This window comes from Hyperoodon ampullatus (genome assembly GCF_949752795.1).
Source record: "Hyperoodon ampullatus genome assembly, chromosome: 20".
Classification (NCBI taxonomy): domain Eukaryota; kingdom Metazoa; phylum Chordata; class Mammalia; order Artiodactyla; family Ziphiidae; genus Hyperoodon; species Hyperoodon ampullatus.
In genome coordinates, this window is record NC_136933.1 from 24,562,238 (window position 1) to 24,634,326 (window position 72,089).

General features: G+C 39.3%; 2 protein-coding genes across 2 annotated transcripts; one reads left to right on the forward strand and one right to left on the reverse strand.

Moving 5' to 3' along the window:
• Positions 1-214: 214 nt before the first annotated feature.
• TRAPPC11 (trafficking protein particle complex subunit 11) lies at positions 215-38,511 on the reverse strand (the record flags this gene model as incomplete). Its single annotated transcript, XM_079726519.1, has 29 exons — positions 215-470; positions 5,213-5,380; positions 7,047-7,180; positions 8,424-8,515; positions 12,353-12,464; positions 13,286-13,442; positions 13,552-13,617; positions 16,501-16,620; positions 17,139-17,260; positions 17,442-17,590; positions 17,703-17,890; positions 19,412-19,567; positions 23,022-23,152; positions 23,739-23,871; positions 23,963-24,024; positions 24,675-24,820; positions 25,169-25,223; positions 25,306-25,384; positions 25,483-25,562; positions 26,286-26,379; positions 28,263-28,410; positions 29,062-29,195; positions 31,110-31,206; positions 33,340-33,413; positions 33,783-33,882; positions 34,640-34,754; positions 35,567-35,637; positions 36,298-36,467; positions 38,308-38,511. The coding sequence occupies 29 exons, from the start codon at positions 38,509-38,511 to the stop codon at positions 426-428; spliced, it is 3,402 nt and encodes a 1,133-aa protein (XP_079582645.1). The 3' UTR covers positions 215-425.
• Positions 38,512-41,559: 3,048 nt separating this feature from the next.
• Positions 41,560-55,956, forward strand: RWDD4 (RWD domain containing 4; the record flags this gene model as incomplete). Its single annotated transcript, XM_079726775.1, has 7 exons — positions 41,560-41,583; positions 44,579-44,659; positions 48,516-48,625; positions 48,732-48,879; positions 50,200-50,317; positions 52,245-52,294; positions 55,760-55,956. 7 exons carry the CDS (start codon positions 41,560-41,562, stop codon positions 55,790-55,792), a joined length of 564 nt encoding a protein of 187 aa, XP_079582901.1. The 3' UTR covers positions 55,793-55,956.
• Between the last annotated feature and the right edge of the window lie 16,133 nt (positions 55,957-72,089).

The window sequence follows — 72,089 nt, forward strand, 5'->3', positions numbered from 1 at the left end:
TTTACCTCCGGTTTAGCCAACTCTGAAAGAGACACCCGGGGATTCAGAACCTTCCTGGGGCAGACGCTGGCGCGTGTTCCCCTTGTCCAGTCATATTTCAGATGCTTAACTTTCCTCGGCCACTGCGTGTGCAAATCCCTTACTCTGAAAAGACGTTACTATCCATAAAATGACTTTCAACAGTAACAAAGGACTGACATCCTTTCACGTCACACTGACAGATTTCAAATATTTATTAGTGAAACTGTAAGAGAGGATAGATTTTCCTAATATTTTAAGCATGAGTTCCTCTGCAGGGCTGGTATAACATCCATTAAAAAACAGCAAAGATTAACTTGCACCATGATCAAGCTACAGTTCACCATGAAAAACGTATACGGTTCTGGCGGCGTCTCCGTAAGAACAGCCGAGGCCCGTCCTGAACATCACGCCGCAGCAATGGAGGCGTCGTCCATGAGTCTGCCCTGGGGCTGCCGAGTGGAAAACAGAACGGGTTTACGAAATGATAATGGCAACAGTAGCGCTATTAATTGAAGAGGTTTTGAAGTTCTTGGAACTGTTTCACGAAAACAGAACAGACGTGTGCAAGTATCCAAACAAAACGTGTTGCTTTCCTCCTTTCCCCCCCCACCCTCTTTCTTCACGTGAGCCTGGGGATGGTGACCGCACAGCCTCCAGGCTGCCCACGCCCTCTGTCCCCAGTGGCAGACATCACCAGCCGACCACACCCACCCGCGGAATCTACCTCGTCACTGCTTTTCTCTTAACCTGGTGTTCCGGCAGCTACCACCAATCTATCAATGGTACCGCGTGTGAAAGGGAACCTGGACACCATTCCTGCTCAAGCGGTAAAGCTTTATCCTCTCTCTCCCTTGCTCAGCCTGGGTCCCGAGCTTTACGCAGGCCACAAACCTGAGCTAACAGCAAGCTCTTTGGGATTCAAGGTTTCCCAATCTCCTGTTTGAGAAAAAGTGATTCACAATGAACTCTAGGGTATTAACAACGAAGACTGCAAGGATTGAAGCAGCAGATAAAAGCAAAATTTCCCTTTCTCCAAGTTCAGTGATTGAAAAAATTTAAAACATCACATCAGAAGAAGAAAAACTAAGAGTGATTAAAAGGTATCATGACTGTTTTTAGGTGTAAAATTTCTGACAGGTCAGCAACACCCCAGAGAGTCATGGAGTAGCTAAAAGAATGAAATTCTTGCAAATGACTACTTTATGGATGTACGTTAGCAGACCTTTGTGGGAAAAGCATGAGAGACGGTGTTTGGGACATGAACTAGATTAGCATTACAACCTCAGCACCACAAGCCCACTGCTGTGTTTCAAGCAGCTGATTCCTGTGGGTTCCCTGGAACAGTGAAGGGGGCGCTCCTGCTCTGATCTGTTGCTGGGCAGCTTTATGTACGTATGTACGCATGTGTGCATGTGTGTGTGAGTTAGGCATCTGAATGGGATGAAGGGAAGAATAGGTTGCTGGTCTTTCACACTTCGTGTAATTTCTAGGACTCATGGAGGACGTTTAGGTTTTTTTTGTTTGTTTGTTTTGTTTTTTGCAGTATGCGGGCCTCTCACCGCTGTGGCCTCTCCCGTTGCGGAGCACAGGCTCCGGACGCGCAGGCTCAGCAGCCATGGCTCATGGGCCCAGCCGCTCTGTGGCATGTGGGATCCTCCCGGACCGGGGCACGAACCCGTGTCCCCTGCATCGGCAGGCGGACTCTCAACCACTGCGCCACCAGGGAAGCCCATGGGTGTTTAGTTTTAGAAACAGAATAAATGGCTCCACCAGGTCAAATCCTTACCAAACACAGCTTTACAAACAGGGACAGAGAACAATAAATCTGTTTTCTTATCATGCAATAAGAAAACAAATCTATTTTGCGAAGGAAGAAAAATATGGATCCAAGCTTGTTCTAGGGCAGCACAGTCCAACAAAACTCTCCGCGAGGATGGAAACACTCCACATCAGTGCTGCTAGCTGTATGCCTACTGAGCACTTGAGATGTGGCTAGTGCAACTGGTAACTAAACTTTAAATTAAGTTTTAATTAATTTTAATCTCAATAGGCACATGTGCTCGTGGCTACCATATTGGAATAGCACAGGTGTAAAGTTTAATAAAGGTATGACGGGATGTAAAATTTTAGTCAGTGATCGTTCATGAAGTGGAAAAAGGGTAATCCTCATTCACTGCCCTTAGTGTGACAGGTAAAACAATTTTAATTATTGAGTTTTCCCAGATGAGAAAGGAGCTGGCTCTGAATAATCCAGTCAATGTTTTTAGCAGCAGTCAAGTTACTAGAAGATGTTTCTTAAATTTAGAGAAAAGAGCATGGCAGTTAGAAAAGGGTGTGCTGATTAGGTTAAAACTTATGAATGTTTATTTTTCTGGAACCTTTCCTTACGGACTTAAAACACCACCACCCAGAAGAGGTTTACTGTGAAAGAATATCAGAAGACGGAACTAGATTTATCTGGGATTAGTTTGGGTGTTCTGAGCACTTCAGGGAAAGGAATGAAAGAGATTAATTGATGGGAACAAAATGCTGGTTCCCCAACATGATCAACTCTCACGTCTCAAACAAGCTCTGTTTGTTCGGCTAGAATAGGATCAGGTCTGTACATCGATAAAATACTTTCACGCTGATGAAAGCCATACTTCTGAGTTTAGGAAGAGCAAACTTCAGAGGGTCAAACAGCTAAAAGGACGCCAGAGACCACCCATCCCACCGCCGCTCCCCAACCCGGTCATGACTTCTCCCCTGCAGGGTAACCTCAGACATGGCAGTGAGGAACAGCAAGGGAAATGGCTTTAGAGCGTGATGAGGTGGAAATGTTAAAAAAAAGCCGCTGTTGTGTGCAGGCGGGCGGTATATGGGAAATCTCTGTACCTTCCTCTCAATTTTGCTGTGAACCTGAAACTGCTCTAAAAAAAATAAAGTCTTAAAAGAACAAAAAGGCCACTGTTTAAACACAGGAGATCCAAAATTATGAGATTTAAAAAATAATAATTTAAAAGTATGGTATAAAAGGGAACCCTTTTGCACTCTTGGTGGGAATGTAAATTGATACAGCCACTATGGAGAACAGTACGGAGGTTCCTTAAAAAACTAAAAATAGAATTACCATATGATCCAGCAATCCCACTACTGGGCATATACCCTGAGAAAACCAGAATTCAAAAAGAGTCATGTGCCACAATGTTCACTGTAGCTCTGTTTACAATAGCCAGGACATGGAAACAACCTAAGTGTCCATCGACAGATGAATGGATAAAGAAGATGTGGCACACATATATAATGGAATATTACTCAGCCATAAAAAGAAACGAAATTGAGTTATTTGTAGTGAGGTGGATGGACCTAGAGACTGTCATACAGAGTGAAGTAAATCAGAAAGAGAAAAACAAATACCACATGCTAACACATATATATGGAATCTAAAAAAAAAAAGGTTTTGAAGAACCTAGGGGCAGGACAGGAATAAAGACGCAGACATAGAGAATGGACTTGAGGACACGGGGAGGGGGAAGGGTAAGCTGGGACGAAGTGAGAGAGTGGCATGGACTTATATACACTACCAAATGTAAAACAGATAGCTAGTGGGAAGCAGCCGCATAGCACAGGGAGATCAGCTCGGTGCTTTGTGACCACCTAGAGGGGTGGGATAGGCAGGGTGGGAGGGAGACGCAAGAGGGAGGGGATATGCGGATATACGTATATGTATAGCTGATTCACTTTGTTGTAAAGCAGAAACTAACACACCATTGTAAAGCAATTATACTCCAATAAAGATGTTAAAAAAATAAAAATAAAAAATAAAAGTATGGTATAGAATAGAAGCTTAGAGCGTTAATAAAAATGATTTTTTTTGCAGATGCCAAAAAAAAACAACAACAACAAAACTGTGTAAGTCTGGAAAGGTAACAGGTGGGAAGATTACGACAGATACATGAACACAGGCTAACTTATAATTTACCAAATCCCAGATTATATAAACAGGGCTTCCCCAAAGCCTGACAGATACAAAAAAGGAAATTGTAACTTGTCATCCAAAAAGGGGGTATAAACTTAAAATAAAAAGAGAACACACAAGGGACTTCCCTGGTGGCACAGTGGTTAAGAACCCACCTGCCAATGCAGGGGACACGGGTTTGAGCCCTGGTCCAGGAAGATCCCACGTGCGCAGAGCAACTAAGCCCGTGCACCCCAACTACTGAGCCTGCACTCTAGAGCCTGCGAGCCACAACTACCGAGCCCGCGTGCCACAACTACTGAAGCCCACATGGCTAGAGCCCGTGCCTCACAACAAGAGAAGCCACTGCAATGAGAAGCCCGCACACTGCAATGAAGAGTAGGCCCCACTGGCCACAACTAGAGAAAGCCCGCGCACAGCGGCGAAGACCCAACGCAGCCAAAAATAAATAAATTAATTTAAAAAAAAAGTGTGATACTCTATCAATTATTTAAAAAAACCCACAACAACAACAAAAAAGAGAACACACAGGATTCATATATGTTCATGTATCTCTGGTTACCAAGGGAAACCAGAACTATCTGGAGAAACGGCCTTAATTTAGGCATCAAGAGTGGCTTAACCCGAGGCAAAGCGACGACAATCCTACAGGGTCCTTTACTGCAGGAACCTGGAAATGGTATCACTGTTAAAAAATCAAAACATTAAACCACAGTATAGTTTCTGACCGGTGATCATTTTCAGAAAAGACCCAAATCCAGTAGTATTACATAGTTAGAATCAGAAAAGTTCACAGGCTGTATTCAGAAAGTTAATCCATTTTGATTAAAAAATAGTTACAAATTAACTACAATTTTAAAACATACTTTTAAAAAGTAAACAAAAAATTAAAATAAAGAAATTGTAAAAAAATAAATAGAAATATACTTTACTAAACGCCAAAGAAAAACCATGTTTAAGGATGCCATAAAGATAAATCTTTACCCAAGGGAATAAAAATCTTTGTAATTAGATCTAAAAAAAATCTATAAAATAGAAATCTAAAAAAAAAATCTATAAAATAATAACTTTATAGAAATGAATAGCAATATTGCCAAATTTATATAGATAGTAACAGTCAAAGCCCTATCCTGTTAGTCTCAAAATACTTAGTGAAGTTTACATGAAAAAACATCTTCTTTTGTTTGTTTTCAAGACAGTGAATTTAAAAAGCAGAAAATGTCTAAGCCTCACCTTTACAAAAATACTGGTGGGTATAAAACGCCTTAGCAGTTGATTTGTGAAGTTGGGAAACCTGAGCAAGTTGATGTTGAGAGATGGCAGCTGCTGGTACCCGGCCATCAGAGGGTAGAAATTATATAACATTTCCTGTTCGGTGCCAGGGAGGATACGTAATCGAATCTAAATCACAAAAGTTATAGAGAAAGATGATCAAATACAGATATCAAATACACTTGCAACATCTATACGATGTTACCCATAGATTACTAGCAAATGATAGGACACCTAAATCTTTCTGGTGAAATATTCACACCCTCTCCTATCCCTTCCTCCAGACAGATACCAAAATATACAGCTGAATTAATGAGGTCAGGATCATGCAGGTAACAAACATAATAAAAACATGTGCATGATTTCTCAGTTTCTACCAACATCTAAAAGGCAACCTGTACCTGCTTAACAATGGGACCACAGAATGGATCAGTATTTCCTGTGTCTTAGACCAGGCAGGCTTTACAGGCACAGGGCGCTACGGGATAACATGCAGAAAAGCATCTTTGTAAACATCATGTCAACATGAGACAAACAGATTGTTTCCTGTGTTTTGTGTTAGGGACTCTACCTTTGAGGTAAGGTAAGTAACTTCAGGGGAAGAAAAGATGTTTGTACTTTAGGAAAGAACACCAACAGGTAAGATTTTTGCTATCTTACATTATCTAATTATTTTTAAGTCAATATGTGAAAGAGATCAAAACAATCAAGAAAAGCTTACTCATTTGCAAATGAGTACATATAGGGGCGTGTTGCGTCAGAGATAATACATGTGTGTGTGTAACCAACATATTACAGCTAATATTATATTTGGTATATACCATAAATTTAAATTACTGTACAGATTTACAGTATACTTCATGTGTAATTCTACTTTCATTTAACAGCAAACACAGCACTCAGGACAGGCCCAGCCATGGCATGGCTGGTGAGTCAGGGTGGATGCTACTAGGTGTTATGACAAGTTTGTGCTCTAATTACATCCTTATTAATGAAAAGCACGTACTGACCACTGAGGTGTGTCCCTGCTGCCACTCTTTTTTGTTTTGTTTTGTTTTTGTTTTTGCTCTGGTCGCACCGCACAGCTTGCAGGACCTCAGTTCCCTGACCAGGGATTGAGCCCAGGCCCTGGCAGAAAGCCCAGAATCCTAACCACTAGGCCATCAGGGAGCTCCCCTCTGTGGCCACTTTGAAGAGGAGGACAGTATTCTCACTGCAACGTGGTTTTGCCTGAGAGTGTATGTCCCACCCAAAATGTGATGAACTTTTCTAGCCCTGATTTGAATAGATGAATCAAAACATCTGAATCACTTACTTTTATGTATAGATACAAAATTGTGCCTACACGAAACAAAGATAAGTAAATTCTATACAAGATCAAAATCTCTTAAAAACTGTACTGATAGTTCAGAAGGGAATTAAGCTTTGATCTGTGTAGTCATGCCTCAAGGCCTCAAATTAAAAGACACACACACACACACAAACTCATTAGTAATAAAAGGGATATTTTTAAATTTTCAGGAATTCTATTGTAGTCCAAGAATTTGTGAACTCTTGCTTTATACGGAGAAAGAACCTATATGTGTGATCTCAAAGCAAAAAGGGTTGCCCATTTAACCCAGTTCTATAGCAAGTTGTAATTAACCTTCAAAAGTGACTGAAGATTCACCACTATCAAAACAACAGGGACCGCAGTCAGCCTTATCAATTCATTTGTACACGAAATGTACAGCTTTCCACTTCCTGGCCATACTTTTATGTCTTCATAAACAACCCAAAGAGATATGACCTGTACCTGTTTAAGACCTGAGAACATGAAGGCATCACTGGGCTCCACAGAAATCTCCACATCTTGAACTAAGTCAGTCTTATTCTGGAGGTGATACTTGACTGGTAACGACTCTCTGACACGCCCGAATGATGGCAGATCTGCAGAGAAAGATGACACATTACTCTTTGGTTTAAACAAAAAAAAAAAAAAAAAAAAAAAGCTCACCATTTTTTGTAAATAAACCTCACTCTATAGACATGGGATTATTTAAATTAAAGATAGCACTGGGCTTCCCTGGTGGCGCAGTGGTTCAGAGTCCGCCTGCCGATGCAGGGGACAGGGGTTCGTGCCCTGGTCCGGGAGGATCCCACATGGAGCGGAGCGGCTGGGCCCGTGAGCCATGGCCGCTGAGCCTGTGCATCCGGAGCCTGTGCTTCGCAACGGGAGAGGCTGCAACACTGAGAGGCCCACGTACCGCAAAAAAAAAAAAAAAAAAAAAAAAAAAAAAGATAGCACTGCACTCTTGCTAAATAAGAAAATTCTCTGATTGGACAACAGCCACAGGGTGACGATAAAACAGACTAAGAAGAATCAGTCTCCTTCTACAATTGATTTGACTTAGATAGGGGTCTGGGCTACCAAGAGCTGAGTTATATTTTAGGAATAATTTTTTAAATCTACAAAAGATTTCCCTAAATATCAATAAAGGCTCAAGATGGAATGACAGACATTATGTGCCCCTTGATGGGAACTGTGATGTATTCTTGCCAAAAACTTTAACCTGAATCTGATCAAGCCAACAGATCTAACTACCAATTTATAGGGACAGAGAAACACTTAAAAAAATGATACAATGCAATCAGCAAATCCAGCTTGTAGGCACTGAGTTTTGTTAACAAATGAACGCCAAGGAAGCAAGAGAGGAGGTGGAGGTGGCAGAGGAGGTGATGAAGAGGTGGTGGTGGAGCGGGGGAGAGGGAGTCTACCTGCCCATAGATTTCAAAAGTCTAGACATCCATGAACGGCAATGCAGGGACCTTCAAACACACTAAAGAACATTCAGAGTCGACTAGGGAAATTTCAATACTGGAATTTGATCATATTACAAAATTATTGCTAAGTTTTAATGTTATGATAATGGTATTGTGATCATGTTTAGAAAAATAGCCATTAATGTTAAAGATGCATACTGAAATCTTTATAGATGACATAATATCTGGGATTTGCTTCAAAATAATGAGGGTAGGAGTGTGGAGAGGTATAGATAAAACAAGACTGGTCACAATCTACTTTTATAAATGGTGGGCATTTTTCATAATAGAAAGTTAAAAAAATCTTAGAAGCTAAAATAAATATTCTTACTGGATTTTTTTTGATCAAATAAAATGTGAGTGCCATTACCTGCGTTCACATGGAGAGGGATATTTTCCACAATCACGTGTGGCAGAGTTATGACAGTGCTGATGACAGGGATGTCGTCCATGGCTGAAGTCCTACAGCAGAAAAAGGTACCTTTTAAATCCACATTTCATGTGAGAAGTTAATAAATCAAAACCAGGGAACACGTATATTCACCAACTAATTACGAAGGAAATATAAATTATCCCTTTTCTAAAAGTTCATTAATGGAAGGAGTTTTGTGAAGAGCTTTTACAATCCCATTTTTGTTTTGAGGATTTCCGATTAACAAATGTTATAACTCAAGGCTGCTGTTTGGTCCCAGTGATGAAGTAAGGAGTTGCGTCAGAATGTAAGTCAACTGCACCACGAGCACACCATTTAAGTGTTTTGGTAGCAAAATGTTCTCAACGTCGGCAGCAGTGCAGTGCTTTACATTATGACACAAACACCTTCTCACACCAAGGACCATCTCCAGATGAGCACCAGACCACTGGACATGCCCTGCTAAAACTGCACTGTGGGTGCACAGGAGAAACTGAAGACTAAAAATATTTTACTATCAGTAGACACAGTGGCATGCCAATGTTACTGAGATAAAGTGAGTTACATTATGAGACTGTCAGATATTTTTCCCTGTAGTACAGTCAGGGTGGGGACTACAGGGGCAGCAGGCATCTATCTGACTGCTGAGGACAATCCGTGGGAAGAGCACGTATGTAGAGGTGGAACAGCTGACACTATTACAATAGTGCAAACCACTGACAGGCAAAAAGACCCAACCTCTCACCATTAAGAAATTTTTTTTTTTTTTTTTGCGGTACGCGGGCCTCTCACTGTTGTGGCCTCCCCCGTTGCAGAGCACAGGCTCCGGACGCGCAGGCTCAGCAGCCATGGCTCACGGGCCTAGCCGCTCCGCGGCATGTGGGATCTTTCCAGACCGGGGCACGAACCCGTGTCCCCTGCATCAGCAGGCGGACTCTCAACCACTGCGCCACTAGGGAAGCCCCAAGAAATACCTGTCTTTATAGTAACACAGCAGAGTAATTAAGCAGCACCTTAAAAATGCTGTTTTAATTCCTATAAACATGTGAATTAAACTAAACATCAATATGGTAAATTCAAGGGGGGGGGAGAAAGACAAGTTAATTTTTTTTAAATAAAATTACTTATTTTTCCTTTCTCATTTTTAGTATCTTAATTACTGTTTCAAGATTTATAAAATAATTGAGCCATGCCAAGAAAATAACACATGAAATACCATGCATCTACCTCCTGGCCTAAGAGAACATAAGAACGTAGCTGAATCTTCCCGTGTACCCCTTCCCACTTGCATCCCCCAACCTCCACTCTAGAAGTAACTACTGGCCTGAATTCGGCTTCTATCTATCATTCCTACGTATTTCTTTATGCTTTTCCAAATTATATGTATAGCCCTAAGAAACATATGTTTTACGTGTTTTCTAATACTATATATAGGCAATTTGTTCATATTCTGCAGTTGCTTTGTTTCATTTAGTATTAATAGGCTGATAGGTGTAGCGCTGGTTCCCTCATTTTCACTGGTATATAATATTCCATTGTATGAATGTGCCACAATTTATCCGATTTCCTGTTGGTGGACATTTATTTTCTAACGTTTTACTATCATAAATAGTGCCTCTATGAACATTCTCAGACATGTCCCCTTTGTGTACGTTTGAATCTCTTCTAGGACTGCAGGGTATAGCCATCAGCTTTACCTGGTACTGCCAAATATATTTCCAGAGCAATCGTTCTAATTTATACTCCTCCTCTTGACAAACTTTGCACTGTTTAACCCTTTCATTTTTTCAGAGTAGTGGGAGTACAGCTGAATCTCAGGTAATTTATAAGGCTGACCTTCTCTCCCCCTATGTTTACTGGCCATCCAGCTTCTTCTGATCACTGTACTACCTACTCAAGTATTTTTCTCAACTCTCAGTTAAGAGACTTGTGTTTTTCTTATGATCTGAAGAAGTTCTTGATCTGAATTCGAATCCTTTGTCAGTTTTAGATGTTGCAAATAGCTTCCCCCAGTTTGTATTTTGTCTTTTCACTTTCTTCATGGTGCTTTCTAATGAACTGAGAAACAATTTTGAGAAATCAAATTTATCCATTTTAGTGGCTTGTACTTTTAGGGTCTTATTTAAAGAAATTCTTTCCTATGCCAAAGTCATAAAATGATTCTCTTATTTTTCTACTATAAGTAATAAAGTTTTGCTTTTTACAATTAAACTTTAATAAACCTGGAATTTTTATATACAGTATTCAGTGGTACAGCAGATATCCCATTTTTTCCCAAGTCAATACCCAACTCTTTACCACCAATTATAAAGCAGTTCCTCCTTCCCCTACTGATCTATAATGCTACCTCTGTGAAATGTAATTTCCATGTGTGGATCTGTGGAACTATGTCTAGACTCTCTCTTCTGTTCCATTGGTTTATTTACATCTCCCCGAGCCAATACCATAGTGATGACCACTTACAATAAGTCTTAGAATCTGGAAGAGCAAGTACCCTTGCCTTGTACTTCTTCTGGAATATTTTGACTATTACTGCCTTTTTGCCTTTCCATACAAATTTTAGGATCAAGAGTGTCAAGTTCCACAAAAACAAAAACAAAACAAGCTGTTGAGATCCTGAAGGACACTGCATTGAATCTACAGAACAATTTACAATATTAAATCTTATCCAAACCCTATCAGAGATTATTTTCTATCTCTCCCATTTATTTAGGTCTTCCTTTAATGCTTTAAATTTTTACAATTTTCTCCATAAAGGTAATGCACATCTTCTACTAGATGTATTCCTATGTATCTTACCATTTTGTTATGTGAATGACACCTATTTAAAAAATATTTTCCCTAGAGGTTTATTACTGATATACAGAAATCCAGCTGATTTTTTTTTTTTTTTTTTTTTTTTGCGGTACGCGGGCCTCTCATTGTTGTGGCCTCTCCCGTTGCGGAGCACAGGCTCCGGACGCGCAGGCTCAGCGGCCATGGCTCACGGGCCCAGCCGCTCCGCGGCATGTGGGATCTTCCCGGACCGGGGCACGAACCCGTGTCCCCTGCATCGGCAGGCGGACTCTCAACCACTGCGCCACCAGGGAAGCCCCTCCAGCTGATTTTTTATGTTGATGTTATATCCAGCAACCTTGCTGAGACTCTTTATAATTCCAATAATTTGTTGATCCCCTTGGGTTTTCTATGCAAACAATCCTATTGACTGTAAATAAGGGCAGTTTCTCGTAATGTTTTTAGTGGCTGGTTCTATCATCAGAATTAATTTGGCTAAAATTGCCTCTGTAATAGTTCACAAATTGTAACAAAACATAAACGAAAGTTTATCCTTTTAAATCTTTGTGTTTTTGACAAAAGGTCAATGACAGCATGTGACTTCTAGTTCGTTCTCCAGGCTGACAGAGCTCTCAACTATTAAATGACAATGACAAGGACTTCCCTGGTGGCGCAGTGGTTAAGAATCCACCTGCCAATGCAGGGGACATGGGTTCGAGCCCTGATCCGGGAAGGTCCCACATGCCGTGGAGCAACTAAGCCCGTGCGCCACAACTACTGAGCCTGTGCTCTAGAGCCCGCGAGCCACAACTACTGACCCCGCGTGCCGCAACTAGTGAAGCCAGCGTGCCTAGAGCCCGCGCTCCGCAACAAGAGAAGCCACCGCAATGAGAAACCCATGCACCACAACGAAGAGTACACCCTGCTTGCCGCAACCAGAGAAAGCCCATGTGCAGCAACGAAGACCCAATGCAGCCAAAACTAAATATAAATAAATACATTTACTAAAAATAAATAAATAAATAAATGAATAAATAAATGACAATGACACGTAATAAAGGCATTAGGATAACACAAATAATGAAGAAAAGGCAGGGCTGATACAATTTTACCTCTTCCAGGAGATAATATAATGCCCAGTTGCTACTCCACCTTCAACATTTCCAACAGATGGGCAACGAAGACAAAAGCATTCACTGGCACTCTCTGCAGTCCGTAAGACAACTACAAGAAAGAGACTTCATAATCCTCATGCAGTGATTTCATCGATAAAAAGAGAGCTTTACATCCAAGTAGTACAACAAAAAAGAATACTTTATCAATTATACATTATTTATAGACTTGGAAACTAAGGCTCAGAGATGCTAAATGACTTTTTCAAGGAGACAGGTAAACAGAGCAAATAAAATGACTCACTTAAACAGAGCAAATAAAATGACTCACTTATATTTGGTCTTAAGAATACATCATGATTTCTTCCCCTCACAGTATCTGCCCTTATAATCTAGTTGAGCACAATTTTGCTTGGGTTAACATTCAAACTAATTTTTCTTCCCTCTAACAGCTCGAGAAATATACAAAAGCCTGAAGTACCCTGAACCAGAAAGGTAATATCGCCTCTATAAACTGTTTTTAGTTGGATAATTTAGAAAACTTATTGTCTGCCTTTCTGTATTTTCCAAAGTTTCTTTGGTAAACATCTTTTCCCATTTCAAATTATAAACAACAGTAAACATCAATTAAAAATTATAAAAAACAATCTATAAAAAATCCAAATATGAAAAAACACTTCATCTTCAATTACATTTTTCAGTCACTTTCTTACAGTATCAAGAATCTGATTTTTTAAAAAATAAGGTATACTCAAGCAAATTGTAAATGATGCTAATTCTAACTTAATTCTAAATGTACCTGCTATTTGTGAGTATAAGTCTCAAATTCCCTTCCTTAGCAAAAAGCTAACTCTAACAGCTAACACCACCAGCCTACACACGCACACACACTACTGTCTTCTGCTAGTTAAGGGGGATGATCCACATTCTCACCGTTGTCCACCTGGGACTCCAGCTGGTCCACAGGCGTCATGGAAGGAGCAAGCTGCAGCTCACTGGAGATGATGGTGAGGGCCCAGGGGGAAGCACTCAACAGGTCCGTCATCAGCAGGAAGGGGATGTCGGCATAAACCCTTTCCAGGTGCTCAAACTGTCACGGATGGAGACAAAGGTCTGTCAGGAAGTAAGTTAATCCATTTTCTTTTTTCTGTTAATTTCTACAACCTAAATGATTCCCAGTATGCTTCACAGGAACGTACCTTTGTAGAAACAAATTTAACTGCAACGTCAAATGGAAAGACAGTTTCTATTGTTACAGTTTCATCCTGCAAGGAAACGTAAAGGGCGCGATCAATGGCTTTTCTAAGTCTTAACAACAAATGACGTTTTAAAAACAGAAGGCATACAAAACACAGTCGATTACTGATCCATAAATAATTCCAATTTAAAAATTAAGAAGCTAGGATCTTTCCCTTAGGTAGTATTTGTAAGAATCTATGTAGAGAGCAGACTAATAGTTCTAATTATCTATGGTTTTGTAACAGTTCACACTGCAAAGTGCTTTCTCATACATTATTTATCTCAGGACCTAGCAACAGTGGGCAGGGCAGGCATTGTCACCATTTTACAGAAGAACCAGAAGTTAAAGAAGATTAAGTGATTGGCCTTAAGCCACAAAGCTAGTGGTGCAAAGCCTAGAATCTGGGTCTTCTTTTTGTCTAAGTCCTTCACCTCACCTTGACTCAAGGCAACTAAAACAATGATAATGATAATAATAATAATGTAATATGACATAGCATTATAATCACTGCACACATATTATGAAATGCTCATAGTAACTCAAGGAAACAGACACCAGTATCACTGCCATTTTAAGATGAAGTGGTCACACAGCTAGTAGGTGACAAAGGCAGAAACTGAACCATATCTGACCCTGCGGCCTGGACTCTTAACCATCCTGCTCCATCTCCTCTGCACAGGGCTGTTCAAAAAACAGTGGGCTTATAAAGCAGAAACTAACACACCACTGTAAGCAACTATACTCCAATAAAGATGTTAAAAAAAAAACAAAAAAAACAACAACAGTGGGCTTACTACATCTTTTAAAAAAACAACCCACACTGTTGGTGAGAAACCTTTAAAAAAGACCATGTTGGGTTAAAACTCAGGCTGTAAGGCCAAAGAGATCTGGATTTTATTTCTGGCTGGATACATACTTACTAGCCATGTAGAACTTGGACAGAGTGATGTGACCTTGGGAAGGGTATATGGTCTCTTTAAGTCTCAGTTCATAGTCCTCACAAGGTTGTTATGATAATTAAATGAGATAGTGCACACAAAACACTCAGTGAAATGCCAACATCATTTTTATTATTATTATATGCTTCAAATTATTTCCTCTCTCAATTATTATCAAGCTATCCCACCCCTCTAGGTGGTCACAAAGCACCGAGCTGATCTCCCTGTGTTAGGCGGCTGCTTCCCACTAGCTATCTATTTTACATTTGGTAGTGTATATAAGTCCATGCCACTCTCTCACTTCGTCCCAGCTTACCCTTCCCCCTCCCGGGTAAAATAATTTTGAAAAATAATCATTACAGCCTTTTGCGAAGCTTCACAATACACACTAGCAAATTTAAATGCTGTGCTAAGTCCTGAAGTAAAAATATCTGTTTAACACCCTTTAACCCAGTATTTTCCAAACATATTTGACCAATTAATTCTTTTTTTGTGTAATATCTATTTCTATTCCTCAGAATTAGTATCCCTTACAAGCACATCTTGGTAATGGACTGGCTGATAGAAGAAGAAATACATTCTTCTCTAAAAAAGTGGCATGTACCTCGATGATCTCATGTCTTGAGAACATTGCTTAAAGATGTAGCAGCACACTGGTTTTGCTCAAGTTCAGGATAGTTACAAGGTAGCAAACAATTATTTCAAAGTACATTCCAAGTCTACCATCAGCTTCATTATCAGAAGTAGAAACAACATCCAAGGCTTAGGACTTTAAATTTGCACAGAACTTTAACATTCTTATTTTATAGATGAGGAGACGGAGGTCAAAAGGAGTTACTTGGCTGACCTGAGTTCAGGATTTAGGAGGCAGTGCTGAGACTGGCACCCTTATCTCCTAGTTCACCAGCAGGCTCTTTTAATTACATCAGGCTGGTGAAATTCTTGACAGTGTATTATATGCCTTCCTCCCTCCCACTTGGGAAGTCCTCCTGAACTCTCTTAGGATGGTTTTATTTCCCAGTGACTTATAAAACAGCCTGCGGCCCAGCCCTGTGCAGTGACCAAACTACAAACCCCCAAATTCCTAGGTCTTCTCCTCTGCTGGAGTGAGGACCCCACTCCTAAGAAAAGGCTGCCAGGACTAAGAAGATACCAAATATCATCATTTTCCATTAATAAAAGGGGATACAGGGCTTCCCTGGTGGCGCAGTGGTTGAGAGTCCACCTGCCAATGCAGGGGACACGGGTTCGTGCCCTGGTCCCACATGCCGTGGAGGGGCTGGGCCCGTGAGCCATGGCTGCTGAGTCTGTGTGTCCAGAGCCTGTGCCGCAACAGTGAGAGGCCCGCGTACCACGAAAAAAAAAAAAAAAAAAAAAGAAAAGGGATACAAGCATTATATACAATGTGGTTAAGTCTATATAAAAACGCATCCCCCTGCAATCTCTTGAAACAAAAAAGACCGATAAGAAATACCTCAAGGAGTTAATAGCAGCTGCCTCGGAGTTGCTGGACCTGATAGCTTTCTTATTTCTTCCTCATCAATGTGCACTCACCAAAAAATGATGTTCATAAGAATCTTTTTTACTAACAGAAGAAATATTCCACAAAGGGAGACCTCCCTCCCACAAGGCCTTCTTCATATTAGCCAACTTACAGATTTTATCTAATGTGTGATTTTATAAAGAAGCAGATAGGTTTAGAGTCTCAAGACTTTTTTGCATGAGATCTCAAACCTTTTGGTTCTCTGTACAAAAAACCATATAGGCCAATTTTCTAATGTTTGAGCAATGAATACCATATCACATCATTTATAATAAACATAAATGATAAAAAAATCAACAGATGTTTCATTAAAACTTGTAATGGACTATAAGCACCTATGCTGTTTATTTTACAGGTTAACTAAGATAATACAAAATAGGAAACACTCCAAATATGGTATTTCTCGAAGTAGCTATGAAATAAATACCTTGTGACACTTGCAAACAATTTCTTTTTCTTCAATAGTTGTATTGATCAGGTAAGAAACATACACAAGAAACATTCTTGAGCCCACTGTTCCACAGCGAACATATAACATTTTTTCCAGCTGCAACAAAATAAAAGTATTTTAGTTTAATTAATATTACAGAGATTGCCTCCTGATATATATTCTAGGATGATGCTCCCACCTTTTAGAGTTTACTGTACCAACTGGCTAAATTCTTGAACATTTTTTATAGCTGTTCCTGTCGCAGCATGAGTGGGATCATTACTATTCCATCTTTTTTTTATTACCATTCTCAATTTCCCAAGAATTCTTTGTGTTTGGTTTGGAAATAAAAGTTGACCGAAAGGTTATTTAACTAAGCTACAAATTTCGTGTTATTTAGTTATTTTATCAGGCAATGAATTCTCCATATTAGCATCATTTGTTCTAAAATCCCTTGCATAAAAACTGAAGACATTTTACACATTAAATATGTGAAATGTGTACAAAATGTGCATTAGCTGAATCACTTTTTTAGTCTCGGGATATGCTGTTAAAGTGCTCTAAAACTAAAACTCACTGCGTGTTTAACAATACAACCTAACTGATTTCCTTTCCAATCAGTTGGCCAAGTTCACCTGCTCCCCGGGATGTAGGTCTCCGACTGGAATGTCAGTGAGTAGAGCCGGGTAGGACTCATCACACGGTTCTGTTCCATGAAGAGTCACGTGAGTTTTCTGAGTTAAATTGGCATCCTGTCCTAAAAGTATCAATGTTGGCGTTTTAAAATACAGGAAATTCAAACGTTATCTTGACAATTAATACTGCATAGAGAGCACTAGATCATAACCATTTTTTAAACAAACTTCCTGCAGTTGATATCACTGATGTTTATTTTATGTTGGATCAACATGTCTCAAATTTTAAAAAGGCAAGTTTACCGGGTTTTAAACCAGCAGTGAGCTTCACGTCTCTGATGGGGGTCTTCTCGTGTGATTGCACAGTCACAACCAAACAGTACATTTCGTTAGTCAGGGCAGGAGGGTCATGTCGCAGATGGACAGAAATGTTTGGAACTCTGGAAATGATCCTTTGGGAAAAAATGTTAGCTAAGTCACTGATCTTTTAAAAGAGACAAAGTATTCAAAGTATTCAAGAGAAGCGAGGTGACCTTCTTCCATCTGCCCACCAGGCCGACTCACATGGTGCTCGCCTGGATCACTATGCTGTCCCAGTGAAGCTCGCTGTCAGGGAGCCTGGGCCTTCTTTTGAAAGAACGGGCGGCCTGTAAGGCTTCCTGGGTGGAAGCGGCATCTCCTCCTCCTCCCTGCCAATTCAAGACCACGCATCTTCCTGCCTCGCTGCCCAGAACCAGATCCAAGGATGTGATCTAGAAGGAGGAGGTCCGTCAGAAACGCCATCTCACACGAGTTCATCACCATCCCCTCCCAACAAATTACAGGGAGGGCTGCTGGGCTACGGCGTTCCTCGGACCCACGACGTGACAAAGGTCAGAACGCCTGCTGTGGGAGTCCCATCCCAGACCTTTCTCAGCTGTGACACTGGCTAGCTGTGTGTGGGGTTTCAACCTCTTCACCTCTAAACAAGGATAATAAGCTGGCTCCCCAGCTCGGACACGACGGTGTGGTGCTGCTATCTCAGTGCTCCGCATGGTGCCTGAAGGAGCAGACACTGCAGTAGTGGCTGCTGAGTGAAATCAATGAATGCTCTGCTAACCGTTAACATACTCACAAGCTAACTCCTAGTGGCCACATATTCTTCCCGACGACATCAACAGCATTAGCAATGAAATTCTTTATTAACTGAATAAATGTCCTTTCCACTAAATCCATTAACAAATATACTCAAAATAGTATTATTAATTATGATTTACATCTGGTAGGCTTCCTTAGGTACCTTGTAAAAAATTACAACACGTCACGAGGGATTTAGCCAAAATCATGCAGAATTTTTTTTTTAATGAATAAGCAAAAACTCTGGATATTGGTTAATAATAAAATCAACAGATTCACAGAAATTGTTATGAGAATATAGGGGGTACAGTCTTAAGTTTCTGTCTTAGAAATGGTCTCAAGTTCACGTTAGCCGACCATTCCCATTCCAGCCATGGGAAAGCAGCACTTCATGAGAGCTCACCTCGTCCTAATCACTATTCCAGGAAATTTACATTAACTAACTGATTTAATTCTCACGAAACATCGAGAAGTAGGTAATGTTACTATCCCCACTTTATAGATGAAGAAACGGAGACACAAAGAGGTCAAGTAACTGCCCGGGGCCACAAGCAGGTAAGCCAGAGAGCTGGCGTTGAAAACCACGTAGCTTGGCTCCAGAGTTTATGCTCAATAAAAATATGACTTTCATCGCATATTACTGAAAGGCATTTTAATTATCTACATTAAATGAATCCTTTGAAGTATATATCTTCATTTTTTCTTTAAAAATATGCAATCAGCAATGTTTAAAGGTCAAAATGATACAGCTCTTTAGTGTGAATTATGTCGTATTTTACAAAATATAATTACTACATTATAGAATATATATATATATATATATATATATATATATACATATATACAATTTAAAATTCCTTAGCTGACTATGCAGCCATTAAAAATGAGGTTGGTTTCATGTACTAACAGGAAATGATGTCTAATATATCACTATCAAGCGAAAAAAGCCAACTACTGAATATTACGTATAACATATTCTCACTGAGGGGAAACCTACCAAAAGACCATAATGAATGGGTTCCCTTGGGAAGTCCAAGTGGAAGGTTTTCATTTTTTACTTAATAAACTTCTGTATTATTTTTATTATAATTTTTTCTGACATACACATTATTACTTTCATCACTTAAAATATTTTTTAAACACATTTCATAACTAACCTCAATTTTCTTTCCCACATCTTCAGTTTTTGCCACAAATTTAAATAAAAACTTCCTTGTTTTACCAGGAACTAAGCACATCTTTCCCTGAGTCAAATTTTCTAAAACGTCACTCGCTTTGGATGCTTCTTCGATTACACAGAACTGGTTGTATTCCTGAAAAAGAGGTGAGCAAGGGTCACGGTTTATGAACTCAAATGTCATATGTTTTGCTAACAGTAAACACCGAATTACTTGGAGCTTGTTAAGGTTAACTGCACTGAAACTGAAGCATTATGAATTTTTTATTAATAAAAGAAAAAGTATTTTTATGCCAGATGGTAGCAGTTAACCACTCACTGCTGCCACAAGATAAAGATGGTTCACACAGAAGCTGACCTCTGAAAACATTTATTTAGCCATCCCTTTCCTGGAGACAGAAACAAAGACTTATTCTTTGTTTTGCATTGGATGCTACTGTCTATCATCTTTTCTTAAAGAGCTTCCTTTTTACCTGGCTTCTGTGACACTATAATATCTCCTGTTTCTCACCCTCCTGTTTTTCCCTCAAAGGTCTTTTTTCCCTCTTGTTCCCCTAATTCAGAGGTTCCAAAAGTTTCAGTCCTTGGCTTTTGGTTCAGCTTTTCTCTTTATGTTTACTTCACTGCAAAGTCTATCTATGCCTACATATTCTGCACCTCTGTGCTAATATCTCCCACATAAAAACTTCTAATTCTGACCTATTCCTTAACTAAAAGCTTATATCCACAATTGTCTCAGGGATAATTCCACTATCACTTCAAGTTCAGCATGTCCAGAACTGAATGTCTAGCCACCTCCCCAGAAAAGGACACTCCTTACAGATGAATAAACAGAGACATCTTTCATATACATATCTAAGGGATCACCATTCTCATCCTTTCAATAAATACTGAGAACTTTCCAAGAGCCATCTTCTATCCCAGCAGGTGAATTATCTTCACAGAAGATTCTAATACAGTTAAGTTTTATACCTTCCTTCTAATTTTCATTTCTATTCCAGGCTTATGAAGGCTCGTACCCGCTACTTTTTTCCTTGTGATTTGCATCCTGAATTTCAAATAACATATATTCAGAACACAACTTTAAAAACAAATTGCTTTACATTTTATTTTAATATTTTTATTAGTTTAATTATAGATGTGGTCTTTGTTGCTAAAAGGGAAAAAAAAAGGAAGGAAAAGAAATGGAATAGTAGGCTATGATGTGAAAAGTAAAATGAGAGTGTCTTCCTTGACCCTCTAAATTCCAGATTTAGAATATTTCATACTGAGTAAAAAAAAATTGTCTGTCCTCTCGGAGCTTACATTCTAGTAAGAAAAACAGGCCATTTACCAAATAATCACATGACAAGAGTGAAACCACAGCTGTGACAAGTACTATGAAGGGTTATGTGAGCCTGGCTAGGTCAATCAGTCATGTAGGTCAGGGGAGGTGTCCCTGAGGAAGTGAGGCTTTTAAGGGGATAAAACACGAGGAGGAACTAAGCAAATAAAAGAGGAGGGAAGACCAATCCAAGCATAAGAAAGAGCACATACAAACCTCCTGTCCTAATACTGTATGATCTTACTTATATGTGGAATCTATAACTTATAGAAACAGAACTCACAGAAACAGAGAGTAGAATGAGGATCGCCATATGCTGGGCGTTGGCAGAAATGGGAAGATGTTGGTCAAAGGGTATAAACTTCCAGTTATCAGACAAATAAGTTTTGGGGATCTATGTATGGCATGGGGACTATAATTAGCAACACTGTAGTATTTACTTGCACGTTGCTAAAAGAGTAGATCCTAAATGTTCTCACAAAGACAACAACAAAAAGGTGATTATGTCAGGTGAGGCATGTGTTAACTAACCTTGTTATGGTAGTCATTTTGCAAAATACGTGTATCAAATCATCATGTACACTTTAAACTTACACAATTTTATATGCCATATCGCAATAAAGCTGGAAAAATAAACAAACTGCTTTGGGCCTGCAAAAACCAAACAGCCCATCCTTCATCCATCCTATCCCCATTCTGTATCCTCTATATATACTCAGCAATCCAAACTTACCTATTTTTAAATGCCTGTTATTCCTTTATCTCCACTCCCATCACTAGCATCCTAATCCAAATCCTCATACTTTCATACCTGGGTTCATACAAAGAGCCTCTGGTTTCTAAAATCATTTCTTTCCCTCTATTTTGCTACTGGAATAAAGTTTCTTAAACATAACTTTCATGCTCTTGCTTTAAAATTCTCAAAATAATTAGAAGGAATCCTTCGGTAATGGTTTGAAGTTGAATAAAACATACTAATCTTCAAGTGACCCAGGTTCATTTAACCAATTCTATTACAGGGACATCGCTCAGTTCTTATGAGTCAAAAAAAAAAAAACTATTTAAACAGATAACATTCTTTCTTTACCACCATCCAGTAAATAAACAGATAGATAACGAATAAATGAATGAATAAATCAATCTTAAAAGACTTCTATTGATACTTCCCAGACTGACTCTGCTTAACTCTCCAGGCTCCTCTAAGCCACCCAGCCTGACTCCCACTCACCCCACCTATGATCCCCCTGCTCTCGTGAGGCTGCTGTCTTCACTTGCCCAAAAACACAGAACATTCACTCCTGTTTCCATTCAGCGTTTTCTCATTGCCAAACACGTCCTTTCCCTCTCATCTTTTTAAACCTATCTTAACTGCATCTTCAATTTTGAAACTTCCGCTCTCTTCTCCGGCACACCTGCCATAACAGTATTTCTAGCCCACACACATAATTTGGTCCTCAATACCCATTTAGGCAATCTGTGAGCCAGTCCTGGCCTTGCTCCCAAAATGCTTATATTTTAGTGGGGTTGACATATGCTAAACTTTTTCAGGTTCACCATGATGCTAAGAATATTGTAACTCTCAATAAATGCTTGCTGGTTAATGGCTCAATATACTTTCTGTGTGACCAGAAAATTAGAAGTGAGCTTATAACTGAAACAGAATGCAATCAAGCACTTGACTATATCACACTATAAAAGCGTTCAAATGTAGGAAATATAGTACGATCCCAATTCTGGAGAAAAAAGTTGCTTATATATGCATGCACATAAGATGTCTAGACTATTCAAGAAGTTAATTGTGACGCCCCCTAAGGAATGGAATTGGAGGAACACACATTTACTTTCTACTTTCTACCCATCTATTCCACTTTCATTTCTTTAACATCAAACATGTAACAGTTTTATAATATAAAGCTAATACCAATGTCAGAATAAAACAAATGATTTTGAAAATTATATTCATTCTGAATATATCTTATTTGAAATTCAAGATACATATTACAAAACTTTTTGTCTATGTGTAGACAAAGTTCTTAGGTTTCCTAAGCAGGGAGTGAAAACAAAAATTAGAAAAGTGTAAAACTTGAATTGTGGATACAGAAGTTGAGAACTATAAATACAATTATTTTTAAATAGACTCTATCAAAATACATTTGTTAATATGAAACCATTAAGACCTAAAATTCACTAAGCACATTTTATCTCATTTAATGCAAGCTACAATAAGATACACACATGGTAAAAACACATTAAAAGGTACCATTACCTGATTATTAAAGCTGACACAGAGCTTAGAAAACCTAATGGGATGTGGACAATCAGCCTTCAGATAAATATCGAACTGCACAGGAACATCGACATGAAAACTTGGGGCGTGGAACCTGGCTTTGCATTGCACTAGAAATAAAACAAAAAGGGCTGAGTCAGACACCACCAGACACGCTAGACACACACACATTATTCTCTGATCCACATCTGCTCTTCAGAAAGGAAACAGCTACAGTGGATATTCTTACTGACTTCTGCACCTGAAGCATTTCAAAAGACATAAATCAAACCAAATTTAAATAAACTGTAGCTCCAAAACCTCTCTAATTTTAAAAACATGGTTCCTCCTAAAATGTAACTTACATAGGATTTTAAAGAAAAAAGAACCATTTTGTTATTTTTAACTTATTTCAAAATACCTGCCTAGACAATAAAGCATAAACTTTTTAAATAACTGTCTTTCCAAATGCATTTCAAATAACATCTGAACTACAAATGAACAGAGTAAATGTTAAGACCTCAACTAAGTATTTAAAATTTTGACCATCTTTAAAGTCGATGGGCAGAAAATTTAAAAAAAAAAAAAAAATCACACAGTTCATCTACAAAATGACCGTACTTGGAAAATTCTTTGACTTTATTATTCTGTGTCTATTTATTTTGTAGAAATAAGGACGATTTCTCTAAAATAATACTGTAGACGTTGGTTACCCACCAAATGACACAAAGTCCTGTACGCCTATTGTGAAAAGATTGCTGCCGGCCAGAGAAATTCGGTCCGCCCACAGCTTCTGAGCAGTTTTCACAGCTAATATGTCACAATCAGGTTCAGGAGCAGGAGTTTCATTCTGTGCCAACATGGAGTTAAACATCTGTTCAGCTAGTTTTATAAAATACACACATCCAGATACAGATGTTATATAAAGAATGCCAGCCTACCATTAAAACACTTATGAGGTTCTTTTCTATCCGAGATTTCTGGTCATCTTTCAGAGTTGAAGCTAATAGAAAGGAAGAAGGAAGAAAATTAGAACTATATGACAGGTAAGTAAGCCCACTACCACCATTTCAGGTATTAAAACCCTGCAGATAAATCTCTCTTTTTTTTTTTTTTGCGGTATGCGGGCCTCTCACTGTTGTGGCCTCTCCCGTTGTGGAGCACAGGCTCCGGATGTGCAGGCTCAGTGGCCATGGCTCACGGGCCTAGCCGCTCTGCGGCATGTGCGATCTTCCCAGACCGGGGCACAAACCCATGTCCCCTGGATCGGCAGGCGGACTCTCAAGCACTGCGCCACCAGGGAAGTCCAATAAATCTCTCTTCTAAGATGGCTAAGCACAAGTCTGGAAAACTGACAGCACAGTTTTCTAAAAGTCAGTCCCAATGCTTTATGTATGTGCGTTTGAACTCTATGTGAAAAATTATTTTATGCCATATTTTAAAACTAAGGCAGATTTTTCTCAACTACAATAAGACCTTCAACTATAATAAGTTCCAATAAAGTATAAAACCTCTTCACTCCTCAAAGTGACTTGCATGTGATAACAGTACTACCAGATATCTGATACTGAATTATTCTTCCAATTTAAAGAAGCTTGAAGATGCTATGTAATTGTAAAGATTCAGAATTTTACTGAAAGAACATCAAGTTACCTCTTCCAAGGAGTTCTAGGGAATAAGTGATGTAATCTTGCAGTTGGGCCATGAGGTAGGAACACTTCAGAGCTGTGGTCAGTATAGATGTGAGCAGGGTCCACCATCCTTCACTCCGATAATCACACATCACATAATCCAGCAACCTAACAGAGGACAAAATGTCAGACAGGCCGAGACAGCTTCACGAGGAAGGGTTTGAATAGTTCATGGAGAAACTAAAATAAAAGTGTTTTACTCATTTTATATAAACTTCAGAAAATCTTACTGAAATAGTTTAACAGGTATTTTCACATTAGGTAAATGTGAGCTTTCCTAAGACTCTGATAATGACTGTACCAGCAGACAATACTTGAAAAAATATCACGGAAATGGTGTTTAATAGAAGTAGGAATAAATATGGAAATAATAAATCCTTCAATACAGATTTCCATGCTAATTCTGCTGTAAGGGAATCAGAATACTTGTAAAAATAAATAGTGAACAGAACTCACTTCAAAGCTTTGGTATAATCCTTTGCATAATAATATTCCTCTCCCATTTGAACCACTATAAAGGAAAAAAGACTGTATGAACATAATTTAAAATTACTCTAAGTTGCACAAAGTTGTGGCATGTTACAGATACCTACTCAGATGACTTTTCATTCTTGGACACTTATATTTCTTAAATTGTGCAACAGCATTGCTCAGAAGAGTTATTATTATTTCCTGTTAGAAAAGATAAAATGTGAAACATTCCAATAAAAATAATCTCATGTTTTCCTGGAATACTGTAAAAAATAGTTTATACTGGAAAAAAGACTTACAGAGTGAACAACACTTCTCTCCTTCAGCTGAATGGCAAGAATCCCCACCTTCTCTTTTTCGGGATCAGAAAGATCAAAACCTGCATAAGATAGGACACAACCCATTTTAGATAGCTCATTTAACACAAATCCTTCGCATGAACGCTGGATGTGTACACTCCTTGAATCCTTTGCATACAATGTACTTAAGATTCTTAAACATTCTAGAATTCTAAAGTTTCTAAGAGACAGCTTTATTAGCATGGAATCTTCTCTGTGGTCTCTGTTCTGAAGGGTACTTACTGAGCTCTGTACTCTTTTGTCCAGTGGAATCAACCACCTCAAAAGTAATACCAATATCATTTTCTAGACAAAATACATTTCCTGTAGATTAAATAATTTCTTAACAAAAAGTTTAATGGCCACAGAAATTGCTCAAATTAAGTGTGTATAAAACAAAAAAGATAGAGAAATCATTTTTAAGGTGGTTCAAGTAATGATGTTCTAAAATGTCAAACATTAAAAATCGTTAAACTTAACTGGAATTAAAATATTTAAATAGACCAGAGTGGCTTACTAATTGTGTCATTTAAGACAACAGATATCCAAATATTTTCGTCACATCTACATCTTTATTTATAAGTCATTCTAAGACGTAGTGATAAAAACAACACATTTTTAAAGTTAAGTCTTAAAAAGTGTTTAAAAAGCACATATTTTTACCTCAACATAATTTGTTATACTAGTGCAGCCATGGAAAAATTATGATAGCAACCTTTTGCTTTTGAGGTTGAGAGAAAGGGAAAGAGGAAAAAATTATTTACTTAGTATTCCTTGTCGCCATGATCGCTGTCCATAGAAGTCAAGAACTCCTGTTTGTGTTTCTAAGGGATCAGGACTGGGATACGTTACAGAAGCCTGTAAATTAAAACACAACCCATCAAAACCAACTCTTCCTCAATCTTTGTTAGAATAAAAAAGCTTTCATAAATACGAATAACACATTCAAATATCAAAGTTGTGAATATTTTAACATAAATTAAATTTTCATAAAATTAAACAAGAAATGTTTCATTTAATATTAGGTAGTCTTATAAAAATTAAATTGAATAAATTAACCTGATTCTGACAAATAATTTCATAGTAATTAACTGCTCTACATTTTCTTTTAATTTATAAACCAGTAAAAATACATTACAAATTAAATTTGATGGTTATTCCATATGTATAAGTGTTTTTTGTACAAATAAAAATAATGTTATAGGAGTTTTGAAAAGAAAACACTATTTTCCTTTTTTATCGCATGTGTATTAAGTCTTGGTATTGATGGGGGAAGGATATCTTTGGCACCAGAATTTACGAATTTATACCACTTTTCTTTTTTATAACTTTTCCCTCTAAAACCAAAATGTAATACAAGTAATTGTTAAAAAATGCAGAAAACGTCTAAAAGGAAAAGGATAAAAATTTAAATTACCTATAGACCTACTACCACTGTTAACAATGTATATACATTATTCTTCCAGATTTTGTAAGAAAACGTTTATTCGTCATCAGCTGAAATAATTTTTCAACCTGTTTTCTTTTAAATACATTCTGTATATCTCACCATATTATTAAAGATTCTTCCAAAACGTTATTTTTCATGGCTGCCTGCTGTTCCACATTGTAACAGATTCCCTATAGCTGTTCACACTGTTATTTTTATTTTACATTACAATTAATAAATCTGTCAGAACAACTCTATAAATAAATTTTAATACTTATCTCTTAGGATCTCTTATCTGCCTTAGGCTTCCTGAATATGAAATTCTGGGTCAAAAGAAAGGCATGATTTTGAGGCTTCTTAATTTATTACTTGACAGGATATTATTTTACATTCCAGCCAATATTTGCTAATGCCCATTTTCTCATATCCGTACAAGACCCAGTTTTAATCACCTTTTAAAATCCTGTGCTCAAATATAATATGCCAAACTTTTAAAATATAATACATGCAATGAAATTATACATCATATACAAATAACATGGCAGAAAATAGTCTAGGTATATCATGATTTAAGGGGAAAAAATCCAAGCATTTAAAGTACTAATATGCAAACTGTTTTTCTTTTTTTGAACAGTTTTTTAAGTAGCACTGTTGTTAAAATTCACCTATCTTCAGAGAAGAAATCTGAGGTTTTAAGCGAAAATAAGCTGATATAACTATGTGAATGTAAATATCTCTATCTATATACACACACCATGTTCTTATTTTAAAGGTGCTTATGGGGAAACTGGTATTTAAATATAATCATCCAAGAGAAAGGCAAAATGAAATGTCAAGTTTAAGAAAATATGCAGTTAACATCCTCAAATAGATTCTTTAGAGTTTTCCATGGAGGAGAACCCCAGGAAAAGAAAGAAGGCCAACGTTATGCTCTCCAGTAGGTTAAAATAAAGCACATTTCTCAGTGTCCTTCAAACTCTATCAGTGATCAGAGAAACAAAACAATGGATTTACAGTATGGCATGGACTAAACTGTGGCTTTTATTTTAAAGTAACTTTCTCTCCTCTAAATCACTGACTTATCGCTAATCATAAATCAGTTCTTCAAAGAAAAACTTCTGCTTAATTCACAGGTGAAAATAGAGTACTCAGGCTAAAACTGAAAATCCTAATTCCTGAAAATATAAAAGATAAAAACTTGTTACATGCAAAGGCTTGGAAAAAATTATCAACACCAATCAGTATTATCTTCTTTCAAGAGAAGGTTAATAGATTTCCTAAATGCCAGCTAATACAGGAGTCAGTGACTTACTTCATGGTTACAGAGGGTTTTCGTAAGCTGTTTCCGCTCCTGGGCATAGTATGCTGCCTGCTGGTAATAGAAACCAGGATTCTGAGTTTGAATAGCTGTCAACCCCAACTTGATAGCTTCATCAAATAAATCTCCAAAGGCCTGGAATCTTAAAGAAAAAAAAATCAAGAAATAAAAAAATGGAATGAAAAAGAAAAAGGAAAGAAAAAGCAGCTTACTTCTAGTAGGTATTCATCCTGGAATCATAACCTCAGCAGACTGTATCAAAATAATGCTACTGCTGAACTATTAAATGTGGGGATTTCTTTGTAAATACTAACACACGCTAATCGTAGGTTACAGAAAAATTCTTTAAGTCAACTCTTCTGTGTTAGCAGGTCTTTATAAATATACCATCAAGCCAGATGTCAACATAGTTCCCACCACTCAAATACATCCATGTTTCTGGGAGAATTTTCATTTTGGCAATTTTGAGTCATAAGTCTCAGAGAGCAAGGTCCATGTCAGCAGGGATACTGTCTATTCACTGCTATATTCTCGGTATCTAGACACATGGTGGAAACTTGATATATATACACTGAATGAAAGAGATGGTCCCAGGAACTAGCTAATTTCCATTAAGAAACTGTATGAATCAGTATCTACCATTACTGGGAACATACTTATGGTGGATCATTAAAAACCTACTTACTGACAAAAATCTTAGTTCGATTTAGAACCAAAGTCCATGCTAACTCCATTCCTCCAAACCCCAAGTATTTGTTTAAAAAACATTCTGAAGATACAGTTTAAAACATACTGTTTAGACATCCATGCAGCATGCTCGAAAGACAACTCTGCACTTCCGATTTTTTTCTTACACAAGTCGATGTGCTTTCGGAACTGAGCAATTGCGTCCAGTGGGGTGTTGTGCTGAAAACACAGCCTACATATCTGGAAGATGTAAAATCAACCCCGAAGTAAAGAAGAAAACCGAAGTCAAAAGGCGTAATCATTTGAAAATATACAAAAATTGAGACTAACTTTAAAAAGAGTATGGAATTTCCTTCTCTGAAGTTCAATAGAATTGAAGTGCAACAGAACTGATTTTCTCTATTAGAAAGGTTATGCTAAAAACAGAGGTTATATCCCTCTGATTAATGAAATAAAATTATTCACTATTTGTAATGAATCTATTCTATACCTTACAAAGTTTTTTAAAGTATAGAATAAAGAAATATTAAACCCAATGAAGAGCATAAAGACAGGCAAAAATGAAATATTTCCAACAGGTAACTGAGAAAGGACAGATTAATTTTCAGTTTTAGAACTGTCAGAAAGCTAAAGACTTTTTGTAGAACAATTAGAGCACAGTAGCCTCCATATCAAACAAGGATTACAGAAATTCTTGAAAAATTATCTGGGATGTTATTTCAAAGTAATAATCTATATGTATGTAGGGTAAAGGAAAAAAAAAGAAGAAACAAAGCCTAAATTTATTTCCACATGCTTATTACCACTTTTAATTTTATTTTTTTAGGTATAAGGGAATACATGAAAAGTTAAATCTCTCATCCATCCCTGTCCCTCAGCCATCCAATTTCCCTCTCTAGAGGCAACAAGCTCCCAGCATACATTTGGTGATATATTCTGTCCACAGACAAGTATGTGCATTTACAAATAAACTATTATTTTTATACAAATAGCATCACACTAAATATGCTGCTTTGTGCCTTACTTTTTTCACCTAACAATATATCTTGGATATCATTCCATTTCAATGCATGGAGCTGCTTCATTCTTGATAGTTGTATAATATTTCGTTGTTTGGAGTTATAATTTATATTGACCAGTCAGTTATTGTGGGGTTGTTTCCAACCTTTTCCTATTACAAGAGGCAATAAATATCCTTACATATGTGATTTGCAAGTCTTAGCACATACGTGGGATAAATTTCCCAAAATGGAATTGCTAGGTCAAAAGGAATATCCACTTTATTTTTATTTTTTATTTTTTTTTTTTTTTGTGGTACGCAGGCCTCTCACTGTTGTGGCCTCTCCCGTTGCAGAGCACAGGCTCCGGACACGCAGGCTCCGGGGCCATGGCTCATGGGCCCAGCCTCTCCGCAGCATGTGGGATCTTCCCGGACCGGGGCACGAACCCCTGTCCCCTGCATCAGCAGGCGGACTCTCAACCACTGTGCCACCAGGGAAGCCCAGGAATATCCACTTTAAATCTGCACTGTCATTGCAAAAATAGCCTCTATAGAAGCTGTACTAATTTACACTTACACAAGCAGTGAACAAAGTGTCCCTCTGCCCTTACATCACTAACCCAGTGCCAGCCTCTTTAAAAGATGAGTGTGGAAAGATTAAAAGCAAAACAAAAAGACTCATCTGCCTTCTGGGGGTGTCTATTTCTACCATATACAACCTTAAAATGCTCACATAACAGATATAAAAGTTTTCTCTAAGGGGAATAGGTACACCTTTTCTATGGCCGGCCATTAAACCAAGGAAGGCTTACCCAGTTCTAATAAGTTGCAGCTTCTAAAATTCAATACTGTAGGCAGCTTTCTTCTCACTCCCTCCTGCACCCACTTAAAAACAAACAAGACCCTCCTCAAGGAGTTTTACAAAGATAAAACTCCTCTAAATGAGAACTCTGGGACCATAGCTCAAAACCGAGCGTTACAATTAGGCTGCTAAGAACCAGGGTGCTCCTTGAGATAAAGGACATAAAATGGCATAGCATAATTCATCAAATACTCACTTTTCAGAGCAAGTGAGTCATCTGGATTTCCGAACTTTAAAAAGATACTCCAATATCTAAAGCCAAATTTTGTTTATTTGGAAGTAGAACTATTACCTTGTAGTTTATAAATCCTGCCATGGTCTTAATTTCCAGAATATTAGTTTCATGGGCTCTCAATTCATGTACAAGATTATAGGCGGTCCTGTAATTCCTAATACAGACATGGGGAAGGTAGTTAATTATGATATAAATTAATTTTAAGAAAAGATTCCTAAGAGCAAAATTATTAGAAATAACAGAAACAATATCTACTCAACATTTCTTAGCACTCAACAGCTCAGTAATGACATATACATAACAATCTCTGATGTCCTGAAAAATGATATATTGATTCATTATGTGCGGGAGGAATCAATGACTTTTCACTAAGAACAGAACCACTGTACACTGCTGTCATTAACATCTGCCTGTAACTGATAGGAATTCAGCTGCAAAATGAAAGTAAAGTGGAAAAGTGTCCAGAGTTACATGACAAAATTAACATTCTGTTAAAAAAAATTAGTATTTTTTTAAAAGTACCATGTTGAGCTTCTCAAATAGAAATTGTATTGGTGAAGAAGGTGCTATCAAGACAGAGATGAGGGGCTTCCCTGGTGGCGCAGTGGTTGAGAATCTGCCTGCTAATGCAGGGGACACGGGTTCGAGCCCTGGTCTGGGAGGATCCCACATGCCGCGGAGCAACTAGGCCCGTGAGGCACAACTACTGAGCTTGCGCGTCTGGAGCCCGAGCTCCACAACAAGAAAGGCCGCAATAGTGAGAGGCCCGCGCACCTCGATGAAGAGTGGCCCCCGCTTGCCACAATTAGAGAAAGCCCTCGCACAGAAACGAAGATGCAACACAGCAAAAAAAAAGACAGAGATGGGTCAACAGCTTTAAACCCAAGTATCTCCACAACTGAAACGGGTATCACTGGTCTCAGGTATGGGCTGCAGTGGGGATGCCCTCGGGGCAGCTAGCGCTGAAGGAGAGCATAGTGTGAGAAAGGAAAGTCTGATAGAAGATGGAAGGTAATGAGAAAATCTGTCTTGCTCCTAACTTCTCCACGTCACAATTTTCTTTCCAGAACTGTGTTTGAACAGAATTGGGATTGAGGGTGTTTCACTAATACCACAGATAAAAAATGAACTATATTAAAACCAACTAAAACTATATGAAGTTTGAGATTTACAGAACACAATTTGGTGCTTAGCACCTCATTAGCAACAAAAGAGAGGAGGTTTCTGCAATATTCCTCTGAATGACAGACTTATTTATTTCTCTGTTCCACCCTCCCATGTATATGTAGCCTCTCCCCAATTTTAGGATATATAGCTGGTTTTTATCCATTTGCTACACTGGCACTGTTAACCTTAAAAAATTGAGTTAAAGCTATTAAATTGTGTTTAGTAAAATAAAAGCGAAGGGATAAAATCCCTAACCACTGCCAACACATCTGCAACTACTCTTCAAAGCTCTAAGCAGAGCCTTAGAATGAAAAATGGGACTTCCCTGATGGCGCAGTGGTTAAGAATCTGCCTGCCAATGCAGGGGGAACAGGTTCGAGCCCTGGTCAGGGAAGATCCCACATGCTGTGGAGCACCTAAGCCTGTGTGCCACAACTACTGAGCCTGCATGCAGCAACTACTGAAGCCTGCATGCCTAGAGCCCGTGCTCCACAACAAGAGGAGCCACCGCAATGAGAAGCCCGCGCACTGCAACAAAGAGTAGACCCCGCTCGCCTCAACTAGAGAAAAGTCTGTGTGCAGCAACGAAGACCCAATGCAGCCATAAATAAATAAATAAATAAATTTTAAAAAGAATGAAAAATGATGCTACTGGCAGGTATTATAAACTAAAAAAAATTAATTAAAATAAAATCATAGTTGAATTGAATAAATGTACGATACACCTTAAGAAATTCAGTCTGATTCAGATAATGTTTAATACACATGAAACTTTGAAAATCAGTCTTAACACAAGGATTTTACTGAGTATACAAAGAAGAAGTAGGTAACAGAATGGGAAAAATTTTAATATGTTCCTTTAGATCATGAAATTTAATTAAATTATACCAGAAAGTTTTCAGACACTATAAAATTTACTTCTGATAATAAAATGGATATATTTTTTTAAAAACTCAAATACATTCCATTTAACTAGAAAAATTAAAGTGAATATTACAAACCTGACTCTAACCAACATAAACATTTTAAACTTAAAGTTTGGTTGAGATTCAGAAATTGCCACTACTATGTTATTGTTAACATAAAGAAAAATTTAGTTTGACAGCTGTTAGAAACTTACTTCAGAGCATTTTGTGTATCTTGTTTCAACTCACTGAAGAAAGCTATTTTGAACTGATGTCTAACAAATAAAAGCTGAAAAGAAGAATGGAAAAAAAATCATTATTACACATATTCTCTTAAAAATGTAAAAATTACAATAATGTTTAAGAGGAGACCTAAAAGTATGAAGGAAAATATCCAAAATTAAAGTTCAAGAATTATTCCAGTAAACAAGTGTAGTTAAGAAGGCTACCAAAATCTATCTTCAAGAGCTTTAAAGGCAAAGAGGACAAAAGACAAAATAGCTTTTAAAAGCTTTAAAAAAAAACTTCAGAAGCACAGAAGCCATTTAAAAACATCAAAGTATTAAAGACATTAAATCATCTCCTCAAAAATAATCCATGATGAATAATCTACTCTAGAATGCTGCTATTATTTCCTTCTTTAGGAAAAGACACGTACCTGGTGTGTTGTTTTATTCAAAAATTCTTTATGAGATTTCACTCTTCGAATCTCAGTGTAGTAATAAGTCTGTGCATGTTCATAAAAGGCGTTTTCTAATCTGTTAAAAAAGACCAACATTCAAACACTGAAGTTATTTTAAACCAGTGTTTTCAAGAATCATATTTATAAGACCTGAAAGTAAAATCCTGACAGAGATAATGTCTGCTTTACTTCCTGATTAAGATAAAAAGTAAAGCAAAATATAAGCTAAATTTTTAGATAAAAAAATCTAAAAAGAAGACCCACCAAAAGCCATTTAAAATTTTACAATCTAAGAAATAACTGATAAAAATAACTTTCTTATAATTTGTAAAAATTAGGTAATCACTAATAATCTCCTATTATTTTATAATTTTATAAGTATGAAAGAAACAAATATCTAATAATTAGATTCAATTATCTTTTGTGACTGACATTTAGGGTTTAAAGATTAAGGAAAATAATGGGAAAAGGACCAAAAATGAGAACTGGCAAATGAGGTGAAAATAACATTTGTATAAATTAAATCCTGCTTCATTCTATAACTATGAGACTACAGAGGAACCAAGAAAATTTGCCCAGAGATGGATAAACAACTCAAAGTTCTGTTTGTGAAAATTAGTACATATCAGAAGTATCTTCCTAGGGCATGAAAGAAAGCTGCATTGAAAGTCAGATAAGGATTGAACTTCAAGGTTCTTCCTCCTCAGAATAAAACAGAGTTCTGAAGCTGCATTCAAAGGGTTTAAATACATCTAAGAAAAATATGAAAAAAAATGAAATAAAATGGAATAGTCAAAACTTAAAAAATTCAGTATACATTCTAGGTTACTTACCTTATAATATAGCCCACAAGGTGGTCCGTATGGGGCAGTACAAACAAAGACTTCCCCGAGAGTTCACACGCATTGCACAAGGCTGCAGCCCTTTCTGAAGCAATGACATCTTCTCCTGTTGACAACAAGTGCCATAAAGAGAGAAAATAATTAATGCATTTTTTCTAAATGGACATTTCTCCAAATCAGTACAATATAATTAAGAAAAAAAACCCAAACCACTTTTCACCACGTCTATAAGACGCCTGGAATCCTTGAGAGCTCTGTGGGGTGCTTAGAAGTTACACAGTACATATATGTTAGGAGAACACTGTGGAATTTTCTACTAGGCCAAGACAGGCCAAGTAATGCCAACAGATATACCGCATAATTGTTTCAAAACCGTAACTAAAAATGGAAGCAATAGTTCATGAAAGTTGTTTCCAAAACTATTTAAGATGCTTCAAGTTTCAAGATAGAAACAAAAAAGGTATTTTGGCTTCTGAAGTCTGAGATGGTAGAAGATATACGCATTTGAAACCAGGACATTTTCTTATAGGAAACTAGAAATGCTACAGCATTTTTCTTTGCTCTATTGCAAATTAAGAAAAAAATTTTACGTAAGGAATATAATTTCAAATAGATCTCAGATAAGCAAAAAACCTTCTTTTTTAAAAATCAAGTGAATAACTCTTCTGTCAATTGACATGTGCCTCCCTGGAGGGAAGGGGAAGTAGGGAGCAGGACTTGAGCAGATCTGCACTCTCTAATGTTTTAAATTTTTACAATAAGCATTTACTCATGCATTATTGGTACTTTTTAAAGTTAACACACCATATTTCCCATAACTGAATGCGTGAAAGATTTCAACATTAAAAACTATGCCTCCTGGTAATAAGAATTGGGGGGATAAACCAATCAATTAGTTATTAATTAACCTTTTGCTACCTGGGGGCAAAGGGGTTTTCTTCTGAATCAGAACCACTGCAACTTTTGTGTTTCTCCCTTGTAAACTCTGCCTGCAGTGGAAAAAATAACAATAAAATTAATTAAGTAATTAAACTGTTTTAACTTAAAAAATGTATTCAAGACTACATAAAATACAAGCTTTACAATTCAAAGAAAGACAAATTGCAACTTAAAAACCCCAAGATTGGGGGAACTCTTTTCCTACATACAAAGAAACATACATGCCACAGTGATTTAAATTTTAAAAGTATCATCTCAGATCAAGCTTCTGTTCCTTACAAAAATCTGCTTTAAAGGCAAAAGTTTAACATATACTTCAATGTAAAAGTTACACTACAACTTATTTCTTTATAGTGATATATTAGAGTAGTCATCCAAAAGAATTACTTTGAAATAAATGGTGATAAAGCAAAAAGTGTTTTATGAGACTAAATAGCAAATCACTATATCTCCCCCCAAAAAAAATTATAAATGCAAGAAGCAGCATTTGGAACTTCAGGTCAATTTGTCTTAGAAATTTCTTCACATTGCTTACCATTCCTTAAGTTAATATTAATGCTACCTGTTGGAAGTGAACAGGTTTCATTGAAGGCCAGTGAGCCCCAAATGACTACTGCAGTCTTAACGGCACTCAACTGCCTTCGACAAATGTCAGTAAACTCCAGATGTGAGTCTGACCCAACACAGTCAACCTGACAAACGGGACATACCTAACTATTTCCACTCTGGTCGCGCACTCAGACTGCTTTTCCTTCCACTGGGGCTCATCCCAGTCTAGTTCGTAGAACACAACCACCAGGGCTGGCACCAGATTCAGATGTTTATTCATCCAGCCTGTCTTTAGGATCCCTTTGGGAATGTACCATTCATACGAAGTTCTCTGCAAACATTAGCCAAAGTTGAAAAGAGGTATTGTGACAACAAGAGCAGCAGAAATCACCTGTTGTGGAGTGCAGGCGCTTTCTCTGTATGTATCTCATTCAGTATACACACGCCGCATTTCTAAGATGAGGACATTCAGGCTTACAGAGATCAGGTAAGAGCTAGCAAGTACTGGAGGTAGAATCTCAACCCTAGAGCCAGTACCATTTCCATTTAAAGACTGACCAAAGCCAAAGCATTTCTAATGATGTCCAGGCTTTCAAATACCCTGGAAGTAAACAGCCTTCTTCCCCATAAATTCTACTTATATTCCTCACCATCCCAGATTCCGTTCTTGTAAAAGCTGCTCAAATATTCTCTAAAACCCAATATGGTTTCGTCTGCTTCAAGGTCGTGTCACCAGGATGGCATGACACCTCATTTGTGAGTGAAAGAAAAAAATGAAGGACAATTCTTAAATACAGAAGCATAAGGGCACTCACTGGGGGTCAGCACTAAGTGTCACGTCCTGGGGAGGGGATGCCCTGAAGAACCCGGGTGAAATCTCAACTACCCCAAAGCACCCACACTGGCCAGACTACTCCAATTCACGCTGGTCCAACGGTTATTCCACGTGAGGAAAGAGAGGACAGGAAGGAAATCTGACACAAAACACCTTGGGAACTCAGGAAAGAACCAGGAGGAAAATGAGGATTCTGAAGAATGAATCCAGGAGGAAAGGGGTGGGTCATGCTGGGCCGCTGGTCTTCCCTGACACAAACACCACACTAAAAAAAGTGTGTAAGAGCCAGGGGTGCTATTGCTCCCACAGTTTCAGAGAAAGCTCATAGTTCCTGGCACTGGGTATATGAAACTGTGTCTCTGGTGTGTGAGTCTCAAACACACGCAAAAGAATCAGCAGGTGACCGAATCTACAGGTCCTACGCTCCCCCAAGTTTAACTGAGGACAGCCAATATTGACATGCTTAATAAACACCCCAGGTGATGATATACTTGGTCCAAAGACCAGTCTGTCAGAAACATTGCTGTAGGGGGGAAAAAAAAGTAGGCAGTTTATTTTAATCAATGTGTCTTATTAACTGACTTTCAGACCAACCTGAAAAGATTACAATAAATGACAAATTAGTCAATGTACACAACCTTCTTAAAAAGCAAATTGACATAATAAGCAATATACGTGTATGAGTTGCTATTATTAATTCACACTATCATCATTCTAAGTATTTTTTTCTAAGTAAATCAGAGTCTCTACCATGATGTTCACTCTAAGTCAGTTTTGAACTGAATACCCCTCCTACCCCACACTGAATAAACTGTTTTAGTTTATGTAGAACTCATCAAGGACAGAGAGTATGTATTATTTAAATTTCTATCACCAGCCTGTTGCATAGTTCCAGGTACTCTAAACCAAAGCAAGTGCTCAAAATATGTTTGTGAAATCAAACCAAACTGCAGACTATGGATTTTATAATGATACTGGCAATGGTGAGTGGGGAATGTGAGACCTTCCTTTTAGAGAGGCCTTTGTTAAAATTATGGAGCCTTGGGGTCTCTTTTTAACAACAAATAAAAAATGGAAAGCCTAGGCTCATAGGATAGAAAGCTTAATAATTATAATTATTCTTCTGGAGTAAAAAAAAAAAGGGGGATTATTAGATACATCTGTAGTATATTACATACAGGAAAACATCTGGAGTTTTCTTCATGCACCACTGTAACCATACCCTTGATAAACTCAGGGGTTTTCCTGCACAGATATAAGAACAGAAAAGATACACACACGCAAAGAAAGAGACAGACGGAGAAGGAGAGTCCCCTTGCAATCATAATGTCATTACCTTGGGTCTACATTTGGGATACTCATGGTCACCTGGGAGCACCTTGAAAGAAATCGGTACCCGATCAGCCCTCCGATTGGCACAGAAAGCATCCCAGACAGCTCGATGGACAGCGTTATAAACCACATCCAGGCCCGTGAGAGTAACAAAAGCCATAGGCCGACAACATAATTCCACAGGGAAGTCCCACTGTGTGGGGCTCATGTTCAAGGTGTCAGGAAAATTCTGAAATACAAATGTTAATACGTTAATAATTAATTTCTTAAAAGCCCACATCCACATCTAACATATGAACCTCCACCATTTGAAAAACATTACAAAAAGGCGAAAGTCTTTGAGTGTCTATAAACTGTCAAGCAAATCCAAAAGAACAGAGCAAAAGGGCAAACTTTAATTCTTGAATTGGACCTATTAAAATTTAATAACTATTGGTATAATATTTTTTTAAATCTTTCATATACAAGGGTTGCAGTCAACTTTAAGACAAATCACTATTTCTAGTAACATCTCAAAACCACACAAAACTTTGGGATAAGCAGACCAGGAAAGCAGGAGGGTGATCAAACTACTGATTTCAGTTATAAAGAAAGACAATGATTGACTTACATATACAATAAAGTGCAACTATCTCTAATTTCTCTGTAATTGCTAACATCTAATTTCTGATTTCCTGAGATATCATTAAAATAATATGCTAATTATCTAAGTAGCTATGTTTTCTCATTTCTCCACAATTAATACAAATGTACTACTTAAAGGAAAATCTACAAGGGAAAAGCTAATAATGAATGGAAACCTCTAGGAGGACATGTTTCTACTGTGCCCTTTAGCTGAGAAGCGGTCTATGTCAATCCAAGATGCACTACGTTTTGAAAAGCAATTATATAAAAGTGTTTATTGCGAACAAAATTATTATATTTTAAGAATAATTTCTCATTTTCAAAAACATGTATCATATGGTTGGTTTAAAAGGTGATCTCCACCAGTATATCATACAGGCCTCAAATACAACTTCTGTGAGAAGTTAGGAGCACTTAGGCCACCACTTGATCAGCAAAACAGTATTTTTAACTGAAAAGTTAATTTAGTAAAGACTATTAGGCTTCTCACACTTAAGTACTGACGGGAACAATGGCTACTAGATAATTGGTTTGGAAAGCCTATCAGAAATGACAAATGTCCACAATAGACAGAAGTTTTAGAATTGCTTAAACAGATATTCTGAGGACAGGATTAAGGTATGAGGGCAAAGGACTGCATGTTCAGAAACAGATTCTAGTTCTAGTGAATGTGGGGTGAAAATAAAAAAGAGATGGTCAAAACACAATTTAGGTACGACTGCTTGATCCCAAAGAGTCTAGATTAGAGCCCTAAACACCCACTTCCTTTAATAACCCCAGAGGCTCAAGAGAATTAGCTGTGTCCTTTAAATATGGAGCGGAAATAAGGGGAAACAGAAATGACGTTTAAATCATTTAAAATCACAATCCTGTCCAAGAGAAATGTAATATAAACTACATAAATAATTTAAAATTTTCTAGTAGTCACATTAAAAAAGAAAGGGATGAAATTTTAATAATATTCTACTTAACCAATATGTCCAAAATATTATCAATTCAACATTACTATAAAAGTTATTAGTGAGATGTTCTACGTTTTTTAATACTATGTCTCCAAAGTCTGGTGTGTATTGTACACCCGGAGCACATCTAGCCTATTTCAAATGCTCAATAGCTACCTATGGCGACTGGCTACTATACCAGACAGTGCAGCTCTAAATTCCAGTAACTCTGTCCCAAAATAACTGTACGAAAATTGTATCAGAAATTCTTGCCACATTGTACCTTAAAAGCTTTGGCATTTGAAATGGCTGTGCCTATTCGGTGGCAAAAAATGGGAAGAATATCAGCAAAGGACAAGTGCAGAGGTTGTCTGGATCTCGATGACAGCCTATAGGAGAAATTTCCAGATCTCCTGGAAAAAATCAATGAAGCAACTAACCAAACTATGACCTGGAAGGAGGTGCAGAAGTAGGAAGCGAACACTCTGGATGGGAGATCCTGTAGCGCAATGGAAGTCGTCTGGAAGCTGGCGTGGTCATAAAATTATAAGACCCTTAGAAAGAATGACGGACTGCAAAGAAAGGTGACCTAACGAAAAGTGGCAGGTTAAAAAAAATAATGCAGTCACTATTTTTTAATTAACGGAGGTTCGGGATGCAGGACACAAGGCCAGTAAGGATGGGATTCAAAGATGTCCAACTACAAAACAATCAAAAGAGGAAGGACAGTTTGGGGCCGGGATGGTGAAACGAAAGCTGATGTTGAGGATGTGAAGCAACAGCCCAACTTAAGAAAGGATACCGCCCCAGGGTCGCAGAATCCTGCTCCGGTCGCTCCAATGAAGAAACGCTGCAGCTCTAAAGGCAGACGCTATCTTCCTCCTCTCCTCCCCTACCCACCTTAAACCTGGAGGCCCTAGAAATAGGTGTGTCTTTTCTTTAGAAACTAAAAGAGAAATGCATTCGCTGATGCTGTACGAAATCACAGGGCCCCCAAACCAGCATCGTTAAGCGCTAGCAATCTCCCTCGGCGGTCTCGCCCGGCCCCACTGGTCTCCCGACCCGGACTCACCCAGGCCGCACGCCCCGAGCCCGCTGCAGCTGTGGCCGGTCGCCGCCAGCCGGGGGAGAACCAGGGGAAGCAGGCGGGGTGGTAGGGGGGGGTGTCACAAAACGCCGGAGGCCGTCCCTACCGCCACCGCCCCTGAGCCAGTGCCCACAAGCGAGACTTCCCAGGGCCCATCCGCGCAGGCACAGGAAGCACTTTCTGGGCTTGACTGACAGCGCTCTAGGCCAATCGCCGTCCCGGAACTCTACGCTGCTCCACGAAACGTAAGGAAGACGCTCCGCTTCCTAGAGGAGCAGGAGCTGGGGGCGGGGAGAGAAGGAGCCAATAGGAGAAGCGAGAGGGAGGGGGCGGGGTCTCTGCCGTTACCGCCTTTCTGCTTCTCCTGCGACTCGCTGGCTCGCCTGTTGCAGAGGCTGCTGGGTCTCCGCTTGCAATCCTCCGCTGACGGCTTCGCGCTCTCCGGGGACTGGGAACCCGCGAGACTCTCGTCTGCGGTGCTAAGGGTGTGCCTCAGCACCCCAGGGCGCGGAAGAGGGACGCCCCGGCCTTGGGGCCACTGCCCTCGCTTTATTATCGTTGTCGCGAACGCCGTCCGCCCGAGAGGCGCCCCGTGACCGGCGCGATGAGTGCCAACGAGGACCAGGAGGTGAGTCCGGGTGGACGCTCTTTTCCCGCGCAGGCGGGGTGCCCCTCCCCGGCCCCGCACGTGCCCTCGCCTCTACGACGGCAGCCTGGCTGAGGTGCCCTAAGTTTGCGGGTGTCCTGCGCGCAGAGGCCCAGCGCGCCTACCTGGGTAAGAGACCACCTCTGCCCTTCCTCCCCCGCACTGCAGTTTTGAGTTTTGCAAACCCTGGGGTTCCCCCCAGGTCTCCTGATAACGAGGGCGAGTGTCCTTGGCCCGCGACCTGGTGCACTTGGCTCGCCTTAAATCCCGTGTGTTGTTCAGCGCCTGTGTTCTGAGTTAGTTCTGAGTTAGATTCTTTGGGAATCTAATCACCTTTACATTTTAAAATCTGTTGGCTGGTAGAGAAAGGTAATTGAGTTAGTTAAATTTCTGGTGCAGGGAAATAATGACACTAGTGTCTTCTGGCCATATTGCTTGGTGGAAGGAATCATTTAATATATCCATGTGATAGTTGTTCAGTGGATACGAAGTCTGGTTTGACCATCCATGTACTACCGGAATTGTATGGTTTACACTCAGATATTTTCTCGTGAAATGCCACTTTGACATTGAATCATATGATATTAGAGTTGTAAGTAAGAGTTCACTTTCATTTAGAGTATACTGCTTGAAAGTTAGTACTTTTACATGACACATGTCATGGAATCTCGGTATTGGAAGTTACCTTTAAAGAAGACCCAAAGTTCAACAAGCTGTGATGTCTGAATCCTTCTAAAATATTCTTGCCAGTTGAGTTTCTAAGCTAAGGCGTGAACAGTTCTTACTGTGTAGCATGGAGCGTATAGTGTAAGCTTTCTCGAAGTTTGGCCCATGGACCACCGCCTAGAACCGTTTGGTGGTTGTTAGAAAAACAGTTACCTGCACTCTAGCTCAGATTTACTGAATTGAAATTCCTGCGGTGAGAACCAGCCATCTCCATTTAACAGTAAAATAGCATCTTCTTCCACAAGACTGTTTTTCAGATGTTTGAAGACCATTTTCCTGCCCAGTTTTTCAGACCTCCTTCTCTCGTGCCAGCTGGTTCCTTTTAGCTCTTCTCAATTTGTTCATTCTTTTTAGTTCCTTCACTCTTCTGGAATTGTGTATCTGTGGACACATTATAAGTTTATTTATGTTCCTTTTTTAAAATTGGGGCATTGGGCTTACCTGGTGGCGCAGTGGTTGACACTCTGCCTGCCGATGCAGGGGACACGGGTTCGTGCCCCGGTCCGGGAAGATCCCGCATGCCGCGGAGCGGCTGGGCCTGTGAGCCATGGGCGCTGAGCCTGCGCGTCCGGAGCCTGTGCTCCGCAACGGGAGAGGCCACAGCAGTGAGAGGCCCGCGTACCGCACACACACAAAAAAAGTTGGGGCATTGCAGTTTTCTACAGTTAGATTTACTGTCAACAAAAACCCTTAAAATGCTTTATGCAGAGCAGTTTGTCTTTCATCTTCTCTGTATGTTTAGGTACCTAAGGACAAGTTCTTCTTACCCTGTAAAGTTTCATCTTGTTAGATTGTTTTTATTTTTATTTTTTTATTATTATTTTTTGTTTTTTGCGGTCCGCGGCCCTCTCACTGCTGTGGCCTCTCCCGTTGCGGAGCACAGGCTCCGGACGCGCAGGCTCAGCGCCCATGGCTCACAGGCCCAGCCGCTCCGCGGCATGTGGGATCCTCCCCGACTGGGGCACGAACCCGTGTCCCCAGGGGGACCCCCAACCACTGCGCCACCAGGGAAGCCCAGATTGTTTTTAAAGGGCTTTTAAAATTCTTCTTCTGCCGCCAGCATGATTCACTATCCCATCAAATTGTCATCCACAAATTTGATAAGCCTGCCTCCGATTTTTGTTCCTGTCCAAGTCATTTAATTGAAATATAGGAAAGGCTTAAGGACAGAAGGGATAGCACTACATTTTGAGTAATGTTGTTTTTCTAATCTCATCTCAGTTATTCCTTGATCCAGTTTGAATTCTTTTTTTTTTTTTTTTTTTTCTGTGAAGGTAGCAAGAGAAACCCATGGGGCCTTGCTGAAATCCAGGTGGACTGTTTTGTCTCTTTCCCTAATGTACCAGTCCAGTCACTCTCCCTAAGAAGGGTTGTAACATGTATCTTATTTTTCATATTCTTGCCAAGTCGTAGGGGCTACTCCTTAACTCTGCTGGGTCCTCGCAAACTCTTTCTTTAATGATCTGTCTTAAAATGTTGTCCATGTAGGTCAAACTCACCATCCTGTAGTTTGTAGAATTCTCAACATGCATCTTTTTGAAAACTAAAATATCTGCGGAAGTGCAGTCTTTTCTTTACCTCTTCTGAGGTCTTTGTCAGTAATCACGACAGTGATTGGGTCTTCTCATTTGTAAGCCCACAGCATTCTAAGAAGTATTTCCAGCCAAGGATTGCTAGTTACATTTTCTCTTGCAGTCCTTTTTCCCATCTTGGACAGATTTGTCAATCTCTTTCTAACTACCATTTTTTAAAAGTTCTTTTTATTGTCCATAAGTGTTTTTTCAAGTTTTGTATCCTTCTGTGATAGGGATTACAAATATAAATAGTATGTGTAAATCAGGGGGAATGACTGTGTTTCATACTTCTCGTCCGCAAGTTTAATGTTCTTTCTGCCCCAGGCTAGCCTTTAGCAGAGTGAGACAGCACAGGCTCTGGAGTTGCTTTAAACTGAATCTTATTTTCCTCCCTAGTAGGAAGGAGAAAACAGTAAGATCTTCATAGGATTGATGTGAGAATTAAGTGAGATAATCCACTGCAAAATGCTTAGCGGTGGCTGGTGCATAGTGTTAAAGAAAGGATTAGGATTGTGATGTGTTAGTATACGCGCCTGGGTCATAAACGTCGACCGCCATGTACATGTACGTCAGCCAGGTTTTACGCTGTTGAGTGGACTTGAACCAGAAACAAAAGATCCTCTATTTCTAATCCGTTTATGTGACTAAACAACGCTCATGTGATTCATTTCTTTCAGATGGAACTGGAGGCATTGCGTTCTATTTATGAAGGAGACGAAAGTTTCCGGGAATTAAGTCCGGTTTCATTTCAATATAGGGTAAGACCTGGCATGAATAGAAGCACTTACTACTTTGTTGGAAAAGACGAAAGTTGCTTTTTAAAATGCTGGGGGTTTTTTGTCTTGTTTTGTTTTAATTTAGTGGTTTACATTTATTATGTCTTTGGATTTGCTGAAGCATTTAAATGAAAACTCATCACCATGACATGAGTTATTTTCAACTTTTGAAAACTTAATTCAGAAACTTTTAAAAACTAAGATAAACGTTTTTATTGTGAGAGAATTTTAAAAGGTTAGAAACAGAAGAAACATTAGAAATTATGTGGTTTTACCTTCTAATTTTAAAGGTACCTTCTCAGTCCTAACTTCCCAAGCTCCCACAGCTCATATTGATTAATGTTAGAGACCTGAGGACATGTGTGTGTCCTGTCGGGTGGACACTCTGATGTGACCTGTAGGATGGATTTATGGGCAATGAAGTGTGACATTTGGACACAGTGAGCTGAGTCACAGGGCCTGGGGTTTGGTTCTGGCTGAGTCCTGGTCACACCCTGGGTTCCTGCACAGACAAGGTTAGCAGCCTTCTCAGTGACTCTCCCCTTTCTGTTCTTAACTGCAGTTTCCCTGGTGATGCTTCACCACTAGGCCTCCCGCTACTACTAGCTGGCTGTCTGAAATACGGAATGAGTTATCCCACTCCTTTGTTTAAAAAGGTTTCTCCATTCCTGTAGAATGAGGGCTAAACTCCTCAGCTTGACACCCAGTGCCTTGTGTTCGCTTTGGACTGTGTCTCCAGACTTTGCTAGCACTGGCGTCTGTTAGACGTGATACCGTGTTAAATGTTTCCCTGCACTGTCATTACTTCTCTGCCTTGGGACACGTTGTTTGCTCCTGCCCTCGCCTCTCATCCATCATGCATCCTACTCCTCCGTTAACGCTTACCCCAAGCCTCCCCTGTGACGTACGTGGGCCATGTCTCCTCTCTGTCCCCTGACTTCAAAGTAGAATCGACTAGTCCCCATTTCCTCATGCTATGTTCTGCCCCTTTGGAACTGTTCCTAGTGCTGCAGTTTAGTGAGTTGTCTGAAGGTCTGTCTCCCTTGAAGACAGTAGTGGTCTTGTCTCTTGGGTAACACACAGTGTGAGGCGTGTGGCAGTTTGTTTCTACTTACACTTTGAGTAAGGATTTAGTGACTGCATAAAGCAAGTAACTTTTATTACTTTTTTTTTCCCACTGTACAGCGAAGTGGAGTTCCCTGGGCTATACTGCAGCTTCTTATTAGTTATCTATTTTATACATGTTAATGTGTATATGTCAATCCCAATCTCCCAATTCATCCCACCCACCACTTATATTACTTTTTAATTATCTCTACTTAAAACACAAGCATAAACCGATGATGTCCATTATGCAGGTAATCAACTTATGTAAGTATAGCAACAGATCCCGAAGTTTATTTGACCTAATTTCTAAGCCTCACCTTATATTGATGTGGGGTATGATTGAGGGTAAGGAGATGTGAATAAAAACATTAGTGGTCAGAAAATAAAAGTGAGTCAAGTAACAATTTGGGGTGAACATTTTTTAAGTCTTTTGACTGATGTTTGATATTAAGTATTTAAAAACCCACAAAGCAGCACATATACTAAAAATACTAGAGAAGAGATTAGCATTGCCCTGTGCAAGAATGAGATGCGGATTCATGAATCATTCCATAGTTTTATTCGAAAATCATCATTCTGCAACAACCAATGTGATGGTTGTTTCAGGCAAGGATCCTTAATGGATACTGAAACCTTTGAGTGAAAAGTTGTTGAGAAACAAGCTATGCACATGGTTTTGTAGTATCACCCACAGATTGCTTCATAATTACAAAATGAAAAAGGTACCTTTCCATTGAAGAGGTCTGGAAAATATCGCCCTAACCAAGTGATCAAACTTGGTATCACCACTAATGATTCTGGAAGATCTTATGTGCCTCATTATTTGGTGCTGGGGGAGTACACCACATCGCCTACCCAGTATCTTTATCAAAGCCATTTACCAAAGCCGTTTAGTCTGAATCTGAACAGAGGAAACAGTCAGTCCTGATCTGGGGACTTACACAAGAAAACTGGCCTAGGTTCTTTTTGTCATGAAAGACATTTAGGAGGTGGGGTGGGTACTGGGGACTGTTCTAAATTAAAACAGAATAAAGAGATCTGACCACCAGATGTAATCCACGATCCTCAACAGATTATGGATTTGGGGGTTGAGGGAGTGCTTTGTTAAAGGACACTTTAGATATGATTGGTGACTTTTAATATAAGTTATGAATTAGATAATATTTTTGTATCAATGTTGAATTTCTTGGGTGTGATAATGGTTTTGTGGTTATAAAGGAGAAGGTCCTTATTCTTAGGATATTTTAGTTTAAGGACATTTCATGATGTCTGCAGTTTACTTTCAAATGGTTCAACAAATGCCAAAGGAAAAAAATCACATACATTGGGGAAAGGGAGTTGGTCCTGTAGTGGAAGAAAGAGAAGGCAGGTGGAATAATAGGTATGTGGTGACTAAGATACGTGTCAGTGAATGTTCATTGTTCTATTCTAGTTTTTCTGTAAACGTTTTCAAAATAAAAATCTGGGGAGAGCAAAAGAAATAGAAAAGACATCTTAAATTCAGGTCAAATAGGTGATCAAAAGATACAAACTTCCAACTATAAAGTAAATAAGTCGTGGGGATGTAATGTACAACATGGCGACTGCAGTTGATAATACCCTATTGTGTACTTTGAAAGTTGCTAAGAGAGTAGATCTTAAAAATTCTCATCACAAGAAAAAGAAAATTGTAACCATGTGTGGTGATGGATGTTTACTAGATTCATTGTGGTGATCACTTTGCAATATATACAAATATTGAATCATGTTGTATACCTGAAAGTAATATAATGTATGTCAATTATACCTCAATTAAAAAAAACTTTTTTTAAATAAATTTATTTATTTATTTTTGGCTGCATTGGGTCTTTGTTGCTGCATGCCGACTTTCTCTAGTTGCGGCAAGCGGGGGCTACTCTTCGTTGCAGTGCACGGGCTTCTCATTGCAGTGGCTTCTCTTGTTGCGGAGCATGGGCTCTAGGCGTGTGGGCTCCAGTAGTTGTGGCTCGCAGGCTTTAGAGCGCAGGCTCAGTAGTTGTGGCACATGGTCTTAGCTGCTCCTCGGAATGTGGGATCTTCCCGGACCAGGGCTCGAACCCGTGTCCCCTGCATTGGCAGGTGGATTCTTAACCACTGCACCACCGGGGAAGTCCCTAAAATTTTTAAAAAGTTTTTCAGGAGTTGCTGTCCAGCCTAAGGCACTCCTTTTCCTTATCTCTCTACCCTTTCCTTTTTTCTATAAATTTTACATTTCATTTTCTACTTTCTTGGGATTGTGCTAATGCATGTCAATTTACCTGTTCTTCAAGCCTCTTATGATTAAGCAATTGGAAAACTTAAGACAAAAATGAGGTGTTTCAAGTTTGTGGATTTTCATTTTTGTCCATTGTCTTCTTGTTCCCATAGTTGATGTCTTATCTTTGTCCTCAGAAAGCTTTGATGAAACAAAAAAATACATGTATCAGACATAATCTTGGGGCTGGAAAAGATTGGAAGGCTGATGAGAGAGACAGGCCATGGACATCAGCTAAAGCTGTTTAAAACAGCCTAGGAGTGAGTTAAAAGACAGACTAATAAAAGACTGAGCCCTCACCCTCTGCTGGGTCTTAGCCCATAACCCCGGAACTTTTCAAAATATGACATGACTGATCTGAACACGAGCGTTGGAAAGAAGTCTGCATTTTAAAGATCATCATTTAATATTCTGCCTTGGTAGCACTTTTTACAAGCCTAAGATTTCCCTTTTCTTCAGATAGGTGAGAACGGTGATCCCAAAGCCTTCCTAATAGAGATTTCCTGGACAGAAACCTATCCCCAGACACCTCCCATCATATCTATGAACGCCTTTTTTAACAACACCATGTGAGTAGTGTTTCGTTTTCATGAGGTTTTTTTTTGTTGGGGGGCGGGGGCAGGGTAACTGTCTCTCTTACTTTGCTCTTAGCAATGTATATCTTGTGCATTGCAGATCGTCAGCTGTAAAGCAGAGCATATTAGCCAAGTTACAGGAAGCAGTGGAAGTCAATCTCGGGACGGCCATGACCTACACATTGTTTGAATATGCCAAGGACAATAAAGAACAGTTCATGGAGAATCACCATCCTGTTCATTCCGCTGTGAGCAGGGGATTCAGTTTCACCATATTTTGTTTGTTTGGGTTTTACTCTGCTAGTAATTCATTTTTACTAGTTATTATTTTTTAAAAATTGGAGGGAGACTTTGTGTTAGATTTAAAATGATAGTTACATCTGAGTTAAATAAGAACAATGAATTTTAGATTTCTTAGTGTCTACTTATCTTTAAAAATGAAATTATATTCTCTAGATTTTATCCTTTACATAAGCCTAGAATACTTCGTGGGTGTGCCAAAACTGAGCTGTATAGAACCAAATATTTTTTCAAGTTTATTTAACATCTTCATGAAGCTCAGATAGAAGGTTTCTTACATAGTGCTGAAATACATATGAAATTACGTACTTTCTCCATGAGGCTTATTTAGTCGTAAGTAGTCCTGCCGCAGTTCAATTGGAAAGTGTTGCAGCTTAAGGAGACTTCATTAAATAGGAAAAAATTATTTTATTTCTAGAATTGTTTTAGGAAATAATCATCTTTTATGACCTTAAGCAGGTATGTGTTAGACCCCTTTGCACCAAGTCATGCACTCCAAGACTTTCAGTGGTCAGTATCAGTTGAGTTTTGTCTTGTAAACCAAAGGCCACTAGCAGTTCTGGCTTCCATGTTCCCCATGAACACAAGTGGACACTGAGAGGCAGCTGGAGAAGCAGTGGAGGGCGATAGCTCCTGGACCGGGGGCCAGACCGCACGGCCCTGAGCATGCACTCCTTTGCTGTGTGACTGGGCAGTTTCTTAATCTCTCTGTGCTCAGTTTTTTCATTTGTAAAATGGGGATTATAATAGTATCTACCTCGTGAGATTGTACTAAGGATCAAATGAGTGATAGCTGTACAACATTTACGGCAATGCTTGGCACGTAGTAAGCATTTTAAGTTTTGTCTATCCGACTACATGACCCCAGATATTTAAAAAATTTCCTTCATTTCCTCTGGGAACCAGGAGGTTCTAAGGCATATGTGATTTTTCTAAAGACATATTTAACTTTCAAATAATAGCGCATTAACTGAATTGTACAATTACCTTGGCACTTCAGAACTTCAGCATAATCCTGGTATCAGATCTTGTTTCTCAGGGACCTGGTTATAACAGTATAACTAATATTATGACCTTCAATGTGAACTTTTAGGAGAGTGAAACCAATAATGTGCTAAGGTTCCTGATCTAATAAATGAATATAATAATAAAGGATTCTTTTACTTCACAAACCTAAAAATTGTCAACTCATTTCAGGATATAGCCATATTTAGGGTAATTTGGTAAGTTTTAAGGCTTGAGTCTAAGAATTTGTTCTTTTTTTCTAGACGTCCATAAGCAATATCATCTCGGTTGAAACTCCTAACACAGCCCCATCAAGTAAGAAAAAAGACAAAAAAGAACAACTTTCAAAAGCCCAGAAACGAAAGCTGGCAGATAAAACAGGTTTGTGTTATTTTTTTTTTTCTTTTATAACACACATAACTGGGTTGCTTTTTGGTATGATATGGATGCTTACTAAGTCTATTTAGATTTAGAAGATTAGTTCTCTGTACGCTTCATTCTTGGAACATTTGGATCAGAGACTGTTTTAGGTCACAGACGTATATTGAAAATATTTGCTACTACTTTACCACAAGAGATAAACACTTGAGAAGGAGGTAAAGTGGCAAAGTGACTATACATGAGTCTGAAGATCGTAGACCATTAGAATAGTGTACAGATGTGTGTCCTACTGGTACCCTCTCTGACGTGTTTGGAATTTTCCTGTTTGTGTACCTTTATGACAGATAAGTGTATTTTTGAAATTTTTTTGAAATATAGCTTTTATTTGAAATGAAGTCTGGTATACCATCAGATCTTAACACAATAAATAATTTAATGTTTTCATCTGTAGTTGACTTACTTATACAACAAGATTTAAGAATATATATTTGGTCCTTTTTCTTTATTTAACCTAAAACTTTGCAAATTGACATCAATCTGTAAACTTTTTTCCCAGTTAAGGAAAATGAGGACATTATCATCATGTATGCGTATAGATATTTCTATCCATATACACAAGTGTGTACGTATACTTAACGTCTGTATGTGTGTGTTATGGCTGTATGGTTACAAGCTGCCCTTTATTAAAAGAAGTGACCCTTTTGCTTTGGTGAAGAGGTTTAAAATAATACCCTTTCTTTTATAAAGTTATGGTAGTTTTTGGTTGTTTATGTTTTGTTTAATGTCATTTGTGGCAAAATAAAAAGAAAGCAACCGTGTTGGCCCTCAAAATACATTTTTTGAGATCGTATTGGTTTATGAAATAGAAAATCTGGGACTCCATTATACCTACTGTCGAAGCAGCATTAAAGTATAAACAACTGAAGCAGTAAATTGTTAGCCATTATAATCTGTTCTTTAGAATTTTGGTTCATCTCTTTTCAGAATGTTTTAGCATATATGTCAGTTAGTTTGTCACTGTTGCTTTCATACATAATGACCTACAGTTGTTGCCTTTCATTACTATCTCCCTACCTCCCTCTCCTTGGTGATGCCCACCTAAAAGTCCTTATCTTCCTATAAGTATGGTGCAGGAGCTTGTGACTTGAAACTTGCATTCTAAATAAAACTTTAATGGGACAGTTGTGGCATTGTGGGTAAGTTTTGGTTACCAAAATTGGGGATCTGTCCCCGTGCCCCCTTATAACCAGTAACCAGTGAGATAAGATTCTTATTGGCATGAAGGAGAAAAGAGCCATTAGCATCTAAAATTGAGCTCCAGTGATACAGCTTTTCTCCTATAAGAATCACAGGGTTAGTTTCTGTTTCTCTTACTATACAATTAGTGTCCTTGATTTGAATGCAGATTTTGAAGGTTTCATAAAGTGAGACATATATAGATACATTAAGCAAAGAGGAAATCAAGACATTTTAAGTTGAAAATTTTTAGACTACATTTATTAAACTATTTTTCAAATTTGAATATTCTATTAAAAGAGTGAAATTACTTCATAAACTATAAATTCTTATAAAAGGGTTGAACTTGCTTTTAAGCGCTCCCAACAGATTAAAGCCCTGATTAAAGAATGTCAGATTAAATAATGGATATTTTATCAGAGCACAGCAGTTAATAAATAAGTTGGCCCGGCCTCCTCTTAGGTTTGCAGGCAGACGTGTTGAGAAGGCCTCTTGTCTTGAGCCTGCTTCCTGGTATGAGCACTAACTCACAAAAGAGCAAACTGACACAACTTCTCACTTTAGTAAGCAAGGACCTTTTATTATTTAAATTTCTAATACATTTGTTGTGTAGAGTAGTATATAAAATCTTATTTAAATTTAAATATTACTGATTGGTTTTAGATATAAAGTTACTGTTTTCATCCTTTAGATCACAAAGGAGAACTTCCTCGAGGTTGGAACTGGGTTGATGTGGTGAAGGTATGTAATGTTTATATTTCAGTCTTCAAAAAATTGTTACAGTTATTGCCATCAAGTAATGAAATTTATATCTTCCATTTTCTCCCCGTCAACCTTTGGATTTTACTGGGATGTCTGTTTCCTTTTTCACGTTCAGCATGTAAGTATTTTTGAAATATCTTTCACATTTTTCTCTTCCCTACACCCTCAGTTTTAGGTTTTCTTTTTTAATAATGGAAAATCTGTAGAAATGAGTTATAACTACAGTAAAGTGTGCCTGTTTACGTAAGTACATCTTAAGAATAGACATACTAAAATATGACTCTAAATTATAGATAATATGGAATTTGAAACAAGTCATGAAAAGGAGTGCTTTGATTTCTTAGTAGAAGTTAAGTATTTTTTTACGGCAGACCCTAAATGTAATTTCCCACCATTGTCAAGAAAGATTTTCTGTTTTTGTTGTTCAGAATTGTTTACTTTCCACTTGGAACATTTTGTCCCCTTCTCTCTGTTTTTTTTTTTTTTTTGCTTTACTCGTCAACTGATCCTTAATACAGTAAGTTAATGCCCTGTCTAGGACTTCATGAAATGAGTTTTCATGCCAATTAGTGTCACTACTGCTGTGTGGAGTAATTAATATGATCCAGGATTAGGATTAATGAGGACCGACAAGTATGGGTAATTTAAAAGCAGTGTATTCTGAAAGTTTATTTTGAAGCCAGCTGTTTGGGCCATAGGATGCCTTTTCTATAGAACCTATTTGAAGTAATTTTTGTGCTTCTAAAATCTAGTACAAAAATATTACCTGAGAGTAGGGAGCCATGAGCCACAACTGGAATAAAGAAACACAGTACATGCAGACCTTGTTTTATTTCAGTTCACTTTATCTTGCTTCATAGATACTGTTTTGTACAAATTGAAGGTTTGTGGCAATCCTGCATTGTCAGATGATGGTTTGCATTTTTTAGCAATACAGTATTTTTTTATTAAGGTATGTGCATCTTTTTTTAGACATCATGCTATTGCACACTTAGTAAACTACAGTATAGTGTAAACATTTATATGCACTGGGAAACCAAAAAATTCGTGTGTCTCGCTTTATTATGATGTTTGCTTTATTGCGGTCATCTGGAACCCAACCCGCAAAATTTTGAGGTCGGCCTTTACTACTTCTTGCCTTCCTGGGAAGAGGCTGACCCTATACAAGCGATCTGTGTGGGTGAAGCTTCACTGGCGTTCCCTCATTGACTTGGGCCCCCGCCACTGATCCTTCATGGATACTTACCATTGTCCCAGGTGCACCTGTATTTATCTCCCCAGCTAAGTCTGCTCTCCCCTTAAAATGCTGCCTGCTCCAGAAGGAGCTGTCTCCCAAATCAGAGTAAGGATCCATCTTTTTGGTGTGGCCCATCCCAGCCAAGCATGAAAAGGGGAATAATCTGTGTCATCTCAAGTGATCATGCTCCTCTTTCCCGAGAGCCAGAAGTGTTGTTTTCAGTTTTTTTGTTTTTGTTTTTCATGTGGACCATTTTCTAAAGTCTTACTGAATTTGTTACAATATTGCTTTTGTTTTTTATGTTTTGGTTTTTTGGCCGTGAGGCATGTGGGATTTTAGCTCCCCAACCAGGGATCAAGCCCACACCCCCTGCATTGTGAGGCGAAGTCTTAACCACTGCACTGCCAGGGAAGCCCCCAGTTTGTTTTTAAGAGAGACCTTCTTAATGTAAATTAGAATTTTAAGCCAAAAAGGAAAGTAAAATTCAAATAACCCAGTAATCTTGGGAGATGGGAGAGAGATCTTTAAGAAGGAGTTTACCACCTAGACACAGTTTGGACTCAGAATCCATTACTCTAAGCTAGTGGTTTCCACATGTGGTCTTTGGAGGCCCTCTCAGAGGGACTGTCAGGTTCAAACTATTTGCATCAAAATAGTAAGGTGTTTCTGCCTTTTTTACACTTCCTCTCGCACATGTACAGTGGCATTTACGAGAGGCTGCATGAAGTGTGATGATGCCATCACTACGTTCTCCTATTAGAGCACTAATGAAATGTGTACTTTTATATTCTTCCGTTTTCCAGAATTTTCTAAGATAGTAAGTAGGTTTAGGATCTAAGTACGTTCATTTCTGTGTTCACTCCGTTTGTTCCTAGTACTTGGACTGTGTTTTTGTTGGACATTTTCCATTATATCTGCCTTACTATAGAAGCAGATTTGTGAGAACCCACCTATCTTCTGTTGAGCTCGATAATAAAGAGATTTGCAAAAATGTAAAACAACAGTACTCTTCACTTTAAGTTTTGGTTTTTTGTTTTAGAAAATGCAGTTTTTCATTTTTAAAATGTGACTGGGTTGTCATTATTGTTATTTTTATTTATTTATTTTTAAATTTATTTTATTTATTTACTTTTTTTTTTTTTTGGCTGCGTTGGGTCTTCGTTGCTGCGCGTGGGCTTTCTCTAGTTGTGGCGAGTGGGAGCTACTCTTTGTTGTGGTGCACGGGCTTCTCATTGCGGTGGATTCTCTTGTTGCAGAGCATGGGCTCTAGGCATGCAGGTTTCAGTAGTTGTGGCGCATGGGCTTAGTTGCTCTGCGGCATGTGGGATCTTCCAGGACCAGGGCTGGAACCCACGTCCCCTGCATTGGCAGGTGGATTCTTAACCACTGCACCACCAGGGAAGCCCCTGTTATTTTTACATGAATTAAATTTCTCATTTTTCAAATGCAGGTAGGTATAATGTACATTTTTTTTTTTTTTTTTTTTGTGGTACGCGGGCCTCTCACTGTTGTGGCCTCTCCCGTTGCGGAGTACAGGCTCCGGACGCGCAGGCTCAGCGGCCATGGCTCACGGGCCCAGCCGCTCCGCGGCATGTGGGATCCTCCCGGACCGGGGCACAAACCCGTGTCCCCTGCATCGGCAGGCGGACTCTCAACCACTGCGCCACCAGGGAAGCCCTAATGTACATTTTAAAAAACAAAAAACCTCTTTAGGATCCTCAATTTTTAAGACTGGGAAGAGGTCCTGGAGCCAAAATGTTTGAGAAGCGCAGTTTAAGACTTGTATCACATTTTCAAAACTGTAAGGATTATGTAGTTAAGATGATAAATCTTAAGTGTTTTATACATTTTTTAAATTTTAGAATTTATTGTTTGTAAAAAAACAAAAATAGAAGAATATCGTTCATTTTATAAATGGTACCTTTTGTATACTCTTGGTTCCAATTTCTTGGAAAGCTTCAAGGGATTTTTTTACCCCTCTTGTTCTGTTGAGGTTATGTTTTCAAAGAATCCTGTTTAAAGTAGCTGAGGCTAAAGTTGAAAAGTATTTCCATATGGTGGGAACTGTAGATGGTGCAAGTTACTTGAACCTTGTTGCCTGTTGTTCTGTTAACTGTAAATGTTGACTTGATATGATGTGGAACTAGTGAACTCAAATAATCTGATAGCTTAAATTTGTTGAATATTTCTTTCATCTTTTTTTATAGTTAAGCAAAACTGGCTCTAAAGATGATGAATAGCCCTTGGAATTTGAGACGAGGGAGGAACAGCATCCTTTAAAAAGTAAACTGGGTTCGAAATCTTTCATTACTCTTTTCTGGTATTGAGGTGGCTTTTTATAAAACAATTTTTTTGTATGTTTCTTATGTAAAAAAATGTTTTAAGCTGAAAGCTCATGAAGAGATCTGGTTGTATTCAATTACTTTCACAAACTTGCCTTAATAAAAGGTGAAAACGTTCCTGTTTAGTATACTTTATGAAGCCAGTTGGCCTTTGTAAATGGACAAATATGGGGAATTATAAATCATCAGTGTTAATTTATGTGATCTTACTCTGGTGGATGTGATTTTTTTTAAGGAGTATGAAGCGCTTTTCACATTGTCATCCCAATGGAGCAGAAGGCCGAGTGAACAGTGAGTTCACAGCGTGATCCATATTTAATAGGCGTCTCGTCTTTACGTCTTCATCCCTTCTTTCTCTTAATTACTGAAGCGTAAATTGCTTCAGAGAAATTTAAATACTAGTATTTGAACTTTATACATAATATTCTTTGTAGTTCCTTTTTATTTTTCAAGGGTGAACTGCTTTTTAATAAATGAATATCTGTTTATACTTTCCTCGTGGTTTGGATTATGATGTTTGATCATGAGAGATTTCAATGGTATGTGGAATAGGAGAAAGAAAAAAAAAAACCAAATCTGCCAAATACATTAGAAAGCATTTGACTAGAAGTGCTGGTTCCTATTTAAAACCGTTCTCTTTGCTGCATATACCAAAATGGGAGTAAAAGATGCCTTAATATTTAATTTTTATATTGTTAGAGACAGTGGTTTTCATAAATTCCTATTTATCTGTTGTTGTGTATTTTTAGTTGTTGGATAACTGAGTTCTTCTGAGTGGTTTCACATAAAACCACATTTCAAGCATTGTTTCTTTTCAAGTATCCAAATGTATGTCTGAGCCCACTCATCTTTGTAAAAATAGACATAGAAGTCTTTCAAATGCTGTTTTAGTAGGAAGTTACTGATGTGTATGTGAGATTTACAGTGATTCTGTATATACTCCCCAGCTTCAAAAGCACTTAGAACTGCTGCTGTGGTTTCTGGAAGAGTCCGTTGTTGGTTCCTCAATGACACCTGTGCAGCTCGGGACTGAGTTTTTAAAGAATAGTTAACTTTTAAAGAAGTTTCTTTATCAAAAGAGCAGTTTGAGTTATATCCATGGTTTTTGCTGGGTTAACATTGGCTTCAGTTAAATCGTTTCAATTATAAAGTAAGTATAACTATGGTAAAGAAGCTTGTCTCATTTTTAAATGCTGAATCACATTTTATTTCTTGAATTAATATGATAGAAACGTCAAAATTCAGGACCACTGGAATATGCCAACTTTTTTGTTTTGGGGTTGTGTGTATAGTTTTTGTTGTGCTGATTTGCTTGTTTTTTAAAGAAACTGAAACTGCTATGTCTGCTAGTGGAAGAAAATGCTTTGTTTTGCTCTGAAGATTCTGAAATTATTCAGGCATATCGTGGTTCATAGATTACAAAGAATAATGCTAGTTAAATGCCAATGAACTATTTTTACTGTTTTTATATGAAATGTACAAATTTCGGGGGGGTGATGGTGGCAGCGGTGCCTCTTCCTACCTTACGTAAAACACTTGAATATTCTTATCAATAGTGCCATCATCTGTTTAATACTCCCAGTATATTTTCTCAACGTCTGTTTACCTAAAGTTGTATAGAATGACATAATAAGCAATAAAATCTGAATTACACCCAGTGATGTTTCTACATGTTTTATTTCACATCACTTGAGAGAGAATTGTTGGTTCTATAACTGCACAGACTTATGGTACAAGATGTACCATCCAGCTAGAAACTGTTCCAAATGTTGGACTAAAAAAGGTTTTTTAAATGAACTGATGAGAGGGGAAGATATACCCAGAGTCTAAAAAGTTAAATGAAAGTTGGAACCTTGAGGTTAAAGACAGCTTCAGTTTTCACAGCCTCAGGGGGCCCAGAAGACAGGAGATGAAGTCCAGGATCAACCCAGGGTAGAGAGACATAACACATGCACACATACACAGCATGCATGAGGCTGAGACCTGTCCCCCATGGGGGCCCTGAGGAAGAGTTCTTGTCTTGAACTTTGGTTCTGGGTATAGCAGAAAATGTCAGTATACATACATGTAATCTCCTGCACCCATAACAAGTTATCTCATACTTGGGTTTCAGCCCAAATTCCTCCCCCATGTGGACAATCTCAAAAAACCCCTCAAGCCAGGATGGTACCAGGTGGGTAGAACCTCTGGACAACTGATAGAAATGACCACAAATCCACTCTGAAATGTTGAACCCACCTTCAATCCAGACCTGCAAAGAAGCCCCGTGGAGTGAAAACAGAACAGGAGGTGTTATCTGGTAGGAATTACCTGGTAAACTATGATTCTGAATTTCAGTGTTTTTGATTATTTGACAAAATCAGGAAGTGATGTATGATCTAAAGTGTTTTTCAAACTGCAGTTTGTGATCCATTAGTGAAGAAATTAATTGAGTGTCTTTACCAGCAATTTTTCTAATGGAATGGACTAGAATAGGATTAAACAGAAAATACCAGTATATACTACATGTTGTAAGGGTATTTTGGGGTGTGTATGTGTAAGTATTATGTAAAATTTATTTCTTAAAGTGAGTAATGGTGAAAAAAGTTTGAAAGCTGCTGATGGAACAAATTTTATATGAAAACCGTTAATTTTTAAAAAGACAAAATATGCCTTTCAGAGTGCTAATAACGTTTGTCATTAATTTTGCATTATTACCAAAGACCAATTAAAGCCACATTGCATAGTATAATGGGAAAGGAGCAAAACGTTTGATTTAGAGTAGGGTTTTTTTTAATGACTTTGTCCTGCAAGAATTTTCATTATTACAGATTTACAGTTTTTGCTTATATGAAGAACTGAAGAGAACACCTAAGAGCTAATACCTGAGTAAATAAATAAATAATTTTAATAGCTTTAATTTCATACTGATAAGAACCAAAAATAAGAAAATTAGTTCAATTTTACCACCATTTCTAGAGGTGTGATCATTTTCTTCCTGGGTTTCCTCTATCAATCCAGTTTCCAAAATAAATTATAACCTGCTGATGGTGGTGATAAAATAGACAGAAAACACTCCCACCCCTGCCCATTTTCCCCTATTTGTTACTGCTGGCAGCTGGGAAGTTCGAAGTGACCTTGCACGTTTCCCCGCAGCCTTCTGGTGCTATAAGAGGTCTTTTTCTGTGGCCCCCCACAAAGATTTGGCCTGTTGGGACACTCTTCTTGATGCTTTAAACAACAAACCGTCTCTATGATCAGTTCTTTCTTATTTCATTCATAAAAGAGAATGCAAATTATAAAAGGAGGAAACTGTCCCCAGGGTTGGGGGAGAATGCAGATGAAATCATTTTGCTCATAATTAAGTGGTTAGAAATTAACCTTGAGGGCTTCCCTGGTGGCGCAGTGGTTGAGAGTCCGCCTGCCGATGCAGGGGACACGGGTTCGTGCCCCGGTCTGGGAGGATCCCACATGCTGTGGAGCGGCTGGGCCCGTGAGCCATGGCCACTGGCCCTGCGCGTCCAGAGCCTGTGCCCTGTAACGGGAGAGGCCACAACAGTGAGAGGCCTGCGTACCACAAAAAAAAAGAAAGAAATTAACCTTGAAAGTTTTAATCTATGACTGTTTAGAATGCAGAAGGAGATAAGAAAGGTTTTCACGTATGGAGTTACAGAGAACGAGCTTCAGCAGCCTCACTGTGTGTAGACTGAAGAATCCTTTGCCCTTACATGCTCCAGAGCTTCATTTTGCGGCTACCGCAGGGTGACACTGCATGTGTGTTTTTACAGAGAGCAATAGGTATTCTGAATCACTGTCCACCTCATTTGTGAAGGAACATACTAAGACTTGGACCCTTGTATCCTTGGAAAATCTGAATCCCTCTGAGGTTTCAGTGGATGCAAATACTTTATTAATTCCTACATTCTTTTCACTGTTTTGAATTCTTAAAATCACACCTTTTTCAAATTCTACCCAATAGTATGATTTTTTTAACACAAATGTGAAAAATTAAAAACTTTTCCTTTTTCTGTCCTATTTCTCTGAAGATTACTAAATCTAGGATTTGTCAGTTGGCCATTGCATTCGATAAATGCAGAATACACTAACTATTCCTCGCCTTCCAGGGACTGCTCAAAGGTAAAATTTTTAATTGGTGGATGCTATTTATTTAAAATTCTCATGATAACGGAGAAATCATGGAGCGGTTACAAGAATGGCCATCCATCTGCTAAAAGAAAAACTTCACTCCCACTGCATGCTGACAAATGCCATCTGTTAAGTTTTTCCCTTAGTTTCTTTTTCTCCAAGTCTTTTTTTTCACTCTGAGTAAGGTGGACAGCCTCTAGAGGGGTTTATCCCCCAGCTTTATTGAGCTGTAATTGACATATAACATTGTGTAAGTACAACGTGATGATTTGATACACTTATCACACTATGATTATTTAACACCTCCATCTCTTCATATAATTATTTTTGCGTGTGGTGAGAATAATTAGGATCTATTTGCCTTGCTAAGTATAAAATACAGTATTGTTAACTATAGTCACCATGCTGGACATTAGATCCCCAGAACTTATTCATCTTATAGCTGGAAGTTAGTACCCTTTGACCAGCATCTCCCAACCCTCCAGCCCCTGGCAGCCACCATCTACATTGTTTCTACGCGTTCAGCTTTTTTTGGATTCCACATACACATCATACAGTGTTTGTCTTCCTCTGTCTGGCTTATTTCACTTAGCACAAGGCCCTCAAGTTCCATCCATGTTGTCACAAAGGGCAGGATTTCCTCTTTCTCACGATTGAGTAATATTCCATCCTATAGAGGGCTTTGAGCAGAGGAGTGAGGCGATCTGACTTTTGTTTCAACAGTTTATTGTGGCTTCTGTGTTGGGGATGGACTGAAGCAGAAGGGAAGGTAAGGAGAAACCAGTGGGGAAGCTGTTGCAGAAATGCGGGTGAAAATAATGATGGCTTGAACTAGGATGGGAGGTGGGTGAGCAGTGACCACCTTCTGGATGTGTGTTGAGAGAACTGCTCCCGGGATTTGCTGACAGATCAGATGAAGGATGTGGGAGAAATAAATAGACGTGTATCAACAATGATTCTTAGGGAATTCCTTGGTGGTCCAGTGGTTAGGAGTCTGCACTTTCACTGCTGAGGGCCCAGTCGGGGAGCTAAGATCCCACAAGCCGTGTGGCGCCGGCCAGAAATCATATAATAATGACTCCTATCTTTTGACCTGAGCAATTGCAAAAAGTCAGTTTTGTCAGAGACATTAATTCTCCCTAAATTATCCTACAAATTTAAGGTAGTCTCAGTGAACTCGCAACTTGATTTTTTTTTTTTTGCAACTTGATTTTTAAAAGAAGAAAAAAAAGCTTATTTATTCTGAAGTTCTTAAGGAAAGCCAAGCACACTAAAACAGCCAGAGAAAAATATTGAAAAAGAAGAGTAATAAAGCAAGATTAGTTCTACCTATTAGTAAAACATACTTCAAGCAACAGGAATTAAAGTGATAAGGTACTGGCACCTTCTCTGTTCAATGAAATAAAATAGAATCCAGAAATGGACCTAAATATATACAGTAATTTATGATATCTCTGTAGAAAATACAGTTTCCTCAATAACTGGTATTAGAACAACTGGATAGCCACCTGGGGGGAGGAAAGGAAAGGCATTCCTATCTCACTATTTACATCATAGTAATTTCCATAGATCAAGAAAAAAAAATGATTCTTAAGTATATAATTTCAGAATGAGACGACCTTCTTTATGTTGGACACAAAACCCTGAAGCCATAAAGAAAATGCTAAGTTGGATGATGTAAAAATGAAAAAGCTCTGCATAGAAATAATTTCCATAAGTAAGACAAACAACAAACTTTATTTTTCTTTTTGAAAAAAAATTTAATTTTTGAAAGAAAAATTACTTTCAATATATATGCATAGAAAAAGCTCTTAGAAATTATCAAGAGAGGAAATTATCAATAGAAAAATGAGCAAATAATGTGACAGTTTTAGACAAGGAAATGTAAATGACTTAAAGAAAAAGATGTTCACTCTCATAATAAGAAATGAAATCTGCAGTGAGATTCCATGTTTCTCCTATGAGGCTGGCAAAGACTGAAAAGTTTGGTAATACCATTTTGGAAGGCGTGAGGAAACAGGCTTTCTCCTACAAAGTTTTTTGAGTGTAAATTATACAACCTTTATGAAAGACAATTCAGCAATGCCTGTCAAAATCACAAATACCGTTGGTCCAGAAATTCCACTTCTAGGAATTGTTCCCACTTCTATGCTTGTCTATGTGTGAAATGATCCGTGTGCATGGATAATGTCCTTTACTATTACTCGTCCATAATCAGTATCAGTATCTTTAGGTATATCCTGGATGAAAGGCACCAGATTGGATTTGGGATCAAATCCAATGTGGCAGAGTGACTCTTAAGCTTTTGACCTTAGCAACTGCAAAAAATCAATTGTTAGAGATATTAATTCTCCTTAAATTATCCTATAAATTTAAGGTAAACTCAGTGGTAGAGTGAAAAGAGCATTTGCATCAGAATCAAACAGATGTATTAAAGGTATGCCCTTCTGTATTATTCGTGTGAATTTAAGTAAATGATGTCTCTCGGCCTCAAGTACTTCAGCTGTAAGATGGGGACTTACTGGGAGAAGCAGACCACCATGAGGCCCGAGGACCCCACGTGTCTTTGCTGAGATGCCAACCTGCAAGGCCTTTCCATCCTCCATCCCGAGCCCTTTGTGCAGCTGAGTCACACGGGCAACCACAGCATGACTGCAGTGCACCCTGCTCGCCCTGCTTGTTGTGGGACTGGCTTGTCCAGTCTTACTGTAAAGGGTGCTGAGCCCTTGGCCCTGGACCTCAGCTACAGCACAACCCACAGCTGCCGTCGGGCCCATCCCATGAGATGTAGGGTCAGGGACACTGGTTCCATCACGCTGAGCTGCTGTCACTTGCTGTGCTGAGAGTAACAAACTACCTCACTCTGGTCCATGGAGTCTTGTTTACTTCCCAAAACTATGGCGTTATGGCCAGTCGATCGGCTGGCTTGCTTTGTCACCTCCTTTGGAGCCTCGTTACTTCTTGCCATCCTCTATGAGGCTGGGGTTCTTCCCTTGACAGGAGTAATAAATAATACCTTGAATTGAAAAGTTGTTATGAAGATGAGAGAAAATATTTGTGAAGAGCCTAAAATCGTAATGGGTACAGAATAAGCAATAAGTGGCAGTTATTATTTTAAAAACAAATACTTTGTCAACTTGGTTCTTCAAATCAGATGTCCTTGAAGATCAATATCAAATGTTTTCTAGTTTATGATCTTGGCTATCTATCATTCTCCTATATAGATAAATGAAATAGAGAAAAATGCATTTTTTAAATTTATTTTTTATTGAGGTGACATTGGTTTATGTTTCATGCGTCCAACATTAAAGTTCTACTTCTGTATACCCTACAGCCTGCTCACCACCAAAAATGTGGTTTCCGTCCATCACCATACAGTAGACCCCCTTTACCCATTTTGCCCTCCCCACCCTGGCCCCTGCCCCTCTGGTAACCACTACTCTGATCTCAATATCTGTGTGTTTGGTTTGGCTTAGTTTGACAAATACATTTTCCAAACCTGTGTTTTCCTAACTGGTTCACAACCCAACGCATGAGTGGGTATAAATTCAATTGTGGGCTTCCAACAGCAAGTTTATTTAAATGAACAGAATAGAGTAGAATAGAATAGATCAGAACACAATATACATTCTAAGAGTAGATAAAGTTCTGTGAAACATTTCCAGCTTGTTTTAGAACCAGTGTGTGTTTATATTCTGGGCTGTGGTGGAAGATGTACTGTGAGTTCTATTTTCTAGAAATTGAAAACCACTTTTCTAAATCCTAAATTGCTGCTTGCCTTAAATGCCTGTGAGGATTTCAATGGAATTCGATCAGATAATCCTGTGTTTAACCAGAACACTGCTTAGTTGGGACCAAAGATGGCAGAAAGCCTGCAGGAGTGAATTCTAACAAACCAGCTGACCAGAGCGTGTCCGGGGTGCTTTATTCTGATACCAGTCCATCTAACAAGAGTCCTGAGAGTTCAGTTTAAGAGATTGCAAGAAACATTCTACCACTTTCATTGTCAGCAAATGGATCCTTGCTTTAAATTTTTAGTTTCCTTCAAATTTATAGCAGAATCATGCATTTTCTTTAAGCTTTCTGTGTCCTTAATAAGCTGCAGAATTAGCTAGTGTCCCACTGTTTCCCACCTGAGCTGTCCCTCTGAGTCATTCTAACCACATCATGCTTTATGGCAGAACCGTTACTTTACTACTGGATTGAGTCAGTGATTAAAAAACAAAAATATACTCTGTTTTGCCACCCACATTGTGATTCCGCAAGCAAAAGGAGAATGTCGTTCCGAAGCAATCTGATAATCAGTTTAACATTTCTTTCTCCGTCTTCCTAAATCTCACCCTTCAACAGTGTGCTTTTTCCATACTCACTGGTTTTAATGATTAGTGAAAGGAATGTTGAGTGACAGTGTTTTAGTAGGAAAGGACTGTCGGGCATCTCCACTCAGACAGCTGTCCCAGGGCTGCCTGCAAAGGAAGGGCTTGAATCTGTGTCAATACCTGGTGACATGGACTCTGGTCCCTCCTCCTTGGGCCATCGGGCTGAGGCATGTTCCCCAGCTCTTGTCTTAACTTCTCTCCCCCGAGAGGACTATACTTCCTTGACCTTCACTGATTAACTCAGTAGAATTTGGTTTCTGCAAAGATTTACAATTCAGATCAGGAGAAGGCAGTCTGTGGGCACTTAGGTCAAAGATTCTGGCGAATATTCAATAGCTCAGCACTGGCATAGGCAGCCCAAGTAAAACCACAGAGAGAGAACTGTACTTCCCCCCGGGGTCCCCCCTTTCCTGTCTCCCTCCTCTGTTCCATAGACAGCACCCACGTGCTACTGGGGAACCCCAAAGTTCCCACTTCCCGCCCCCCTCCTCATACCTGCCCATATCCTAAGTTCCGTGTCAACATTCCCCATGAAAACTCACATTAAAGCCTCTGATTAAATGCCACCCCTCAGGGCTTCCCTGGTGGCGCAGTGGTTGAGAGTCCGCCTGCCGATGCAGGGGACACGGGTTCGTGCCCCGGTCCAGGAGGATCCCACATGCCACGGAGCGGCTGGGCCCGTGAGCCATGGCCGCTGAGCCTGCACGTCCAGAGCCTGTGCTCCGCAACGGGAGAGGCCACAACAGTGAGAGGCCCGTGTACTGCAAAAAATGCCACTCCTCAGTTTGGGGGAAAACCACTTGCTTAAAGTAACTCATCTCCCCACCATCACACTACCCCCTGGGCTGCAAGTATACTCAGGTTCACCTATGTTCACTGAGTAAAAGACCTCTGTTCTAGCCAAGGCCCACCTCCCCACTTGGGTTCTAAATCCTGTTGCCTCTAACAGTCTCCAGGACTTTGCTGTCACCCCTTTCTTGCTGCGTCATCTGTTGCTATCTACCAGATCCTTCCCTTGGGCCATTTCACTGGGTGCCCACTGCACCATGCTGACCAGCAAGCATCTTCTTTGATTCAAAAAGAGACACATGTGCATACACAGTGGCTCCTGGAAGGCTTGTGCTCTACTGAGAGCGCTGGAATACGGGGGAGCCTGACCTCACTGGCTTCTGGATATCCACTGAAGGCCAGGGAGTGTTAAAGCCCATAGGGGGTCCAAGTCAGGTCTTCCTTCTCTAGAATAAATTCATTTGCTTGTTTCGTATTCCGCGGGAGATCCCTACAACTTGGCATTCAGCCATCAGGACAGATGGCCTTTATTTCGGCAAATATTTCTGGCTGAGGCTTACAGAAGATGTGCATCACAAATAGCATCAGTCTCTGTAGAGGGAGGGAGAAAGACATAGCCAGGAAAGTCTCCAGGAGTGCCGGGCGCTTGTTCTCCTTCTCCTTGCCCCAGCCCCTCAGTCTGAAATAATCATCCAGCTCCTAGGTTCCTTCACCTTCGCCTAAATATAGCTCAAGAACAATGCCCTCCTAGAAACTTTACTCTCCCTGAAATCTAAACACAGTGTAAATCCATTATCCTTCCTTTAAGCCACCATACCTTAAAGATATGAAAAATGTGAGATTGCCAACAAATGGAAGTACAGAAATGCCACATTCAAGACATTCACGTGCTGTTGTAAGGTTTGGTCTGGCCCTACTAAGAGCCAATAGCATGCAGCAAGATATGGCAGGACTCAGAGAGATGCTCTTGCTTTTTAGCTTAAAACCAAGAGCCTGTAAGTTTCGAACTTGCTGCTGTGTGTCACCTTGTGATCAGAGAGACAGATTGTAACACTGACGGGATGCTTAAAAGCCTACAGGGGCTAGGCAGTCACAATGTGAATGAAGCTGGTTGGGTTTAGGGAAAACAATACAAAGCATTAAGGAAGGACGCTTTCTACTTGGCCTTTGAGTCTTCTACAGCTGGGCGGATGGGGAGCACGGAGGTCTGCAGAGCAACGCATTAGCAGCACGGCTCGACTCCAGCCTGTTTTTGCCGTGGGAGAAGGAAGGTGGAGCATTACTAGATCTTTAAAGAAAAGCAAAAGTCTGTAGTTTTACATAGGGTCTCCTGAATTTCGAACATTAGTAAGTAAAATATATTTAAAACAGGCCAAATAAACCTAGCCATGGGTTAGGGCCTGGGCCATGAGTTTGTGATTCCAGCAAAGCAGAACCATCATGTGTGTTTGTGCTTTTCACAGGGCCTCAAGTGGGGTTCAAATCCATGTCACACACTAATCGCCAAGCTGCATGCCCAGGCTCAAGACTGCCTTCCACCAGCGCGGGAGAAGGAAAACGCTTTTCTGGTCGGTCTGCCAAAAGGAGGGATCCTCTTTTCTTAACGTGCACAAAGGTGCCTGTATGTACCAGCAGTGATCCTGCAGCAAAGATAAACAACAGAATAGTAAAGCTACTTTGGGACACAGGACTTTCAGTGATCCAACTGGAAAATTCACAAACTGGTTACCCTATGTACAGCTGTGGCCAGCCTCTGTTCCTGGTGTTAATTTCTTTGGTGCTGAACATAGCTTAGTTTATATCTGCACAAGCTTTTATGTTGGAAATGAATAGAAGTGCTTTTGCTTATAATTATAACTTACAGTAAAATTTAGAGGAAGAATCAGGGTTTTATGAGCTAGATTGACCAGAAGGTCCCGCTCTTGTTAGGCGATGGCCAGGTGGCAGGGTAAGTGCACTCCAGGAAGAGAGAAATAGGTGCTTTTCCCAGCCCTTGGATTACCCATCTTTACACCGGGAAGGCAGCCTCTTCTGTGGGTCCCTGGGACTCCAGATGTGCCAGCTTGGGTGCTGGGTGAGACATCCAGAGCTGATGCACTAGTAAATGCATCGGCTGTTTCGATTGTCAATTTTAGGTTCCAATGGTTGACCCCAAAACCACATTTCTCTACTCATTCTCTTGGCTTTAAGTTTGCAGTTTTTTTGTTTGTTTGTTTGTTTGTTTTTTGCGGTACGCGGGCCTCTCACTGCTGTGGCCTCTCCCGTTGCGGAGCACAGGCTCCGGACGCGCAGGCTCAGCGGCCATGGCTCACGGGCCCAGCCGCTCCGCGGCATGTGGGATCTTCCCGGCCCGGGGCACGAACCCGTGTCCCCTGCATCGGCAGGCGGACTCTCAACCACTGCGCCACCAGGGAAGCCCCAAGGATGTTCTCTTAACCACTTCACATAACCACTCTGATCAAAATCAGGAAATTAACATTGATACAGTACTATCATCTAATATACAGATCGTTTCAGATTTCATCATTTTTCTCAAATGTCCTTCATAGCAAAAGAACAAAATTTTCTGTTCCAGGACCAATCTAGGATCAAACTTGCACTTTGTTGTCATGTCTCTTTGCTCTTTAATCTGGAACGCTTCCGTAGTCTTTCTTTATCTTGCAAGACATTGACACTTTTGAACAGTATGGGCCAGATATTTGTAAAATGGCCCTCGATTTTGGTTTGTCCAGTGTTTCTTCATGATTATATTCAGGTCATGTTTTGGCACGAGTATCTTGGTAGTATCGCGTTCTCAGTGTGACCCGTCAGGAGACACAGCATACCTACTCTTCTCATACTGATTATGTCAACTCTGGACACTTGCTTAAGGTAGTGTCTGCCGGGTTTCCGCACTGTGAAGTCACTATTTCTTTTCTTTCCTTTTTTTTTGGCTGCACCATGTGGCCTGTGGTTCTGAGTTCCCTGACCAGGGATCGAACCCGTGCCCCCTGCAGTGGAAGTGCAGAGTCTTAAACACTGGACCGTCAGGGAAGTCCCTGAAGTCACTGTTTCTTACCTGTATAATTGAGAAATATTTTGTAAATAGATACTTTGAAATTAAGCAAATATTTTGTTCCAACTTTCCCCCTCTAGTTTTTATTGCTGACTCTTGCTTGAAACAGCTGTGACCACGGAGAGGGTCAAGTGGTGATGTTCTAATTCCTTCATTCCTTCTGCATTTATTTGTTGGCATTTTATGGTCCAGCCTTTTCCTCCACACATCAGTGTGGACTCATTTCCATGCTGGATTTATTCTTTAATCCATTTTATCCTATTTATTTTACTGCTCAGTTTCTCCCAGATTTGGCTGGTGAATGCCCCATCAAACTGGCACTTGTACCCTTTTGACAGGTCCTCATCATACTTGAGTGATTCTTCACTTTCTGGCACAGCAATACACGTGGTTATAGCTTAATGAGTACTTGGACAAAATCCCAAAACGTGGCTCAATGCAAGCAGCTCTGTAGAGAGCCAAGACGATGGGATCCAAACATGCTGTTGATGGTCTTGCTTGATTCAAGGCTAAAGCTCAAAGAAACCATAGGAATGGACCCTCTTCCGCCAACCTTCTGTAAATATTGCTTCTCTAAGCAGGCTTTTGATAAGATCTGGACATTGGACAATTCAAGATTTTGTTTCCTGGCAAAGGTCAGTAGCACTACCTAACATAACTTTCTGATGATGGAAATGTTCTATAGCCACATTATCCAGTGAGGCAGCCACTAGAGACATGTGACTATCGAGCACTTAAAATGTGGCTCGTGTGACTGAGAAACTAAATTCTTAATTTAAATTCGTTCATTGTAACTTTGTATAGAAGTATGTGGCTAGTGGCTACCATACTGGACACACAGGTCTAGAGGGAAGGTTTCCTATGGCATTGATAGAGGATGGATTTAAATATGTTCCAGACAAAATGATGAAACGCGGCCCTAAATGATTAAATAGTTAATTTTGCAAAGTTATCCAACTCAAACCACTTGAGTAGTTCTATTTATGCATCCTATAAATAGTAGATAGTAAAATCACCATGCTCCACTGAGGCTACTCCTAATTTGGGACCATATCATCACAGCATAGGCTCAGGGGGTCCTTTTTTTTTTTTTTTTTTTTTTTTAGAATTTCTAACAATGATAAAGGTCTGGTTTAATTCCTCCTTTTGCAGTTAGGTAAGACTGTTTCCCATACCAGTTTTACATGTTCTAGTATAGCTTCAAAAACTATAAACACACTAAAATTAAAACATGAACTATTAGGAATCAAAAATACCACAAGGGCCAAAGACCATGGTATGAGGCAGTCAGTAGTGTAGCTTATATGCACATCACCCCACCCGCTGTGGTCTCTCTTGAAGTGACTATGAGTGCAGATCATCTAAAAATTCTTTCAAATCTGTAACCTCTGAGAGCAGTAATGGAAGAGAGAGAGGCAAAAAAAAAGTCCTATTTAATGTTCCCTCAACAATCGAAACTTTACTTAAGATAGGCTTTCTTCACGAATTGTCTATATACTTTGCGGAAAGACAAGCAGGATTGTCTGACCCTGAAGACTCAGGTTGCCTGGCAACAGTCTGAATGGGTCCAGAGCCTCCCCATCCCCCAGCAGGAGGGGCTGTGCCCAAAGGCAACTTCCCACAGGTCAACAGGTGCTGGCTTCAGGCGCTACAGACAACTAACTTCCTGAACAGCTGCCATCTAACTTCAGACTGCCCGATGCCCAGGCAGACACTGCATCCCAGTTGGCAAGGCCACTCCCATGCTTGCTCTATAAAAAGGGAACGCAACTGAGTGGGGGAGGGAGACTTGAGTCCTTCTTCTGGGGTCCCAGCCCAAGCATCCTCCACAGAGCGCTGAGATCACAGACCGTGTGTCTGCTCCACATTTACCCACATATTCCCACTTGTTCCGAAAAACTCTCACCTTGTTTGCTCAAGGACAATGTGAAGGACACATGTTTAATAAAAATAATCTATATTTTCCCCCAAGTAGCTGACATCAAGGAAAATCATCAATGAAAATTCAATATATGAATCATAGAGAAAAGAATGCACTTGAATGAGACCCGTGGATTAGATGGTATGAAGATTTCACTGTTAATTTCCTGGTTTTGATGGTGGTCATTTCGCTTAGGTAGGAGAATGTCCTTGTTTGTAGGAATTACAAACTAAAGAATTCAGGGGTGATGGGGTATCGTAACAGCATCTTACTCTCAAGTGGTTCAGGAGAGTTTCTTCTATTCTTGAAACTTTTCTGTATGTTTGACATTATTTTAAAATCAGCAGCAAAAGACGTGTGTCAAATAAAAGGGAAATCTATACCCCTCCCCAGGGAAAGCCCTCTCCCTGGTCACACACTTCCACTTCCTTCCTGCAGGAGGCATGTTTGTGTACCCCCGTATTTGTTTCCTTCTCTTCCTTTCCAAAAGAACCTTGGTTGTGTTTAGCGTGGAGACCTGCGTGCAGCCTGGGTTCCTTTGCGGCAGGGACTGGGCATGGGCCTCAATTCTGGGCAATGAGATGTAACCTGAGGCTTTGTGGAAAAGCTTTTGTTTTCCTGATACAGGTGACACCTCGAACTGTTACCCTTACCTTTCTTCCTTCATAAAAGGTGAAAATGAGGTTGGCAGTGTAGCCCTTATCTCGTGATGTTGAGTCATAAAAGCCAGCACTCTAAGGATGGCAGAGTAGAATCATGGGGCCCTGATGGAAAAGCCTGGGTGCCTGCTGGCCACACTCATCTGCTGTGCCAGCTCTGGACTGTCCACCTCTGTGCTCCTTGTCATCTGAGGAATATAAGCCCATCTTTGTTTAAGCCACTGTAGCCAAGTTTCCAGTTATTTGCAGCCAAAGCATTCCTAACTAATACACCATCTCCCTGCGTTTACATGTCTATACATGTATGTTTGTATGTATGGTTGTATGTATGGCTAGTGGATTTTAAAAGTATAAATGGATCATACTATCCAAATTGTTCTGCATATTGCTTCCTTTTAAAAAAATTTATTGAAGTACAGTTGATTTACAATGTTAAGTTAATTTCTGCTGTACAGCAAAGTGATTCAGTTATACATATATACTCTTTTCCATTATGGTTTATCACAGAATATTTAATATAGCTCCCTGTGCTATACAGTAGGACCTTGTTGTTTATCCATCCTATATATAATAGTTTGCATCTGTTAATCCCAAACTCTCAGTCCTTCTGTGTATTGCTTTCTATTTTTTTACTTAATAGTGTATCTTTTTTTAATTAATATATTTATTTTTATTATTTATTTATTTGTGTGTGTGTGTGTGTGTGTGTGTGTGGTACGCAGGCCTCTCACTGCTGTGGCCTCTCCCGCTGCGGAGCACAGACTCCGGACGCACAGGCTCAGCGGCCATGGCTCACGGGCCCAGCCGCTCCGCGGCATGTGGGATCCTCCCGGACCGGGGCACGAACCCGTGTTCCCTGCATCGGCAGGCAGACTCTCAACCCCTGCGCCACCAGGGAAGCCCTATTTTTAATTTTTAAAATTAATTTTTATTGGAGTATAGTTGCTTTACAATGTTGTGTTAGCTTAATAGTATATGTTAAGGATCTTTCCATGTCAGTTCTTTTAAACATAGTATGTCAGAGTATGAATAAACCACAATTTATTTATCCATTTTCCCATTGATTGTTTCTAATAATTAGCCACTGCAAACAATGTTGCATGGGTTATTCTTTAATTTATTTGTATTTAATTTATTTATTTGTGGCTGCGTTGGGTCTTCATTGCTGTGCACAGGCTTTCTCTAGTTGTGGTGAGCGGGGGCTACTCTTGTGGTGCACGGGCTTCTCATTGCAGTGGCTTCTCTTGTTGTGGAGCACGGGCTCTAG